This window comes from Epinephelus lanceolatus, chromosome 11 (assembly GCF_041903045.1).
Source record: "Epinephelus lanceolatus isolate andai-2023 chromosome 11, ASM4190304v1, whole genome shotgun sequence".
In the NCBI taxonomy this organism is placed as follows: Eukaryota; Metazoa; Chordata; class Actinopteri; order Perciformes; family Serranidae; genus Epinephelus; species Epinephelus lanceolatus.
In genome coordinates, this window is record NC_135744.1 from 24,788,054 (window position 1) to 24,860,142 (window position 72,089).

General features: G+C 40.8%; 2 protein-coding genes across 3 annotated transcripts; one reads left to right on the forward strand and one right to left on the reverse strand.

Moving 5' to 3' along the window:
• Positions 1 to 7,771: 7,771 nt before the first annotated feature.
• bco2a (beta-carotene oxygenase 2a) lies at positions 7,772 to 21,252 on the reverse strand. 2 transcript variants are annotated; one of them, XM_078172398.1, is made up of 12 exons: positions 21,096 to 21,252; positions 19,089 to 19,242; positions 18,790 to 19,001; positions 18,240 to 18,355; positions 18,027 to 18,129; positions 16,812 to 16,940; positions 16,547 to 16,707; positions 16,267 to 16,434; positions 15,915 to 16,052; positions 13,720 to 13,902; positions 13,284 to 13,394; positions 7,772 to 8,406 (listed from the first exon to the last, which is right to left on the reverse strand). In XM_078172398.1, the coding sequence occupies exons 1-12, from the start codon at positions 21,121 to 21,123 to the stop codon at positions 8,290 to 8,292; spliced, it is 1,620 nt and encodes a 539-aa protein (XP_078028524.1). In that variant the 5' UTR covers positions 21,124 to 21,252; the 3' UTR covers positions 7,772 to 8,289. The 2 variants fall into 2 exon arrangements, with proteins under 2 accessions (XP_078028524.1, XP_033501365.1); XM_033645474.2 differs by having other exon boundaries at positions 19,089 to 19,305; positions 21,096 to 21,251.
• A 7,178-nt stretch (positions 21,253 to 28,430) lies between these two features.
• Positions 28,431 to 40,451, forward strand: snx19a (sorting nexin 19a). The gene is made up of 12 exons (XM_033638265.2): positions 28,431 to 28,851; positions 29,650 to 31,161; positions 31,234 to 31,366; positions 31,454 to 31,554; positions 32,133 to 32,252; positions 33,318 to 33,436; positions 33,896 to 33,986; positions 34,077 to 34,227; positions 36,855 to 36,978; positions 37,636 to 37,820; positions 37,906 to 37,993; positions 39,978 to 40,451. Exons 2-12 carry the CDS (start codon positions 29,674 to 29,676, stop codon positions 40,105 to 40,107), a joined length of 2,730 nt encoding a protein of 909 aa, XP_033494156.1. The 5' UTR covers positions 28,431 to 28,851; positions 29,650 to 29,673; the 3' UTR covers positions 40,108 to 40,451.
• The last annotated feature ends 31,638 nt before the right edge of the window (positions 40,452 to 72,089 follow it).

Genomic DNA, 72,089 nt, shown 5'->3' on the forward strand with positions numbered 1-72,089 from the left:
TATTAATATAGACAAAGCTTCACTGTATTCCTGGCCTGCTACAGTATGATACCCACACTTACAGAGGAACACCTTATTCAGAGCGGATGTTTTCACTTGTCATAACAGGAAAAGCACAGGTGACATTAATAACGGTTCTGTTCCATTCAAGTGTCCCGATGAGCCATGACAGTGTGACAGCGAGCCAGCATGAACAATACCAGGTACCTGAAACTGAAGCTGCTAAATGGACTTCATCCATCATGTTATTATTTACACCTGTGCTCACTGAACACTGAACACAGCCTCTGGTGAAGCTAGGTTACAGTCATGGCTAACATCTGCCAACAGACATCAAGACAACTGAAAACTGTGAAAAAAGAACAGTGGATGACGTTTTAAAGACAAAGTAATCAGAGGGGTGTTGCCTTTACTTGCCAGCAGCAAAGAACAATGCTGTTGTTGTTATAAATATTGCAGTTTAATTTTCTGTCTGTGAAACACAATCACTTCTGTTTAAGTGAAGCTGCAGTTTTTTTTTTCAGCATCACCTTCAAAATGAGGCACGACTTGCTTTTACATGCTTAATTAAGGTCATTTTTTCACCCCGTTTAAATGTGTTTTATATTTAGATCGTTGCATGCACATCAGATTGTCGGCACACCTGTGGTGCAGCCACACAGGTGTTTTCACTTTGACTGATTAGACCTCTCTGAGAGTACTGACTGCTTCACTGACGTCCCTCACTTTACTCAGAGAGTTAATGAGCTGTTGTGCAACTTTTTTGTATCACAGCTTGTCTCTGTCAATCACATGTAACTTTATTTCATACCTGTATTTATCATTTTTATATTTTAGTAACAGACTGTGGGTAGCTCACATAATAGCTGAGCTCCGCCTACCGTCGACCTGAGCAGAGGTCTAATCAGACAGAATAAGTGAAAACACCTGTGTGGGTGTGCAGGGCCCATTAACAGGTTTGATGTATATCTAATTACAGTGGAAAGGTAAATCATTTTGGTGGAGGCCAGATCTGTCACATGGCCTGCTTTTCCCCACAAATATGGTTTCATATTATTTTTACTTTTTTTTTTTTTAAATTACAGGCAAATAATAATACACAAAGCACAGATGACAACATGGCATGACAATATGATTTCACAAAGAGAAACAAAGCAAAAGTTACACAGACCAAAGTGGGTAAAAGAAAAGACATATGAAAGTTAATAGGATCAAATCAGTAATTCAGATCGTTAAGTTAATCAAACAAATAAATTAAGTTTATATGACAGGTAGAGTGTAATTATAATTCTATATAGTTCCACTTTTCCATTTCCATTTCATGTTGTGCTTCTTAACAATGGTTTGTAGCAATACGTTTTTCCATAGGAAATTGACACTGCACTGTATTTTTCAGGAAACTTTAATTAAATTTTTTCTTTGTTTGAGATTTAAATAAAAATATTTTACCCAACAGATTAATTGTATTTATTATCTTGGGACAGTTTTCATCCATGACCATCAATAAAATATTCAAAGGTGTTTGTTCATAATAAGAAACATATCATTTTTACTTCATAAAATGAACATATATTTACAGTAGGTTCTGTTTATTGTATTTTCTTGTCAGTTTCTGGTTTAGTAAAGACTGAGTGACTGTGCTAACAATGCTGCATGGACACCACTCATGAACTACTGTAGTGGATGACTACTGTAAGTCCATGTAGTTAAAGGTGCTCTAATCAATATTTTTATATTAACAATGGATCCTATGACTGTGTGTAATGTGAAAGGTGTTGATAAACCTACTTGGTAATTAGTTTAGTTTAGTTTATTTCAGTTATTTTCCATCTTATAAAACTCAAATGCACTGGTAGAAAGACAATAAATAAACATTAAGTTAATGTTTTTTAGCATAAAAAAAAAAATCAAAAAACATAAGGAGACAAAACAGGACTGAAAAGGTGCTGGCTGAAGCCTTAGCAGAGGCGATTGGAGTCCGGCCTGCATGCAACTGATTACCACTGATCACCATACAATGCATGCCGGTTAGATTTGTGCCTGACTTCATCCCGACTTGCTCTGACATCATGCAAAAGTGGACAACGATATTCTCCTAAAATCAAGAGTTCGAGAGAGGCGGACAGTTTTGCTCTCTACCAACTGAAAAACCCAGGGCATGATTGCAAACACCTCGCTCTCACCTGATCTAACAGCTGATTGGTTTAGATGTTGACTCAACTATATGACGTTTTATATAAACTTTTCATTTGAATTAAAAAGAGTTTGATTTTGTCTGACTGAAGGTTTATTCTGTAAACAGAAAACATGCTGTGTGACTGATGGTGACGTTTAATAGATAGATAATCACAGATCATAAACTGTACATAGTCTATTGTATATTAACACTGGACTGTTTTATAAGCCTATTGATGTATTTAGCAACACAAAGACTTGTGGTCAGTGCGATGTGAGGATTCTTAAAATAACATCTATACGGATGAGAGGCCCTGACTATATCTGATCTTTAATGAAAGCTGTTGTCTTGTTTTGTTTCTTTTCTCTTTGTTTGATTATGAGACTTGTGTTTTTAATTTATTTATGTAGTTTGAGGGGGGCAGGTCTGCTCAGTTGATTTATAGACAGCAGCAAACTGATATGATGCTGATGTACATTAAAATACAGGTAAAGTGAAAGCTGAACTATGAACAGAAGTCACAGATCACCTGTGTGGCATTTTATTAGGTGACTCGGTCAGAATTGAAACAATTGGAGACTGAGAACAATATGATTGGTGGGTCTGATAACATTTTAATAAATCAGAATTAGATCTAACAGGATGTGAGTATTTCTGGGACTTCCTGTACAGACTGAAGGCTGCTGGAAAGTGTTGGGAAACTGTTTGAGTAGGCCACAGCTTTCTGTCACCTCCCCCTGCTGCAGCCGCCTGCTTTTTCCAGGCGAGGCACAGTTCATCTCGAACGAGTCTATTGTTTTCACCTTGTAAGTCTGTGTGTGTCATCATGGCAAAAAGGTGGTCCTGGTGGCACCAGCTGAGTCAAGAACTACCACAGAAGCCATTTTGAATTGTATGTCTGTTTGGGGACAGATTTTGTCAGCATGATGGCATTGCAACCGCACAAGATGCAGTCACTAAACTTAAGAGAGGTGTAGCTGAGATCTAAAGGAAGGCCGAGATCAAAGATAGGTGTGGTCTGAGCAGGGGGGCCGGGAGTAGGCTGATAGGAAGTATGGAAGTAGCCATTGCTCCTCCACTTTACACCCCTGGCCAACATTTGTTGTAAGTTGCACATTGCTGTATCGCGACAGGAGTGATCACATTGCAAGACTGTCTCAAGTTATACTGCTGCCTTCAAATAGAACTTTGATCAGTGTGAGTGAGCAAAGTTATACAGGAAATGCAAAGGCAAAATGACAAAGGAAAAAGATAAAGCCATTGGGTATATCACCTCCTCCCTTAGACATTTAAAATTATGAAGAAAAACTCCATAGGACCAAAATTACAATATCTTAAAACTGCCCATTAAAAGCCGGGGCTATTATTTGCTGAAATCACTGAACTTTCATACAAAACTGTTGCTCAGTAAACATCGGGAAATACAATCAAATTGTTTATTTAAACCAGTATGAATATTACTTATGTAAAAATGAGGCTTCAGATGACATATCAATAATGAATCATTCATTTAATCTTGCTCCGAGAGACAGCTCATCAGGAAGAGCGAGAGTTGTGACACTCGTTTTACAGCACCCTAGGATACTGGCACCCGGCATACTGACACAACACCACTTTATCCTGTTAAAACAATACTTATAACTTGGATTGTTTTTAATGAAAACCCCATTCATTTGATCTGAGGACCCTTACGGATTAAAGGAATATGAATAACTTACAGGGTAATTGACACATAATTTGACTTCATGACCGCTTTAGACGTTGTTTTTTTCCGTCTCTCTTGTGTACCATGGTGGTAAATCTGAGTGCAGTATCCTTTGGTGCTCATGGTTTTAGTAAAATGAACTGAACAATTGAATTATGGAGAATCTAACTGAGCTAACAATATGTAGCATCTTCATACTGACAAAAGTCAAACTCGAGTGGTTTTATACATCCAAAGAACTTCTTCCAAAATGAACTGCTTGGCAACCAGACCAGGCCTCTAATTGAGACAGGCCTTTATTTGTCAAAATGTGTAGCCACATTGGGCTAGTAAAAGGGACGAGGCGTTTAATTGAAGTTTTATATAAACTCCCATGGCCTCTGTCATTTCTGAAAATGCCAGCAAACACATCACAACTTGTAAACTCCAAGCACTTAGAAAAAAATCCACTGAACACCACGGGAGGTTGTGTTCATGTGGGTTCTTGTGAACACAGTAAGCATGACACCATTTGATGGCAGCAAATGTCAATAAGCCCCCAAGTGGCTGCTGTTAGCTCAGAGGTATACAATTCAGTGAGTCGTACATGCTCAATAACTACATGTATTAATAGTTGAGGTTCTCTGTCTGTTAGCTAACTGTTTCAGCAACGACTACTGTAAATAATACACCAGTATTAAAAGTTTAATTCATTCCTCCAGACATTTAATATATGTCTTCAGTGGGTTCTGGTGTCGGCGGCGGCACAGATGTTGTCAGTGGTGTCTGACTTCAAACCTCTCTTGAATTTACACAAACGGCAGCAGCTCTCAGAGCTATTCATATCACAAACGAGAAACAAGCTAAAAATAAATTCTTATGCCACAGCTGATCACAAACTACCATCCTGCTAGAAAATCACAATTCCTGACCTGAGACACGGCTGACTGCTTCAATAGACATTACAGAACTGCTTCCACAGAGCCGCTCCCTGTCAAGCAGTCAGTCTGTGCTAAATAAGAACATTAAACCAACGATGAGTGATCAATATGAAAATGATTGTTCACACACTGCTGGTACATGTTTATACTGGTTCTGACCAAACTGAGTTCAGCTGCAACACAAACGATGCAGCTCCAATTCAGGTTTTTCTCTAACGCTTGTCGAGAAACAAATGCAGATCTCTTAGTTTATATGTCATTAAAGAAAACAGCCTACTTTGAATTGGTAATAACAGGGATTTGTTTGCTTCCAGATTTGCTACAGGCGAAATATCTGTCAGCACTTCTCTAAATCAAAAGAAGCAGCTGGTGGATTCTTGTTCAATGAGCTGCACTAACTGAAGTGGATCAATGTAAAATCACATCGAATCTCTGTTTTATCACGGTAATTATTTTTGATGGCTCTATTTTGTCTTGTTATGCTACATTCCTTCTGTTGGTTATACAGAGTGTATTAGTATACTTATGTATTATTTGAACAGCTTACCTGTAGAGAATAACACACACACACACACTCAGAAGCCAGGAGTAAGTGTGGCCACTCGTTGAAAGTTTCAGACAAAGAAAACAAGTGTTTGGACAATTATTGTTTTTAGATTTTTAGAAATCACCATTGTTCTAACATAATGTAACATCTGCACTCCCACATGTAGTTGTCATCATTAATAATGCATGTTCTGTAGCATCCCCAAAACATCAAAACTTAAATTGGCCAGAAAACAACTGTTAGATTTAGAGGTTTCCTCCTAAGAGTTTGGGTCCTGTTGCTTTAACCGGCTGTCGGGAACACACAGAGAGGGTTTTTTTTTCTCTTCCCTTTTGTTCACTCCTCTATGGAAATGCGCATCTGTTCTCCGGCCACACACGCAGCTGAAAAAGTGAATTGGGAAGCCGCAGTTAGTTTTCTGCTTTAATCCATTGTTTCAGTTTTGATCTGTTCCAGCTCCTGTTATTTATTTTTTGCTTTTTACTCAAGGTGCTCTCTTATTTTTTTCTTTTCCCAGTTCACTCATGAACAGCATTTTTTTTTTTTTTTTTTTCATGCAACTTGTGTTTGGTTTTTTCACTCTGTCTCACGTGTCCTATAAATGCAGTCGTTAAGGTCACAGACTTGGAAATTACTCCTCTGAGGTTCAATGCCGGGCTCCTCCGATGTTTGCAGTACATTTTTTCAAGTGGCAAGGTTGGCCGGCGGTTACATACGGTCCAATTGTGACAGAGTCACAGGTTTGATTCCTCTTATAGCCAGTGTGCCCATGTTGAGCCCGCCTCCTTCAGAGACGTTGCTCCTGCCTCACCCCTTTGTTGAAACTGTTGTGTGAGCCAGAAAGTGGCAACGTTAAGATTCACAATCATGCAGCTGAAAGCAGAATGGGCTGCTGTTCACCAGGTTTACAATGCAGAGTGCAACACAATCACTGAAGGCAGAAGCTGCATTGTCGTTACTTACAAACTCAAGGACGTCCTCTTGTCCAGTTGCACGAAAGACAAAGCTTCGTGATTTTTCTTTCCACCCTATTTTTTTTCTTTCCTTGACATTTTTATTAGCAATTCCTGCTCAGGGAGTGAGTTCAGCTCCTGACTCTGCAGTTTCAGGGTATGTTTCTGGAGACAGCTGAAACTGCATCTCGTGCTGACCTCTAGTGGTTGATGTGTGGACTTGTTAGAGCAGACAAAACACCTCAGCCGCAGCCATTTAACACAGGTTTTGCTGTTTGGCAGTGGTGTAGTGGTAGTCGATGAGGTGGGCGTACTGCTAGGTAGATAGCCAGGAGATGTGTTTACTCTCCTTTATATTCTAATGGCTTTTTGGCTGATAGGTGGGTTTACTGTAAATGGACAGACAAAGAGGTGGATGTACCCCGTGTACCTTCATATACCCTCCACTGCACCACTGGTACTGTTTCACAGGTTAGTTTAAAGAAATCAACTTTTGTATCTGTTTTGTTTTTTTGTATTGCATCAGTCTACTGGTTAGTCACATGGTCTTAAAATGATGTCATACCCTCAGGTGATATTCTCCACCCAGTGCAGTAGTTTATAGACCCTGCACCACATGATTACTATTGATAATAATTACACCTTGTGTTTGGCCGAATGAATGTAATTAAAATTTCTGTGAAGACTGAGGAGACCATATTCAAGCACCAGTTTTATTTTTATAGCCTGCTGTATTAACTATTAACATTTAGAACCTTCTAAATAATACATGTATTTATAGCTCAAAATCAGAATACGTTCATGGAGACACTTCGAGACATTTCACAAAAAGAACTGTCGAGTAAAATTAAGTACCTATGCTATTTCCATGCGTGCTTTACAGATATTGGTGTGATTTATCCTCTGCTGCAGAGCCCATTTCAAGGCTTTCTGTGGATAAATTGATGTTGTGAAACAGAACAATTCCTCGAGTGAGTTTTAAACACCACTCTTGACCTCTGACAATGATGATAATGATGAAAACCAAATGTTCTGCTGACTTAAAAAGAGTGCGAAATTGGATTTAACTAGCCTTTTTTTGTGTAGATTGTCGAGAAAAGAATAGTAGTTTGAGAGCGTTGTAATTCAGTGTCAAACAGCGAGGGAAGTGAGAAGAAGTGAGAAGCTACATCTCGAGTCATGTTGATCACTTTGGCTTCATATGCTGCTCAATTAGACTTTTACAGATATCAAACAAAACATAAGTTTTAGTGTTTAAAATCGCAGAAAAATGTGATTTGCTGTCTAGAGCTATCTGCAGCTTTGAAACTCAATATGTTGCTATTTATTTTCTGCGTGCAATATAAGTAGTAAAGCTATATAATGCTGTTTTTAGCCCTGTGATAGTCTGGCGAATGTTGTTTTTAAATGTGAGCTAGCTCTGAACATTATCACATTCTGTGTGTGTAGGACGCACAAACAACCCACAACTTTGTAAACACATGTAACATTTTATTGGCAAACACAGTGTATAAACTGTATAAAAATCAGTAAGAAAGAGCGTACAAAATAAAGTGTTACAGTAAATGTAACTTGGCACTTGGGAGCTCTGTTGGATCAGAGCGTCATGCAACCCAAACATTGCAGGTTTCATTTCACAGTATAATAACAACTCAAGACCCCACTCCTGCGTACCACTTTCATGTTGATACAAAAGGAATGTAATTAATGATAATAACGTGAGTACATGTGTTTAATCACACCCATTACTGCTGGATGTTGCTGCAAACAAGTCAGTTTAGATTATATATTTATATTGTAGTGCACAGTAACCCACTTCAGTACCATGAGCAGTAGTGGTTATAATGATCAATACTACATCTGTCTTTATATAGAGCAGCAGTAACTCAGTACATTCAGGAATATGGTGGTTATAATGATTAACACTGATTTGGCAATCTTTGTATTATTATCATTTAAGAAACACTTTGAATGTCACAGATACATGTTTACACAGAGGCGCCGAAGGTACCGTGGAAGCCGTACGCCATGTTAACAGGCACGTTGGCTCTTCCCAGCTCTTTAAATGTCTTTGCATCCAGAACCAGGAGGAATGTTGCTTTATCCTGGAGAGGAAAGAAAAGTGGTGGAATTATGATTAAAATCCACAGAGAGGACTGAAACATTTAGGCAGTAAATTATAGTATAAATTGGAGAGGACACCCCCCCCCCCACCCCCACCCAAATATTCATAAGTCAAATATGTCTTAAAAATGTATTACTAATAATGCATTTTATTTATAGGTGCCTTTCAGAGCACTCAAGACACCTTACAAGACAGTTAAAAAAACAAGCAGCAATGTATCCATACATCATAAAATTGAATCATCAAATTTAGTAATATACAATACAATTTAATTAAATGACTAGACAAAAATCATAATTGTAAATATGTTGTTAATATTATAATATAGATATAAAATCATCACTGCAAGACTCAATGTGTGTTGCCATTAAATCAGACTGATTAGAATTAAATTGTAATTAAAAAGCTCATAAAAAAAAAAGAGACAAATGAGTATATGATGTCATTAAAAGGTCACAGTATGCCAGAAATGTTGGTGAGAGTGTGGGTCTTTTGATGTAGACCACTCATGTTTTTTGGAAATGTGAGAAAACAACAGTATTTTAGATAAATGGTATGAAAAGAGCTGAAGCACATGCTAGGATATGAGGTACACTACAGTTGTTTGGTGCTTAATTGATGTACATTTTCTGAAGAAAATGTTGCTAGTGACAGATATTAGACCTAAATATTGCTAGTAGCGAGCAAGGAAGCGATTACCAGGAACTAGGGGAAGGAATTGGCTAACAACTGCGGAAGAAATTGTTATAATGGAGAAACTGACACATACTGAGACTACAAGAAGCACAACTAGAGAAAATGGGAGAAATGGACTCTATACAAGACTCAAAAAGACGCTGGACTGGAATAATAATCAAAAGATACACTGATCCTTAAGGCTGTAAAAATGTATTTACCCAAACAGTTTTTATTTTGTTAGCTCTTGTTAGCTATTTTATTATTATGTTATGCTGTTATAACCGACATGTCAATGCCACTGAAATTGTTTTAATAAAGATCTAAGTGAAAAGAAGTCACAGTATAGTGCACTTTCCCTGTACAGCCCTCAGTCACCCAGTCATTAAAACTTAAAGAACTCCTCATCCAAGATTTCTGTTTCAAAATGCTTTAAATGGTCAGTATAGCTGTTAAGTTTCTCAAAACTGGTGAGATTTTACTAAAGATGTTGATTGGAAATGCCCCCCATAATATTAAATAGGTGATCACGGCCCTGCAAAACATCTTTTTAAATAATTTGTGTTGACGCAAGGGGCTCCATGAGGCGATTAAAATGGACCGTTCATAAACATGTGGCTCTTTATCCAAAAAAAGATGATGCATAAATAAATGATTTTTAAAAAAGCAATTTAGGAAATTTAATTTGCCATATTTCCCAACAGGCTGTATCAAACAGCTGCTGATCACCACACAGTTTTAGTTTTAATTCTTATTATTTCTGCATTTTACGTCTGTATAGCTTTGTCTTTTATTTACTTACTACTTACTCTTATTTGTGACAGCTGCTCTAGAAAGGTGCTACATGAATTAACTTACAACTTGATGTGCATTACAGAAACGGCGTAGTTAGGAGAGGAGGTTAATGAGACACTGTAGCACTACCTGAAGCCGGACATGCTCCCAGAAAGGAGCACAACAACACCTTGAGGTGGCTCACACTCTTCTACATGCCTCTAAAAATTAAATTTAGAATTTAAGTGAATTTCAATTAAGAGTTTGTATTATGTAGAACTAACTCATCTGCTGTAGTTATCTTGCAGATGTACAAACTTTGTTTTTTATGAGATATATATATATATATATATATATATATATATATATATATATATATATATATATATATATATATATATATATATATATATATATATATATATATATATATATATATATATATGTATTAAATAAATAAATAAATAAATAAATAAATAAATAAATAAATAAATAAATAATAGTAATCCTATATCTCTCTCTCTGCACAGCTAAACCACACACTGTTATTGACACCACCAACATGTCCAGAAAATATTTTCTGCCTTTATGCTTCTGTGCTTTAGAAAGTTTTTGCTTGTTTGTTTGTGGTTCAAAATGATAAACTACCCAAATTAATTTTGTTAGTTAGTTAATTCAACTATGAATATTTCATCTCTGAATGAATATTTATGATGGATTATGTGTCCCATTAATTGCAGACTTCAAAGAGAAAGTGATCCGAGCTCAGGCTGATTTACAAGCCTGCTGCCTGGTGGTAACTAAAACTGTACTGAACAAAAATTTAAACCCAACACTTTTGTTTTTGCTCCTGTCTTTCATACATTTAAGTTAAAAATCTGGGAGTTTTTTGCATTCAATAGATTTATTCTTCTCAGATTTTGTTCGAGAAGTTGCTAAAATCTGTGTTAGTGAGCGCTCCTCCTTTCCAAGATAATCCATCCATCTGACAGGTGTGGCGTATCAAGATGCTTATTAAACAGCATCGGCACTACACAGATGTGCCTGTGGGCTGGTCACAATCAAATCACTCTACAATGTGCAGTTTGTTCACATGAGAAAATGCCACAGATGTTTCAAGTTTTAAAGTAGCGTGCCATTGGCATGCTGGAATGTCCTCCAGAGCTGTTGCCTGTGAATTCTGTCTCAGATGTCGCTTCTGTGAATTTGGCAGGACATCCAACCAGCCTCACAACTTCAGACCACATGTGGCCACACCAGCTCAGGACCTACACACCCCGTGTCTTCACCTGTAAGATCGTCTGAGACTAGCCACCCTAACAGCTGCTGTAATGGTTCTCACTGATACCAAAATGTGGTTGTGAGGCCGGTTGGATGTCCTGCCAAATTCAAAGAAATGACATTGATGTATTATGGTAGTGGATTAGACATTCCGGTTTCAGACAACAGCTCTGTTGGACATTCCTGCAGTCTGCATGCCAATGACACGCTCTCTCAAAACTACTGACATCTGTGGCATTGTGCTGTGTCAGTATCAAACTGCACATTTTAGAGTGGCCTTTTATTATAGCCATCCCAAGGCACACCTGTGGAGTAATGATGCTGTTTGATCAGCATCTTGATATGCCACACCTGTAAGGGGGATGGATTATTTCACTGATACACACTTTAACAAATCTCTGACCAAAATTTGAGTGTAATATATCTATTGAATGCATTAAAAAGGACCTAGCTCTTAATCTTAAACCTGTGAAAAATGGGAGTGTTGCATTTATATTTTTGTTCAGTGTAAAAAAAAAAAAAACTCTATTCAACTGTTAAATATAAAGTGGAATATTATAACACTGGCTTAACTCCAGAATAACCAGCACTTCTACTACTAAGCTCTCCTACAATTCCTATAAATCTGTAAGAAACAGATGTGTCTCATTAGCCGTTCAACATGCCCTCAATGACTTCCCTCAGCCATCAGGGAAATCCCCACCACCATCTTAAATGTAATTCCATTTGTCTAAAAAACTGAAGTCACATTGGTGAGCTCGATCCTCATAGGGCTGAGGGGGCTGGTCAACAATGTCGGTCATTCCAAGGCTAAATCCAAATGTCCAAATTCAGGTTGATAAATAATGCCTACATATCTGTTCCCGCAGATAACACGATATAAATCCCATGTAAAGCCTTTTTTTGTGACAAGAAACAAGAATATAGGCTATTAATACATCTTTATATAACAGGCTACACATGCTCAAAAACAGAAATGTTTGTAAATAAGGACAGGACTATAACTCAATAAACTGACCATTACTTAAATTAGAATCCTTCTTTTGTGTTTTTTGGCCATATTTTTAGCCTATTTTACAGCACAGCCTGATATGCTGCAATTACAAAATGCATTCTCAGTCCCTCTACAGCATGTACTTGAATATTATTCCTGGCCTACAAAATTCAAGTAGCATTTTAATAGGCCTAACTATCAGTAAGGACAGAGGGATGCATTATGCTGTAAAGCCCCCTGAGGCAAATTGTGATTTGTGATATTGGGCTTTATAAATGAAATTGAATAGATATTTTACACTTTCATAAGTTGTTGTTTTTTGTTTTTTTTTTGGACTGGGTGAATTGTGGATTTGGACAGTCCTAAGCACTCCCAGACTTCCCGGGATCATGCCCACAAAATCTGAGAGTCTTCAAGTGTGGTAAAATCCGAACATTTGGATTCAGCCCTAAGATGTATTTCACCAACTAAGCATTGCAGTTATGCATTTCATGCAAGAAGACACATCCATGGTTAGGTGGCAGTATTATGCGCAAAACTCTGGTTACTGAACACCGAAGAAAAAGTGAATTCAAATATAAATTAATCAATACATACATTCACTATCTGTCTTGCTTTTCAGTTGAAGTTTTTCTAATGTATCTTACACATCTACGTCTACTAGGCTTACATGTATGGGTTCTTTCGTCTTTCAGCAGATAGTTAAAGAAAATCTGATAGCTTGATATTTTACTGAAAAATCTTGTATAACTAATTGCAGTTATTATTCATGTAGATTGCTGTACTTTTAAGCTTGTGTGATCTTTTTATTCCCAAAAATAAAGATATCATAAATCCATATCAATAATACTTACAATAATGATGATACAGATCACAAACAGAAGTTTCAGCTAATCGCCAATCAGCAGAAGACGCCTTTGACTTACTGAGATGAGCCTGCAGTACTTCTAATGATTTCTGAAAAGCAGTATAGCACTAAGCTGACAACTGGCGGTGGGGTGAAAGTGTATAATCCCTTGCTCTTGCCCTCCAAGTGGCCACTGTGTGACTTAACCTGTTACATAATACCAAAGGTCAAGGGGAAGTGAATGGGGGAAGTGGAACTACTAATAAAAACGCAGCGAGAGTCGTACCTGTGAGGGTGTGAGAACCACAGAGAGGATGACACCATCGTCCTCCTCGACTGCATCAGGTGACGGCACAAACACGGGCTCTGACGGGAAGAAACCCTTCTGGTACCAGACCTGAGGACACACACACATTCAAAAACAGAAGCTTAGTGTTTCAGTATTTTACCTTTACTTCTGACTTATACTTACTCTTAGTGTAGATTATTATACTTGGATAATTTAGACTTCAGTTAAGTTGACCAAGATTCTTGCATATGTATGTTTAACTTACAATATAGTGTCAGCTATGGGCTGTTTTTCCATAAAGAGAGGGCAATAGAATGTAAATACAACCATTGTCCCAGGAAGTACACACACACACACACACACACACACACACACACACACACACACACACACACACACACACACACACACACACACACACACACACACCAACCTTGAGTGACTTGTCCTTCAGGTCCATCTTGAGCAGAGAGTCTCCCACCAGGTGTCTGAAGCCACAGCCGTAGAAATAACGGTATGGCTGTGTGTTGTATTTACCATAGTTGATCTGGGGGAACTCCAGGCCACCGTACTCGTAGAGGTCGTCTCCATGGAGATCCTCGTGTTGGCAGAACACCTGTTGACAAAGAGCGGATCAACTCTCTATTGTCACTTATAATCAGCAGTTTTTACTGCGGCCCTCCACGAGTTCACGGCACATTAGCCTCAGTGGTTCTTGTGAATAGGAATTTTGATGATGTAAATTTGTTATGAAGATAAACCGGGCCCTGTTGGAGAGGGTTTGGCAGCTTCAGATGCCTCAGTGTCTGCATCACAGAGGATTTATCACGGTCGTCTCACATCAGGAGCTTAGTGAAGACAGCCCGTCAGTGTCTCTACCACCTCCAACACCTTAGGGACTTCAGGCTGCCCCTCAAGGTTTTATAGGTTCGAACACCTGCACTGTAGAGAGCATCCTGACAGACAGCATCTGTGCTTAGTTTGGGAGGAGCAGTTTTGGGACTTCCTGACCCTGCAAACCCTGTGGTGTGGTCTGCTGAACGCACCATCCAATGCCAACTCTCAACCCCACAAGACACTCACACCACGATGAGGGCTCAACGCCAAAACAGAGAAGATGAGGACGAGTTTCTCCCCTCAGGCCAGGTTCTAGGTCAATGGCTTTCATCTATACGTCGTAATTTATCATTACAAGTTGTCCATGTGCCATACATTAGATATAATATATGCACTGGTTATATTATTTCAATTCGTATGCAACCCACTCATCAGCCAATCAATAACATGTTCATACAAAGTGTTCTCATTCCTAGGCATCCCCCCGGCCTTCAGCTAACTCCAATATAAACCCATCCACAGCAATACTTAATGTTGAGAGCAACTTATGTCATACAAAAGAGCAAGGAAGTCAGTGTAGGGTGGAAAGAGGGGAGAAAAACTGGGCTTGCACTCAGGAGATGACAGTTGGAGTTCCAAACCAAAAGTCACTGTTGTTTTAACCTAACGTTACATAACTATGTATGGCTGTTGTGCACTGACATCAATCGTGACATCTTTACATCCTGTTATGTAAGAAAGGTACTTATTTCATCCCAAAGCATGATTTTTTTTCTAAACCTAAGTATTTGCTGTCTAAACCTAACCGCAACTGTTTCACAACACTTGTTACAATGGACATGCTAAAGGGTGGCCTGTGTGTCGCTATCAGACGTGACAAAAAGTTGGTATTTAACAACCTGGGCACGAGAACTGGTTGGTTTATACTGTTTTATTGTTTACAGCTTCATGTATTTTAAATAATATTTTAATTTATTCTGTTATTAAATATTAGTCTTCTTCGCCTGTCACTTGCACCTCAGAGCACGGCTATCCTCGTTCGTTCTTTGGTTACATCCTGCACTGATTATTGCTATTCTGTCCTCTTTGGTCTTAAGTGTCTCCATAAACTCAAATTGGTCCAGAATTCAGTCGCCCGTATCATTACCAGAGCCCCCTCCAAAGATCATATCAATCCGGTTCTTCAGCAGCTTCACCGGCTTCCTGTTAAATATCGCATCAATTTCCAAATTCTGCTTCTCACCTTTAAAGCCACAGTGTGTAGGAATTTCTCCCATCTAACGTTGAAATCATATATTGAATTCAAACGGATAGCGCGCTCTAGCGCCTCACCATTTCAAACGCGTATTGCAACAACGGTAGCCGCTGTGTACCAAAAAGCTATGATAACATTGATGAAACCATGTCATCTGATACTTCATGGAGCATTCATTCAGGCTCCTACACAGACACGTGATGCAATTATTAAAAGTCAATCATTGTAGAAAACAGTTAGAGGGATATGAAGATTTGAAGTGCTTTGTTTTCTAATTTTATACATATTTAACAATCCCATTACTGTCGCATATTTAGAGGTTACCTCATGACATGTAGGTAGGGAGATTTGTCCTATTCTACAACAAATGATAATATCTTAATGCCCTTGTCATAATAAATTTTGAGAAGTCTAATGTGTTTTGTGCAGCACAACATGAGCAGAACATATTTCTGAACACTGCCTGCTGTCTTTCTGCTAAATAGGGAATGTAAATGTAGAAATTTATACTTAAGAGCTTGTCCTTTACAACTCACCTTCTCTTTGCTGAGTTTGACACACGTTGCCGTACTGGAGGACCGTTTGTTCAGGTTCTGGTTTGCTGGAGTGTCATGGTTCACGTTAAGGGGCAGAACAAAACGCCTCGGCAATGGCCTGCTCAACGTGTTGTACACCTGGGAATGACACGATGCAGGAATTTTAGTGCCTTTATGTCTCTTTTTGCAACCGTACACTTGATAAACATCTATAAACTGTGGAGAGACAGTAGATGACCAAAAAAAGTTTTCTTCCTAAAGTACTTAGCACTGACAATAACTAACAGTGTAGGCTTTCTCAGGCTGGATTTGATGACGGAGAGAGTGGTTACTCATGTTATTATATACTGACCTCATCTAATGCTTCTCCCGACTTGCGTAAGTTCTGGAGGAGGTAGTTGTTGATGGCTTCGCCGTCGTCCTGGCAGCATAGATCAACCATCAAGAATCCATCTTCCTCGAAGGCGTTGATCTGATGGAAGGTGGCCATGGCTTTGGCATGGTACTTCACTGCACTTACCTGCGGTACAGAATACACAGTTAGATTAGCAGGTGGATCCCCGATCCCTCACCGAAATTTCCATCCAATTTCCTACATTAGATGTAACTAAACCATCACAGTCACATCTCACCTCGCCTGTATGCTTGTTAATGACATGGAAGACAGTCTCCAGCTTGGGATCCCAGTAGATGCCTTCGTTCAAAGCCTTCCCCCTCAGATTGCACGTGACTATCTTCAGCAGGTCCATCTTGATTGGCTGCTCAATAAACACTATGTAGTTCTCAGACATGGCTGGAAGCAGGAGAGGGGTGTTATTGGGCTTTGTATCCAAAAGGTAGCAGCGTGAATGATTCAGACACCACTCATGAATAATATATAGACAAGTGCTGGCTTACCAAAGCTGTGGTAGTAGGAGGGATGGGATTTGTTTACAGGCACGATAGAGCAGAGTACTTTGGCTCCCTCAAGGGTTTCTGTGGCATCTTTCTTCTCAGGAGGGACTCTGATGATGTTGTACAGGGCTCCTGGAATAGCCGGGATAGTAAGTTTTTAATATAAAGGAGGATGTAAAACAGATCATACTGCTGTTGATTTATATAAACCTTGAAGGGGTAATTCATTCACTCATTTTCAACCAGCCTTGTATCATAACAATGTGGGTAATATATGGGAATTAAATACTTCAAACTTTCCTCCATTTCACCAGTGTCCAGATAGGGCTGTTACTCGAACTACAGGCTGTAGTTTGCATTTTCATTTGCCCGCCACTAGACACAGGAGTATTAGACCCACCCCTCTTTCTGTCTCTTTCTCGAATACAAAGCAAAATTCTGTGACTGTTTTGCCCAATTCCCACCTAAAATGTCTTCAGAAACATATTTAAGTGCACTGTTTAGCTGTAATATGAGAGTTAGTGAACAGGAAGTGGTTGCCATAATGGTTTCCTGTATTGTAAAAATAGAGGCAGAAAATACTGACAAACCATAAAACTAAGTAGTGCATCCTGTTACTGGGTTCCCTACTTCTTGCCTACATTGTTTTTAGAAACATAAGTTTACCATTTAACTGTGTTTGAGATTGTTTGTCACTGGCTGATCACCATATTGTTTTCGAACAAGCAACCCACATTACATCACCCTCTGATGGGAGTATTTATTGGTCTGGAGTGGTGCAGTGAATTCTGGTACTTGTAGGTTTTCTACCTCTTGAGTAAAGGCAAACACCACTGTCCCTTTTCTCTGTTTCTCTGTTCATGAGGCACCAATTTCAAACGTATTTGCTCTTTTCTTCTGCATAGACTTTTATAGAAAGACCATCTTTTCAGCAGTGACATACAGGAGTGCCCCAGTTGCTGGCCCCTCTGGCAAAAATAATTGCCAAGCCAATAATACTGTACTTAAGAGGCTGTGGCATCCAGTGGTACCAACCATGCCTGCATAGCTTTTTGGGAAGGTGGCTAAATAATGCTCCAAATTAAGCTAAATTTTGATGAGGGAACAACTGGCATAGAAATTTCAGCAGCGCTATTTGGCCACCTCTATGAATAATTTCTGGGTGCGCTGCTGGTGAAATACTTTTTTAATGTTGGTCTTGTGGATGATGGTACTAACCTTTGGCTCCATAGGAGTTGCCCATATTGTAGGTGGTACCGTCAGGGTCATAGTGTGGGTGAGCAGTGGCTCCATTAACAGCAATGAACTTGCTCCAGTCTACCTACAAAACATAAAAGACAAAGAATGCAAGATGATGACTATGGCTGATAAAACTAAGGCAGAAGACAGATAATATTGACATCTATTGCACCATGACGATCTTGAAGGTACCTGTTGCAGCGTTTCAAGGTTCTCTGGGTTCACTCTGTGCATAAAGTTTGTCTCCGTGCTGACATAGTAGTCTCCCTTGTATTTCACAAAGCTCACACTTGCATTGTCTGTGGGCTCTGTAACCAAAAAAAAACACAGGATTATTGAGGCCTTTTAAAAGAATAAAAGTGTTCCCCCTTGAACTGATATCTCACAGAACTTCTTGCTGCTTGTGGTTACACTGCAGCTGGAATGTGAAACACGTGGAAAATGTCCCTTTTTGGTCCCCCGCAGTTGCACGTCATTATGTAACCTTGGTGTACACAGAGAGGCTCCACCCCTGACCTCAGTACATATTTAGGCAAAGCAGTGCTGCTACACACATCTGAACTGCTCTAGATTTTCCACTGGCTCTTGAGCTCCTTTCTAAGTAACAAAGCTGGTCTTTGTTTCATTTATACAGCAAAATTATTGTGCAATGAATCCACAAATCAAATACAGTTGATTGTCATGTCTACTTTGTCATACATTATCCATTCACACTTCGCTCCTTTGTGTTCTGCCTACTCACTTATCATCTCAAAGCGAGACAGGAAGCGCAGGAAGAAGTTTTTACAGGGGTCGGGCATTGCCAGGGTCCCAAATTCTGACATCATGATGCGGTTCTTCTCACTGTTCATCAAGTAGGCGTCACTTTTCAGGAACCGGCTCATGTATGTCACCTGACCTTGGTTGATGTGGAAACGGTGTAGCATGGCCATCCCGTCAAACCAGTGGTTGTAGCTGTGATGGAAAACAAACAAAGGCTTGATCACATCTATTTGGAAACTCTGTGTTGTGTGGAATTGTGCCGAGGTGTTTCCAACTCACTGTGTGTTTCCAAACTCAAACTTCCCCGGGCCGTTGCGGAGGAAGTTGCCATTGATCCAGGTGGGAATAGTGCCTTCTACTTTAGCAGAGATTGGCTCCGGGGTCTCTTCGACAGAGCGCACCAGAGGTTCGATTGACTCCAGTCCCGTCAAGGCTGAGGTGGTGGTGGTGGTGATGGCCATATACAGAAGGACATTATGGAGATGGCATCTTTTGACTGCCAAATTATCAGGCAACAACCTACTATGTCAACTGAAAAATGCACTCATTGGAACACTTTCAGAACAGCAACCAAGATTTTGTCTGTGCAGATAATACATGATGCGTTGACTGCACTCTGCAAACAAGTTTATCTTGTTTCAACCACTCTGCTGAACAAACAAACTGAGAATTGGATAACTATTTGAATTTTAACTTCACACATTTTGTGCCCGTCTGGTAACTTAACTGTCCTGCTGATGTGTTTTTTTTTTGTTTGTTTTTTTTAAATGTCTCAAAGGTCAGTGTCAGTGAAATGTCTGGACACTACAGATATATAACATGCTGCGTTTACATAGCAGAGACACTCTGTTCTAGCTGACATGGGAACATGAAAACTGCTCCTACTTTGGCTGACACATGCAGCAGGAATCATGCAGCATGTTGCAGCGCGAGAAATAATAACAAGGTCACAGTGCCTTTGTTGTTTGGCTTCGCTGCAATGTTTGTCTGACAAACTTCCTGAACAACTTCTGACACAGAACTCTGAATGATCATTCCCCGTGGCAGATACCAGTGTCACCTCTCTGATTTATGATTGTTGATATGTGGACTAAAATAAAAGAACATTTGCACTCCTGAAACAGATGGGGAGTGGCAGTCTGAATCCTCTGAGGGCAAACCGACTGAGGGCAGAGTCAGTCAGAAGTTAAATTGGACTTGAATTCAATCAAAGGGTCACTCTGTTCGTTCTATTTTCAAGATAAAAGATGTATTAAAAATATTCAGAAAAGCACAATCTGTTCTTAAAAGCACTATAGTATGAAACAAAGAAACCACTGATAAAATAGGCTGCTGGTGAAGTATTTAAATTATTTAAAAACCCATTGACATAGCATGAAGTGCCCCGCCCCCTCCACCTAAAATAGTGCCTAGTTGTCCCTTCCCTTTACCATGTAAGACATGTCTTGTCCAGCAGTTAAACTTTTTAAAAACATTTGCAAATTAATATTCTGTGTTTTCAATGGGGAAGAAACAGGAGATCTACTTTTTACAAGATTTTGCTTTTTGTGGGAAAAAAAAAATACAAGGAAGTGGATTTCTTTATATCTTAAAACATGTTTGGAGAGGAATATCTCAACACAGCGCCAATATGTGGCATCTCTGTCATTAAACACCATCATTAAGGGGAGATGTGGGAAGAAATCACTTTTGATAAGTGTTGATTAATAATGCGACTTAAAATATTAAATTTACACATGCTGCGTGTCATTTTTCAACAATCTGAGTCAGTTATGTAATCAACCATGTGTAGAAACACTCCTCTGGGACAGGTATGTGATATAGGCGCAGTCTGCATATATTGAATGTACACATCGGCTGTATGCATTGTGATTACGGTCTGTTTTTAATACAAAATTGACTTGTAAGCAATGTTAACGCAGCAGTGGGGTCTGTATTTCTAAAGTCCTGCAGCCTATGACAATGAAACATGATAGGACGGAGTTACTGTGCGAAGAACACTCTGTCCTGCCAGTGCGTGCTCCGCAGCCTGAGCTGCACATCATCGAGCTGCCAACTAGCCTACAGCAACAGTCAGATCAGAAAACTCCACAATAAAATGTTTCAATAAATGTTAACATGCAAAATAAGGTCTGGTCGCGGTGTAAAGTGCGTCTCAAGTGTTGGTTTTAACATACACCAGCGCTGCCTGCAATAACTGCGCTCTGAAACCATCAGCAGGTGAATAACCCGCTCTCTTTTCTCTGCACAATAAACACGCACAAAATACATTAGGATTTAACCTACCTGACGCGTCGAGCTTCATGGGAGACATGTTAGCGCTTAATGCGGATGGATACGACTGCTGCTCTCTGCATCTGTGTCCTGCTGGACCATAAAGTGCGCACCACGAGAAAAGCGTGTGGCAGTGCTCTTACGTAACCCGGGGATGTAGTCCAGACACCGATGCATACGGGTACTAAGCAAAACATCCGGGCTGCGCCTATAGGAGCCACTATAGCAAAACGTGCGGATGTATGTGGAGTTGTGTAACTGTGGTCTGTCTCAATATGCATGTGTGTAATCAGATTAGCAGATGTGTTATATTTAAATTGTTACAACCGTGTGTGTGGATGCATGTGTGTGTGTGTGTGAGCGTGCCAAAACAAAAGCAACAGAAAAGGCACGGCCGCGCCGCGGTGCCCTCATGTACGGCGTGGATCGAGTGAGAGAGAGAGAGAGAGAGAGCCAGCTGGTATCAGAATATAACCGCTTCACCGGGCCCAGGTGCAGCGCATCAGCTGATGTCGGTCCCTCCTGAAAGACAAAGCAGACCAACCAGCAACCAGCAAGCCCACACACCTCCAGAGTAAAGGGAGGGGCCGTCACACATATTATATATAAAAAGTGTATTGAGAGTGTAAATGTAGACAGTTCAAGTTCAAAAATACATAAAAACATACAAGACAGGGGTGTATAAGTAATAGTAGTGATAGTGTAGTACTATATTAATGACAAAAGTCTTGAGCATGTCATGTTCCACTGTTAAGTATTTTATTTTCTCCCTCATGTTTCATGTCTTGTCTTCCTGTTTTATTTTGTGATCACTCACCGCTGTCTCTGTTCCAGGTTCCTGTCTGCCCTGCCCCCTCCCCGTCTGTGTGCACCTGATCCCTGATTGTGTCTCCCGCACCTGTGTCTAATCACTCCCCATCAGTCCTGCATACATTCCTCGTGTGTCTTGTCTCGTTGCCAGTTCGTCGATGCTCACTGCTCACGTTCCAGCGTTTCTCTCAGTCATAGTCATAGTGTGTTTGATCCTTGCCTGTTTTTTGACCTTGCCTTTTTGCCTCACGTCTTGGATACCTCTGCCTGGTTTGTACTACTTCCTTGTGTATATACCGCTGCCTGGAATAAACCTTGTTTTACTGTGTGTAACCGGTCTGAGTCGTGCATTTGAGCCCTGCCTTTTCTTGCCCAAGTTCATGACAGAGCATGCACAAAACAAATCTGAGTGCTACTCAGGTCAACTTTTGGGAGCACAGTGATTATTAGATTTGTGTGCTGGGGTTATTGGATTATGTGTGCAATGTTTATTAGATTAGAGCACAAGGGAAGACAAAAGTGTGAGCATAACAAATGATGTTTGTGAGCATGCTGGCTCAAACGTGTAACCACGTTTGAGCCAGCTCTACCGTCACTTTTGGTACTCTGAATACCCTGAATCAAATCAACTTTATTTGTATGGCACTTTTCATACAACAGTAACACAAAGTGCCTCACAGAGGTTAAAAACAACAAAGATCCAAAACAGAAAACAAAAAGAAAAGAGAAAACCCAACCCTCCCACCCCGCATAGAGATAGTAAATATACACACACACACACACACACACACACACACACACACACACACACACACACACACACACACACACACACACACTAGCTATCACTAAAGAGACATGGCCGAGCACCGAGACCCGAGACAAGGAAAAAGCCACCTCTGGGGGCCATCCACACTGAGAGGGCCCACGGTCCACAGCCACAGGGAGCGCCGCCATAGAGACCTCCCGGACCTGGGCAGACATGAGGCTCCACACCGAGGTGCAGTGCCCTACAGCCACCCAGGTCAGAGCGGTCTCCCAACGGCACCCCCTTCGGGAGACCAGGAACAACTCTCAGTGTGGTAGGCCCCCATAAGGAAACACTGGAGCTAAAAGCTGAGGGACTAAAACAGTAAGATAGGATAAAAGGTATAAAAAGAACCAAATAAACAAAAAGCTATTTAGCTCATAAAATTGAGTTAGTAGCTAGGTAAGAATGATCTAAAACAGAGACATAAAATGCATCAAAACTAAAACCTATAGGCTAACTAAAATAACAAAAGATAAAGGTTAAATGAGATAAGAACGTAAAAAGAGGAAGGGTAAGAATATAAAAAATAAATAAAAAATAGATAATGGATAGATAAATTGGTTATAAGAGGAATTTAAAATAGATAAATAAAGAGATCAGTTAAAAGCCTGATTAAAAAGATGAGTCTTGAGCCTCTTTTTAAAAACATCAACAGTCTCTGCAGCTCTGAGGTTCTCCGGCAGGCTGTTCCACAATTGGGGGCCATAATAACTAAATGCCGCCTCCCTGTGTGTTTTAGTCCTAACTTGTGGTATGGTTAAAAGGCTGGTGCCGGAGGACCTCAGGGTCCGCGAGGGTTGATATGGTAAAAGCAGGTCAGATAAATAAGAAGGCCCAAGACCGTTAAGACATTTAAAAACTAATAAAATAACCTTAAAATCGACCCTGAAGCGCACGGGGAGCCAATGCAGCAATTTTAAAACTGGTGTAATGTGCTCCCGCCCTCTGGTCCTCGTCAGCACTCGTGCAGCTGAATTCTGTAATAATTGTAGATTTGAGATACTCTTTTTGGGAAGACCAGAGAGCAGGGCATTACAATAATCTAACCTACAGGAGATAAAAGCATGCATCAGCACCTCCGTGCTGGTGGACTCTGGCTATATTCTTAAAGTGGTAGAAACCTGCCTTTGTTATGTTTTTAATATGTGGAATAAAACAGAGCTCAGAGTCAAAAATCACACCCAGATTTTTTACAGATTGTGTTGGTTTAAAATCCTGTAGTTTTGGTAAAAGTTTCTCTCTCTGGCCTTTAGGACCAATGACTAAAACCTCTATTTTGTCCTGGTTGAGCTGCAGGAAATTCACTGCCATCCATGACTTTATATCTAAAATGCAGTTAAAAAGGGCATCAATTGGCCCTGTGTCATCAGGAGACACGGCGATGTACAGTTGCGTATCATCAGCATAACTATGAAAGCTGATGCCGTGCCTCCTGATGACGTCCCCCAGAGGAAGCATGTAGAGATTAAAAAGAGTTGGACCTAAAATTGACCCCTGGGGGACCCCACACTTTATCTCATGGGTTCCTGAGGAACATGTATCCAGACTTAGAAAGAAGTGTCGATCAGTAAGGTAAGAGACGAACCAGTTAAAAACAGTACCAGAGAGGCTGACCAGGTGCCTCAGTCTATTTAATAAAATGTGATGGTCTACTGTATCGAAGGCGGCGGTTAGATCCAGTAGTACCAAGACTGTGAGTTTATGGTTATCTAAATTGCACCTGATGTCGTTTAAAATCTTTAAAAGGGCTGTCTCAGTACTGTGGTTCATCCTAAAACCAGACTGATACTTCTCTAAAGTGTTATTTGTATTTAAAAAATCATTTACTTGGTTAAAAACCAGTTTCTCTAAAATTTTGCTTAAAATGGTAAGTTGGATACAGGTCGATAATTATTAAAAAGGTTGGGGTCTAAATTGCTCTTCTTCAGAAGGGGCCTCACCACTGCCCTTTTCAAGGAGGCCGGGAAGACACCTGTCTGAAGAGAGCAATTCACCATGTACAGTAGCTGTTCCTCAAAGAATCCATAAAATGTTTTAAAAAATGGTGTGGGAATTGGGTCTAAAAGGCAGGTTGTGGGCTTTACTTGGGAGAAAACTCGGCCAAGTGTCCTCGCATCAACCAGGGCAAAACTCTCCAGTGTTTCCTCAGGTAAAAGCAATGATCCAGGTGTGTCCACAGTTAAAATCTGTTGCGATAAAAGACTGGATCTGATGTCATTGATTTTACTTCTGAAGTGGTCTGCAAAGTCCTCACAAAGGGCAAAATATAATTATATAATTATATTAATTATATCTCCACAAAATATCAATTGTGGAGAAGAGGAATTTGGGATTGTTTTTATTGTCAGAGATTAGTTTTTTGAAGTGGGAAATTCTTGCCTGTTTGACTGCGTTATTGTAGGTTTTGAGATGTTGACGTAATATTTCGTAGTGGACTGTTAGGTTTGATTTTCTCCATCTTCTCTCAGCACTCCTGCAGTATCTTTTCAGTTGTTTGATTTCCTGATTTCTCCATGGGGGAGTAGGTTTTGTTCTAATTGTTTTGATTAAAAGTGGAGCCACTGAGTCCAGCGTTGACTTGAGTTTGTTGTTAAAATTGTCCACAATAAAATCACAGGGTGCTGGTAAAATCTCTGCAGGAGTACTCTGTAAATCTGGATAAAATTTGCAGCCACTTCAGAAGTTAGGTAGCGTTTCCTCACTGTTCTCACCGGGGCCTCCTGTTGGTTAAAACTGGTGATGTTAAAAAACACACAAAAGTGGTCGGACACAGCCAGATCCACAACAGAGGACATACCGACGGACAGGCCATAGGTTATGACCAGGTCCAGGGTGTGCCCTCTGCTGTGGGTCGGCTGCGTGATATGTTGTTTAAAATCCAAACAGTTTAAGAGGTTTAAAAATTCTCTGGATACTGGGTCCGAGGTGTTGTCAATGTGTAGATTAAAATCACCAGTTATTAAAATCCTGTTGTAGGTGGAGTGAATGACTGATAATAATTCAGAGAAATCACTGATCAAAGAAGTGGAGTACTGGGGTGGTCTGTAAACTGTTATGCAAAGGATAGGAGGGCTGCTAAAAACAAAGGCATGATGCTCAAATGATGTGTAACTGCTAAAAGAAACTTCATTTGAGGACATTGTGGTTTTTGTTACTGATGCAGTTCCGCCTCCTCTTTTACCTCCCCTAATAGAATATAAAAAGTTAAAATTTGGTTGGCGCCAAGCCATGTCTCTGTAAGGAGAATACTGTCTAGGTTACTGTCTAAAATTAAATCATTTATGATAAAAGATTTGTTTAAAAGGGAGTGCACGTTCAGCACTGCCATTTTAATGTTTGTGCTGAACGTGTGCTCTTCATGACTTTTCAAATGGATGTTAAAAACACGGTTAGGTCTAAAAACATTCCTGATTTTTAACTTTCTAAGTCTAATGATAGTTTTTATGGTGTGAATGTCCTGTGTTTCCGGTTGCAGAGAAGGTGCTACTGAGGGAGAAGTGTGTCTGGTGCAATGTGTAGTGGAGGAGGGTGGAGGTGGGTGAGCAGTAAGTCAGGAGGTGGCTGTGGTGCAGGATCGGACGGTCAGGTCAGTGTTGACTGATAAAAGCCGTGACCCCTCCTGGTTTGGGTGGAGGCCGTCCAGAAGGCAAACTTCATCTGAGAACAGAACTAGAACTGGAAGCAAAGGCTCATCCAGTTATACCTTATTCCCATGGCATGGTTCAGCTCGACTCACTTTTGGTTCTAGGTTCTTTTCTGTGTTTAAGTTTCCACTGCAAAGAATTTTGGTCTGTATTTATGGTAGCTTGGATGTTTAAAACTAGCGGGCTTTTGCAGCATGTGCCATCTTGCCTAAGTGATAATTCTAGTGACAATTCCCTCTGACCTGTCTGCAGTGTAACTCCACCTTATTGGCTCAGCTGGCTTGAAACCTCAACCGAAGTGGTCCTTGAAAAAGTACCTGTCACTACCCCAACCTGTTCTCATTCTGACCTTGTCAAATGCCGCCGCTTTGTCAGTGATCTGGACGTTAGATACTGATGCAAAAAAGCACCTTTTACGGTGGTATAATACGGCGGCAGTTGTTGATGCAGTGGCACCAACTGAAGTCATCAAATAGCAGTGCTATGTCAGTGGACGTCTAAAAGCCAAAAAGCGCAGTTCCTCTAATGGCCACTTGAGGCTGGGTCCGAAAGCCAATCTCCATCATAGACTGTAAAAATAATGGACGCAACCAGTGGATTGCCCGCTCTGGGTTGGGAGAGAGCTGCTGCCTCAAGCGAGGGAGTTCAAGTATCTCAGAGTCTTGTTCACGAGTGAGGGTAGAATGGAGCGTGAGATGGAACGGCGGCTTGGTGCAGTTTGGGTTTTTGGAGCCAGAGATGACCAAATCTAGGCGAGAGGGTGGATCTGACTGAGGTCAACGAAACTATAAGCAGACAGCCAGTCACTCAAAGCAGCCTGCCCTTAATCATGCATAACTTTAAGCCTTAATAAAATGTAAATAGGTGAGTTATATAAAAATTCACCCCCCCCATAGAGTTGTCATGAAGGGGTAAGTGCCATCCCTTTATTTCTAGTGCTATGTGTTGTGACCCTCCAACACTGCAGCTCCAATTGTGCTGTGCATAGCTCCCATGGGACCCCTGCGACCCCTGTGTCCAGCTTTCTCTGAAAAGCCTTGACACCTGGTTAATGGAGCCGGAGGTCATTAAGGAATTGGAAGCAGATGGCCAGTGTCTCCGGGTTGCTTAAAACCCACCCTGTGGTCATCTTTGATGGACTTCTTCTTCCTGGTGAAGTCATGTTGTGTTTGAAGTTCTTTTGCTTTTCTGCAGTTCATTTTTGCATCATTCTGGCTTTCTGCCAGCATCCTCTGTCAGCTTCAAAATCATTGCATTTGTTGAAATGTAACTGATGCTTTATAATGTTATTACAATAATACAGTTAAACATGCAGTATACATGATGTCTATTTTGTCATGTACACTAATTTCAATACAGCACATTTAGGATAGAAAATAAATAAACTGTCAGTAACTAAAGACAATAAAAATATTATTAAATGTTGAAATAAATAGATGGTCAAAATTTTGATTTTGGTTTATTTCATATTTTATTTTTATAATTTACTTTAATTTATTTCTGTATTTCTGCATCATTTGTATTTCCACATTTCTGCATTAATTTATTTCTGCACGTCTTCATTAATAATCTCTGTGTCTGTAGTTTAATGATGTGGGTGGTGCTAACCTCACTTGAAAGCAGGACTGATCAGCTGGGCAAGCTCTTGAAACCAATCCTGCTTCACAGAGATGTAATTACAAGCTACTACCTTATTATCATACACACAGAAGTCGCCTTGTGGTGACACAGTAACTTCAGTCTGACGCAAATGACAGGGAATGTAATTCAGTTTAAAATGTTTAGTGAAAAGTTAAAATTACACTGAGTCACACGGTAAAAATACAGGGTGCTCCTGTGCCTAATGCAGCTCTCTGCTCAACTAACCTGCACATAAATTATGAAATTAAAGGGAGCAACATTCTCAAAATTCAACATAGCCTACATGCATTTTGTCTTTTTACATTTTTATACATTACCTATATTTTATACAATGTCTGGAAATTATTTTTGCATGATATTTAAATGTACTTATATCCATACACTGTGGCTCTTACAAGCCGAAATAAAGAATAAAGATGTGGAAACCCATGAATAAATAACTGTAAATGTAGGCCTAAAGAAATGTAGAGATAAAGTGAAGACACTTTTTCTTACATCCTGACTGAACACCAACACTTTATTTATGTACTTGTTACTTTATTTCAGCATTTAGTTATAAAGATATTGTTTTATTTATTAACTGAAGTATGTATTTATTTTTGTATTTATCTCATAAGTTTTTGCACACTACATGTGTGCGACCACAGAGCTGTGAACAATGGGACTGTGTTTGCCTTCTGGCAGGTCAAGTGGACACCTAACAGCTAGTTAGCTGTCCATATGGGCCAAGCGTCTATGTTGACTTACAGACTGACCCAGATTATCTTTGCTGGAGGATTAGAGCAATGTCCCTGAGGAAGAGGAAGAGGAGGACGTCCCGTATGGGCTGTATTTGTGTTGTAAAGCTCCTGCAACTTTTCAGGTAACATTTTTTTTTACTGTCTCCTAGCTGGTTTTTACAACAGGGGTGTATGTTCCTAATACCTGTGGTGTCATGTCAGTGGACTGTAGGCTAGCTGCTAATGCTAGGTGTACATTAGCCCTGTCTGCTAGATATACAGTAGATGTTCAGGTTTTCCAGGGGCATTTTTCTAAAGGTTTAGTCAAAATGTCAATGAAAGAAAAAGAAAGAAAACAGTAGCTGCCACAGCTGCAGCAGAAGACTCACTGTCCTTCAAAGTTTACAAATTGCCATGGCAACAGGTCCCGCTCTGTGATAAATTATGACGTTAGCTGTCCCATGTGGTAAGGCTGATTATAATCACTGCATTTTAATTGGTTTGCTGTTGGCATTATTTTACCACAAGGCAGTTAACCAACTATTGTTACTGAAGGAGCAACCTGGCTAATATTGAATCTCAGAGAATTTTAGTGGCAGTTTTTAGGTAGCTGTACCTGAGTGTCATCAACCCGAACAGGGCTTCACAGCGGTGCCGTGCTAGCAATGTTATGTCATGCAACCATATTGTTGTTTGTTTGTTTTAGACATACAAGAAAATAGATAAATCAATAATGAAAGTATTTCTGAGCTGCACCTTTAAACAACAGTGAAAAGTCCCATCAATATACAGCAGCATTTTGCAGCTAAGGTTCACAACTAACCATTTATCAAGTAATGTTTTAAGCAATGCTGTTTGGTTGTGTAGAGTTCTACAGCACCTCTACTCTTATTCTTTGTGCTTGGTATGTAACATGATATATCATTGTCTTTTCTCAACAGGACACATTTCCCCTGCTGACTATAATGCCTTCCACAAAGAGCTCTAATCACTGGACGTTATCAGAGTTCATTGGGCAGCGGAGGCTTTTAGGACTCGGAGCTCTGCTGGCATGGCTCGTCCTCTTCCATCTCCTTGTGAACGTCTGGCTCCTCTGCATCTTCACCAGTCTCTTGGTGGTTCTGGGGGGTTGGCTCGGGTCCCGTGCCTTACTGGACGCAAACAGCCTTCTCCACTTGGAGCACTTTTTGCCTCTTGGCAAAGTTAACCCACCCCTGAATTCACCTGAACATGAGTGGAGGTTGAACCACGAGATCAACAGTGTTGTCCACAAAGCGGTGCGTGATTTTGTGTCCTCGTGGTATCGCACTTTGCTGCCAGGGGTGGAGGGGGAGTTTGAGCGTTCGGTGTGTGATTCGATGCTGGAGTCAGTGATGGAGCTGAAGGAGCGTGCACGGCGAGTGGACAGAAAAGCACTGGTTCAACGGCTGCTAGAGCTGTACGGCTGTCACCTGCAGAGCTACATGACGGCAAGACAAATACAGTTGACACAAAAGGAGAGAATCAGCCTCTGGCAGCTGTACAGTGAAGTAGATGCCCCTCATCCAGCTGTGAGCAATGCAGTCGCTGAGCTCAGCTACTCAAGAGCTCTGGTAAACCTCGTCTTACATGTGCTTGTTCCATACCCTCAGATGGAAACCAGGACAGGAGGCTACATGGTTACAGAACTCATCACCTGCAACGTGCTGTTGCCGCTTATAAGCAGGGTGTCTGATCCCGACTGGCTCAACCAGACCATTGTAGACATAATCACCAGGTCCAGAGAACCACAGGAAATCAGTGTGGATGAACTCCCAGCTGCAGCCTCACTATATGGATGTCAGATCCTGCAGGAGTCCTGGACCACCTGCAGGTCCCTCTCTTCTTCTGATCACCCTACCAGCAGAAGCACCTCTGACCTTGATGATCTGCAGAGCCAGAAAACCATGTGTGAGAGGGATTCCTCACAGAGCAGCATGGTTAGCCTGACGTCTGCTGGGAAAGTAGAAGGCTGTGACGCAGGTTTGCTCACACCTTGCAAAGTGAACTGCTGTGCATTCCCGTCTGGCCACTACTCCCACTCATCAGAGCCCAAAATAATTTCACTTGACTCTCTAATTCCATCAGACTCTGAAGATGACCTGACAGGAGGCTTTTGCGAATGTGGTCCTCCAACAAACTTCTGCAATGTCATAAATTTAAAGGGTGATGAGGCATTCGGCTGCTTTGGTCCTTTGAAAAATCTTGGGCCAAAGGTTGTGGTGCCTGAGGACTCCCAGTGGCCAGCAGGTATGGCCCAGGAGAAATCCCCAACTTGTTCTCCAAGAAGAGTTTGTCTAACCTCATGCAACTTTGATACCTCCAGTAACCAAGCTACACCTGTCAACATCCAGAACGTGCAAATTTCTGGCACTGTCACTGCGAAGGAGCAACGTGGCACAGGCACACATCCCTATACTCTCTACACCGTAAAGGTACTGCCACCTCCTACTCTCTTATGTTTAATATCAGTTACCACACACTGACCTCCACTTTCTGTTTTACAGTTTGAGACGATGGCTGAAAACGGCGGTACTCTGCAACCTGTGTCCTGTCACACTGTCAACCGGAGATACAGCGAGTTCCTCAACTTGCAAACACGTTTGGAGGAGAGGCCTGAAGTCAAGAAAGTAATCAAGAGTAAGAAATGATCATCCCCTTTAATTGACCATTGAACTGCATACCAACACAGATGCATTATTGAAAATCAATGTGATGGATTTTCAGATGTCAAAGGCCCAAAGAAAATGTTCCCTGACCTTTCGTTTGGCAGTGCAGACAGCGACAAGGTTGAAGCCCGTAAAAACCAACTGGATACATTCCTTAAAGTAAGTACAAGATCATAACTTCAGTTCAGTCAGGACTACTTTAGTCATGGAAAACTTTATTTCCATTTCCAGTATTATATTTGCTGGTACGGCTCTATTCTGGGGCCTCTGCCTTTCTTCTTGGGCCTATATAGAAAACCTGATGTGGAGAGAGCAAACCTCCCTGCCCTTCCATGCGCCTTCATGGAAAGTCTGAGGCAGGGAGAGCAGCATCAATGACAAACAGAAATGACACTCATAAGTAAAACACAGCATGAAAAGGAGGAGCTGGGGTGGACGTGGGTTGCACAGTGGCTTGCAGAGGAAGCAGCAACAGTAGGCAGGCCAGAGCAGTTTAAATAGGGCGTCCTGAATGAGATTCGCCAATTGGTTGCATAGAAAGGAATCATGTGATCTATCAGCTGACTCCCTTCTATCAATCAGCTGCTCCATTGGTTGATTGGGCTGCTTGAGATCAGCTGATGTAGCTGGGATGTGAGCTGAGCTTGACGTTGTGTCCTGCCTGAGCTAATGCTATGCTCAGTTAATGAGATGACTTTTGTGAGTCTGTAATTTGATTGATTTTTGTCCTTCTCTAGCAATTAAGCAGCATTCCTGAAACATCAAACAATGAGGACATGCAGGAGTTCCTGGCTCTTAACTCTGATGTTTGTACATATTTTGGAAGACGGCCTTTTGTCAAGTCAAGAATTGATAAGGTGAGAAAGAATCTTCATACTGTAGGTTTTGTGAGGACACTGATAAAATTGATTGATAGAATAAGATCAAAACGTGTCCATGTGGTAAAATCATAGACATAGAGAAAAAGATTGTTTCACAACTATTTAAATTCATTCATTTGTTTATTTACTTTCTGTAATTGCTTATCATGCTGGGGGTCGCTGGGGGACTGGAGCCTTTTCCAGCTGACATTGGGTGAGAGGCGTGGGACACCCTGGACAGGTCGCCACGCTATCACTTAACCTGCATGTCTTTGGACTGTGGGAGGAAGCCGGAGTACCTGGAGAAAATGACCTTGTCAAATTAAATTGAAACTCAAAGTAGCTCAAATCTATTGGCCCTATCAGCCTGGTCTGATGATGATGTCAGCCAGTTGGTCTGCTCTGCCAACAATTTGTGTTTCAGAAAAAAAAATAAAAAATCTTATCAGTATCGGGCCAAAGGTTAATGAAATATACTCACAGTCCCCAGACAATGAATCCTTTTGGTGACCTCCTGACTTTTCATTTAGGGTCATCATCACACAAAAAACTCTACAACACATAAAGATGAAAAACTATTCATGCTCACATTCACACCTAAGGGCAATTTTTAGAGTCAGCAATTAACCTGCATGTCTTTGGACTGTGGGAAGAAGCTGGAGTAGCCGGTGAAAACCCATGCTTACAAGGGGGAGAACATGCAGACTCTGCACAGGGGGGCTCCCGTACCCTGGGGTTTCAACCAGGATCACTCTTGCTGTGAGGTGACAATGCTAACCACTGCTTCACTGTGCCGCCACCTTTTTTATTTATGTTTTGTACTGAGTTTCATGATGACCCGATCAAGACCACAGGCCAAAACACATTGGTCTTTAAAGATATTTGTTTTATGTACTTAAAGTGTTTTGAGATAAATCTAATCAGAGAGTCTAAAGGTAACAGATTTTGCCTTCCAGGGTCTCTAAAGCTCGCTAATAAACACTATAGATTCAATGAAAAGTGAGAGCTACTTTAGGGGAATATAATAATCTCTTGTCTTCTCCACCTTGATTGCCATTAAAGATGGTGGAAAATGCTTTAGACACCTTGAAGACGGCTTTCCCTCATCCTGAGCCCCTCAGTCCGACGGAGGACCTTGAGGGAGACGCTGATGGAAGAACAATGGACAGCAGAAAGTACAGGTGAGTGCTCTGTAGCAGGCCAGTGCCTTTGTTCCCAAAATGTCTGCCATGTGACTTTTTGACAACAAAACAGTGTCCACTTGTGACCCCGAATGACAAGTTGTGACCAGATCAATCAAAAAGCACTTTACCCTCATAGACTGAGTCGCTTGAAACAAATCTCAGAGGCTTTAAGAGATAACATTATACAGGGGTTTACAAGGAAGAGCAAAGGCTAGAGAACATTTTGATATAGATCTGTTTTATTTTGTGTAGCAGGAATGTTGTTCTTTGTGTCTTATTGATTTACAATGTTTATTTTATGACCTCTAATCCATGGGTCTGTCTCACAGAGAGGATAATCAAATAAAACAAACAGTGCAATTCAATTAAAAAATTACAACACTTAGATACACATTGAATGATCTTGTTCCTCCGGTATTCTTGTGAATTTGTGAGTGTTTTGCTTCTGGATTTCAGGAGGCTTATGTTCCCAAGCAAAGTTTCCCCATCTCTGAATATACCTGACATACACCCTAAAGTGACCTACTGCTTCAGTGAAGGCAGCTCTGTAAGTTACCATGCTGTATTTACCGTGTCCGACTGACAAATGTGTGTCTTAAACGGGACACAGCTGACATTTTTGCTCTGCTAATCATAGGTCCTCAATGGCATGTCACTGTCTAGCCTGGAGGGCTTTGTCAAACAGCAGGAAAGACTTTTATGTGAGTCGAATGGGAAGGAGACGGCCAAGCAGAGCTGTGAGCAGCCCGGCAAAGACAAGAAGACTTCAGGGAAAAGTCACGGGACAGGTTGAGATTTACACAACAGTCTTGTCTCATACCCAGTGTTGGGAGGGTTACTTTGAAAACATATTTTACTACAGATTACTGAGTACATGCCCTGAAATGTAATTAGTAACATATTTCACTAGATTACTCAAACTAACTATTCTAAATACTTTTGATTACTTTTGCAGTACTTCAAAATCATTTTGCTGAAGTTATTTGCCTGGGTCTTATATTTTCGTGCCAAAATAACATGACAGTGTCCTGGCTGTCCATCTCCTCTGCCAGTGTCTTGTCGTGGATATGCTGCACACACTTTTTAAAGGATCTGTTTAGGGCACAGGTGTCAAACTCATTTTAATTCATGGACTGCATACAGTCCAATTTGATTGCAGGTGGGTCAGACCAGTAAAACCATTGCATCATATCCTATAAATAACAAACACCTCCATTTTTTTTTTTTAACCTTTCTTTTGTTTAAAGAAGTGCATTTTAAAAACACTCATCCTTCCACAAAACAGATGACAAACAACTTGTGATGTCTTCAGAAGAATAAATGCAATTTCACAGTATTTCAGTTTTCCCACATTCAGTCAGTTGACTACTCACTGTCATTACATGTGCATTTTTCTGTACATTTCCACTATTGTGTAGTAATCCTGACATCACACAAAACTAAAAATCTGAAGATGTATGTTCTGGTGAGGGTGGAAAAGCCTCTGAAGCAGAATTTTACATAACAAAACTCTCAGTATTTAACTTGCTCCTGAAACCTGGCACCTCTTAGCCTTCACAAGTGCATCAAGTGCGCATAGGTGGGCCGGATTGAACCCACTGATGGACCAGTTCTGGCCCCCAGGCCATATGTTTGACACCCCTGCTTTATGGGATATGCGTGTGTCTTAACACCAAGCTAGCTTTACTCTCTGTCCACAGTGAATCTGTAAAAAATGTGCTTCTTTGTCATCATGTAAACAAACAATGTAAGCTACCTGTCAGCTGTGTACTCAGCTGGAGACAGGAGCGCTTAAAAGAGGGGAGAATGCTTTTTATCTTTCTACATTTGTACTTTTTAAGCAGAAAACACACATTTTATATAATAAAATTAACTGGAAATGATATACATTATAGCTAACAGCAGATAGATTGTTTTTAGTGATGGTCATTTACTAGAAACTTTCAGCTCCCTGGCACTCTTCCTCCAACTAGCTGACACCTTATTGAGGTGTTTTTCAAAGAGAGCAAAAGGAATAACTAACTTGAGGTCCCTCTCACCCTTAAAGGCGTAAAATGGTTGAATCTGTCTCAGCACTAGGATTCATCTCTAAACAAAAAAAAAAAGAGCAGAGTTCGTGACTTTTATGCTACTGGAGCACTGATGTACAGTCATGTCTTTTCCCAAGAAATGAAATCAGGGTTCCAAAAAAAAAAGAAGAGAAAGAAAGAGAGAGAGGTTTTTTTTGAGTTTTTAAACAAAATTATTCTTCATTTACAATAGTTTGCAACAAAGACAAACACAGAGTAGAATACAGATCAAAAATAAATAAATAAAATAAATAAGTTCACTTTGATTAAAGCAACACATAACAAAAGTGATTTCCAAGTCTTTTAAAGAGAAAAGCAAGCCTTCATAATCCCATACGTCTCAAAAAGCATCCAAATCCTCCATCTGACATATTATTTATATTCTAATAGTACTCGTGCTCTAAGTAGACTCTTGAAAGCAAGTAAAGAATCACACCTCTGCCCTCTTTCCATTTTCTGTTTCCTACTTAAGATCAGATAAGATACACCTTTATTGATCCCACAGTTGGGAAATTCCAAAAAGGTGCAAGTCGGAGTCAAACATGTGACCACTGCAGCGAGGCATCACCTCTGTTCTGTGGGGCGCCAGCACTATCCACTACGCTACTGACTTAAAGAATTTTTTTTTTTTTTTTTAAGATATTTTTTGGGGCATTTTTAGCCTTTAATGGACAGGACAGACAAGCATGAGGGGGGGAGAGAGAGGGGGAGTGACATGCAGCAAATGGCCACAGGCGGCTGGAGTCGAACCCAGGCTGCGCCCCAGCCTTCTGCATGGGGCGCTTGCTCTACCACCAAGCCACAGACGCCCCCCGACTTAAATAAACTGCCAACTTTGCTGGACACAAAAGAAAGTTCAACAGTCCATTGAGAGAGAAAGAAAGAAAGACAGGAAGAAAGAAAACTGACTGTAAAAATAAAAAGGTGTATGAGAGAGACAGGGATCAAGAGGGGAGGGTGAGGGCCCGCAGTGACTGCATATGCATAGGGTCCAGAAGTTGGTGCTGATAGTGTGTGACTAAAAACTCACATTGTTTTTAGATTTGAGTTCAGAATGTAGTCTTTTAAAAGTATTTTAAAGTCTTCTAATGTATGGTAGTTAGTTTTTTCCCAATGTCAATACGAAGTGTCTCATTCTTGGCAGTGCTGCAGAATCAACATGCAGTAATGCAGCTTCACCACTTGGGTGCAGCAAAACTCCACTGTTAGTTTAGACATTCAGAATATTTCCAGTTGTCACTTTCCAACATTGATGTGCTTTTTCTGTACAGCATGTCTTATGTGTTTTGAGGTGTCCCATCATTGTGTTGCTGTGACTTCACTGTGTTTGTTGCTGTGTGCTGCAGACACAGCTGTGGCAGATGTTGCTTTGAACATTTTGTGTCTGCTGATGAGGGACCAGTGGAGTTGGCTGTGCACTGAGAACATACAGAAGACCATCAGACTGCTCTTTGGCACCTTCATCGAGAGGTAGGAGTTTCCCTCAGTTCACTGCACATACAGCTGTCACATGTAAGTAAGTCAGTGTGTGGCAGTTACACGCTCGCTGCAGCTGATCCTACTACTGACTGTAGACCTACTTTCCTTGCAGATGCCATAGTTGCACATATTATTTTTCCTTCATACAACTGAACAGACAGATGCTGGGTCATTTTCTACAATATGAGGCACTCAGAGGTTTGTGGCATGCGCCTGCTGCATGACCTTCTCTCAGATTGCTTGTCTTTCTGTAAATGCAATGTTTAAGCCTCACTGGGGCTCTAGAATTACCTCTGGACGAGTTTTTACCACACAGTCTGTGGGAACTGTGCTTGTCTAATCTCTTGTGTCCTGCTGTCATTAACTGATTATACAGGCCTCTATTTTTGGACATGACATATGCCTCTGGGAGTTTTAGGGTTCACTAAGCATGTCAGTAAAATGTTCATGCTCCTGCAGAGGTTTATACAGATTTAAAAATGCTTGTTTGTCTTGCTTTCCCCTGTGTGCATGTCTTTCATTCCCCGCTCACCACTCAAAGCATGTTTGCATGTACAGGATGTGCTTTTATTCCAACTTCTTTGTTCTATTCAGTGGCTGATATCTTGTCAAGAAAGCTTACGCATTAAACTACTGATTCTGTCCCAGATGGTTGGATGTAGGAGTTGCCCATCTTACCAGTGCCCCCTGCTGGGTGATTTACCTCCAAGTGCTGCAGGAAGCTGTATGGCCAGGCGGCACACTGCCTGCTCAACCTCGGCCAGAGCGGAGTGCCGCAGAAAGAGAGGAAACCAAGGAGCAGTGTCTGGACTGTTTAATGCAGCTGCTCCCAGGTATGAGACAGCTGTTAGATTCACTTTGTAGCTGGCTGATTTTTTGGAGGCTCCTGAAGCTACGTTGTCCTTTGTGCCTGAACAGAGCTCATCACTGACATGCTGGGAAGTGAGAAGTACAGACTGAGCTTAGAGACCATGCTGGAGTCTTTACAGGACCACCAGATAAACAAGTGAGTCAACGAACAAACTGTCGAGTAAACACACATCTGAGTCTACTGTTTTACGATGACTGCATTCAGGAGCTCAGAAAGTGAATCAGTAATGTGTTCAGCTGCAGTGTGAATTTCTCTGGTTATCGTCTACAATCAGATGTGTGGACTAGAGTCACAAATTTGATGACATTAAACTCAATTAAACAAAATCAAAAGAGACTTGACTTGCAACTTGACTTGGACTTAAACACCAGTGACTCGTGACTTCACTTGGAGACTTGAGCCTTTTGACTTAACACCTTCCCCCAAGCAAACAAGAGTGCCATGACTGATGAGATCCGTTAATTTCTCTTAATTTCCTTAATCAGCCAACATTAACACTGTTCATTCCCAGCAAGTTGACACTTAATTCCCCAGATCCACTTTGTTTGAACCAATCTGTCAGCATCCAATCAAGTTGCAGGAGAGAGCCACAAAGTGCTAATTTAATTTGGAGTTGGTGGTCAACAAAAAATGAAATGCAGTACGCAAAACATGCGGATAGAAAATTACAGACAGAGACACAACAACTTCCAACAAACTTGTTTTAACAAGTAAGTGCAAATGATAAAAAGCAATAATGATTTTTGTTAATTTAATATATTATTAGTCTGTTGTTAAAATAGCATTACATTTAGTAAAGAGTGCAATATGACTTGGGACTTTGGGACTTGAAACTCAATGTGTAGGACTTGGGAATTGACTTGGGACTCAGGTACAAAGACTTCAGACTCACTTGTGACTTGACTTGTGTTACTTGGTCCCACCTCTGTCTATAATACACTAAATTGTATAACTACAAGGGGTGTAACCAAGTGGCAGCCTCAGAGGCTGAAAAATGAAGTCAACGTGGAAGTACCAAAAACTGCAGTTCCTTTAATGACCACTTGAGGCTGGCTCCAAAACAGGCTTAATGCCCACAAACCCCCATGTTGAAATGTCAAACTTCACAGAAAAAATAAACATGTTTGCAGCCTGGTATAAAAACAGTTTTGGTGTCTATAGGTAATTTCAACGTTAATGACAACTGTGTAGGGGGTGATTTTTTTTTTTTTTTTATAAGTCACCAATACATTTTATTAAGGCCCAAAGTTACACATAAGGGCAGGCGGCTTTGAGTGACAGGCTATCTGCCAATTGTGTCCTCAGCTTCTCAGTCAGATACACTGCTCGCTCCTCCACAGTTTTTTTGGGCTCCAAAAAAAAACAAAATAGCGATGGCCAAAATACCAAACCAAGGTCCATAAACCAATGGGTGGCGTCACGGTGGTTATGTCCATTATTTATGCAGTCTATAGGTGTAATGAAAAGATACTATGCATATATGTCACAAAAATATCTGTATAGGTGTCTGTATTTGTAACAACTTGTCTAATGCTGCTTCATTTTTTGCATTAAATAGTTTTTCATTATCATTTATACACTTCATACAACATATGTTGTGCTGCCAAAATAGTAACCACGTATCTGAATCCATCTAATTACAGAATACCATCTCTCCTTGTTAGTATAGAGGACAGCATCTCTGCCTGTCACATGTAACAGGTGTTCAATACCCTGACGACAAGTATATGAAGTGTATTATGTTGTTTCAGTATTTTACTTTTTATAGAATGAGAGGTTAGTGGAAAAACACCACTCAAAATGGGACTGGGCCATACTGCATGATTTTCTTTAAAATGTTAGGAGGGCCAGATTCATGTTAAGTTTTCCTGAAGTGTCTGAAATGAGAAAGCTACAACTGCGTAATTAAAAAAAGTAGATTGTGCGTACCCTTTTGAGACGGTCCCTAACTCCTCAGCTTACCGCATTATATCAAGTCACGCACAGCCATACATCATTCAGTAACAGATACATCTGCTCTATTTAACAATTTCATATTCCATATGATCCCTATAAGCATCTGAATTAATGACAGCTGATGTCATCCCGTCATTAACCCAGTTTGTGTGATTTTGCACAGGCATCTGATCTACTGCATCTGTGACCTGCTGCTGGAGTTTCTGATCCCTGAGTCGTGCGACGAGGCCTTCCAGAGGTCTCTGCTGCAGAGCCTGGCCAAAGACGCAGAGAGGGACAATCTTCACACATGATCAGCACATGATAGCATGTACTTCACATGGATAATGTGCGGCACATGTGTATGAGGGTTATTTATAATGGCCCAGAGTCACTAGAGTCAGCAGGGTGATGGCACAAGATAGCAGCAGCCATTACCTGATTGGCCCGCGGTAACAGAGAGCTCATAAAACCTCCTTCCTCGTGACTTGCTGTGACATAAAGAGGAGAAAGACGAGGATTGTGTGAATATTTCTGAAACACCTAAAGGGGAAACATCAGAGGGAAACAGCTGATTGTACTCAACTACTGCTCTTATGTGCAATGTGCTTATGAAGGATCTACTGCGAACACTGCATTAATAAATAGACAAAACACGCACAGGGTCTGAAACTATTTCTTGTTTTTATAGATGCATTTATTTATTAATTCACTGAGATCTTGTTTTAAATGTTGCAAAAGCTCTCCATAGAGCCTGGAGAAATTGAAATAATGTATATATATTTATTTATTATATAATGTATTGCATTGGCATTTGTGGTGATGTTTTAATATGTCCCAATATGCTTTTACCCGACTGTCCGTGGGAACTGTCTCAGAAAGAATAAATTAGTCAGGCCTCAATATTAAAAGCACTACATGTGAGAAAAAGATTTGACTCATGTTCTTTCAGTGATTCACCTAAAGTCCCAGACTGAAATCGCATCAATAAAAAGTGACTTAACATAAGTGAGTGCAGGCAGTGTTAGTCTTCCCATGATCTTTTGACCAGCCTTTGAAAAGTACTCGCTGCTTCCCAGACCATCTCTTTGATGAGGCTATAATAGTGCGGGAGATTAACACCTCACTGCCTGACTTATGAAACCATGGTGAAAGATGTTCCTTTTATATTTGACCTAAGTGGCAGATTAAGAAAAAAACGAGGAGCAAAAATCACCAGCGCCTATGAAGTGTTTCCATATGGCAACGTACCATAGCAACAGATGTATGAACAAACGTTCTCTTATTTATGTGCTTATTCAGTGTTTGCTCTCATTTTGTTCATACCTATTTATTTCAGGGATTCACCAATCTTTTCTCATTTTTGCCCTTAGGTAAGAGACAATTTTCAGATGTACTTTTACTTCAGTATTTTAACGTCATGCCACTGTCTACTTCTTCTTCACCACACCTCAGAGGGAAATATTGTACTTTTTACTCCATTAGTTATTTGATAGCTTTAGCTGCTAGTTACTTTACAAATTTCGATTTTTGCACACAAACCATATAAAAAATATACAAATGCGGCAGAAACCATTGACTGATTAGAAAAGTGTCTATCAACTATTTTGATTATCATTAAAGTCCTTTGTCAAGCAAAAACATTTTATGATTTCAGCTTCTCAAATATGAAGACTTGCTGCCTTTCCTTAGTTAGTAATTTTGATTTTTAAAATTTATCTTAACTTTTCTGCATGAGTACTTTTACATTTAATACTTAAATACAGCCTCCTTATTGCACTTAAATACTTTTACTTAAGTAACATTTTTATGCAGGACCTTTACTAGTGTTTTTACAGTGTGGTACAAGTACTTTAACTTTAGTAAAGGACCGAAGTAATTCCTCCATCACTGCTGCTGACACAAAATTTTATGCATCACAGAAGTGTCATTGCTGAGCTTTTGATTTTCCTGTAACACCAGCTGACACTCTGGAATATTACGTTTACTTTTACTTAAACTGTTAAGTTTACTTAACAGTACGTGGATTTCTGAAGTTCTTCTTCTTACAGCCTCTTTGGTGACATCTCAGTTCATCTGCAGTTCTTGGACATGAGCCAGAGTTTTTGCACACAGCACAACACCTGCCATTTTAAAGTGTTTAGAGGGAGTTACCTATGCCACTATGATCAAGTGGAATTCATCACTCAGCACACCTGGGTAAGAGCAGATTTGGATGGTTAAAAAAGGTTTCGTGCATCTGGAGTTGACTTCTCTTATTTTCTTCTCCGAACAGAAATTAAAATATATGGAAAAAATATGTGTACATGGTTTATTTATTCATTCATTCATTCATCTTCTAACCGCTTCATCCTCTTGAGGGTCGCGGGGGGGCTGGAGCCTATCCCAGCTGACATCGGGCGAGAGGCAGGGTACACCCTGGACAGGTCACACACTCACATTCACACCTACGGACAATTTAGAGTTACCAATTAACCTAGTCCCCAATCTGCATGTCTTTGGACTGTGGGAGGAAGCCTGAGTGCCCGGAGAGAACCCACGCTGACACGGGGAGAACATGCAAACTCCGCACAGAAGGGCTCCCACGCCCGGGATCGAACTGGCAACCCTCTTGCTGTGAGGCGAGAGCGCTAACCACCACACCACCGTGCCGCCCCATGGTTTATTTAATTTTTATTATATTTAAATCAATGTATTTTTGTCTCTCAGGGCCTTTGTGCCATATATGCCAAGGCAAAGCTCAGGAGGGCCCTGGGTTTTAACAGATCTGGGGAAAACTGCATTTCCCCACTATGCACAAGGCTATTCAAGAGAAGGCTGAGACACGGGATCAAACATGGGGGGACTGCACATGCACAGTGTAACTTGAGCTGCGATGCTGGAGGGTGACAGCAGGGGCACTAGATAAAAAGCACAGGATCCGCTCAGGCGATCAAGGAGTGCGCTTGGTGCGGTCTGCTTGGACTTTTGGACAGCGGATGCCTGAAGTTGTCGGAATTGCATCTCTGTCATTCTCACCCACAACGCAGGCCACCAGTGACAGTCCAATAATAAGCTGTGAAAATGACATACATGCGCATCCCCCTTATTCCGCGGTCTCACGCCATCTACTGAGCCTTTGAGGAAGTGCAGACCAGATTTTACTGCGCATGTGCAATCCCCCCATGTTTGACCCCGTGTCTCAGCCTTCTCCTGAATAGCCTTGACTATGCACCATGGACATGGAACAGTCTTCAAAAAGATCTAATATCAGAAACCCTTATATCCATTGATGAATTTAAGGGCATCGTAAAGAATGTGGTGATAGAGACATGTTCATGCCACTATGTTTGAATAGTTGTTGTTTTATTTTTGTGTTATATGTTGTATTTGTTGCATTTTAAATGTGTTTTGATTGTCTGCTACCTCGGCCAGGTCTCTGTTGTGAAAGAGATGTTCAATGTCAATGGGACTTCCTGGTTAAATAAAAATAAAATAAAATAAAAAGGAGTGGACATCAGATTAGCCCTTCCTAATCAAAGAAGGGTGTACTGTGAATATTTTTCTGGACATGTCATTGGTGTTTCCTGGCTAATTGAAAGTGCAATATCAGTGTGGGCGGAGTTAACCTTTAACCTTTGACGCTACCTGTGATAAACGTGCATGGCTGTACACACGCGCTGGTACAGGCTGTAGTCAAGTGCCTCCAGGAGTTGATTAACTGTGAGATTAAAAAATTGCTCATTAAAGCAAATATCCACTACAAGATATTTAAGGAACCGCTTTTGGAGGAGGAGGAAGCACGTGAAGCCAGTGAGAATTTGACTGACTTTAGTCTAAATGAAGCAAAAGCCAAACTTCCAGTGACCTTGCTCTATGAAGCGACGGGATTAAAATGCCTTTCTGGTCACTGGGACAGATGTGAGATTCATTGGATTAAGATGACATCATCTCCATATTCAAGCCACGTCATGTGAGATGGCAGCGACTTCCCTCACAGGCCACTCACGGTAAGTTGATACTTTTACACCTGTCATATCCGTTAAATGATAAATACCGTTGTCATTAATAATGGATGTGAAGCAGTCACTGTAGTTGCACTTGACTTTTGAGATTGCTGTGTTTGCTTTGCATTCAGAGCAGTTAAACTAATGTTTTTTGTTTGTTTTGTTTTGGGGTTTTATGCTTCCTATGAGGACGTGTGTAAGCTGCTTGATGGTGTTTCTTTAGGTTTGGTTGCTTTGTCTTTCTTTGTTGTTTAGGTCTTCACATCTTAGCTCTCATTTACTACTCTACAAGCTTGTTCATCTTAGTGATGCCTGCCATGTGCATGTTAGAGCCTATTGTGTGAAGCCTGTGCTCATGATCTGGTTAAAATTGATAAATGTAAGACAGTTTCTTTTGTTGTTTTGTGGGATCACCTCAGTACTTTGGGATAGCAGGATGCTCTTTGAAAATGTTGACTTTGAAAAGCAAACCAAAGATAGGCACATCCATTTTTCCCTCAGGCCTGCCCAATTGTTCTGCTCATACATCTGGTAACACATGATCGGCTTTAAAGGACAACTTAGGTATTTTTCAACCTGGGCTCTATTTCCCCATGTGTATGTGTGCGTATGATTCATAGGTACAACTCGTTTTAAAATTGGTTCAGTATTGAGGGAGGCGGATGCAACCGGAGCCGCGAAACGAGCTAAAACGGTAGATATGGGGGCAAATGCGTCCCATATAAGTTTGCACATTAAAAGTGCTTTTTTTCGCCACTGACCGGTTCAGATCGCCAGTGCTATGAGTGGAGTCAGCTGTCAGTGAGTATGTGTGTATGAAGTGTGTTTTTTGCCACTGACCGGTTCAGATCGCCAGTGCTATCTCTGTACATAGCATACTAGCCTTTCCCTTACCTCTGGGCTGTGTGATGTCACGAGCTTTGCTCCACTGTGTCTGTAGCTCTCTCTACTCATGGGACAGCCGTTTTCTTGAGGAAGAGGTGTTTCAGGATTGGATGTCTTCTCTTCTTCGGCTGGCAGTAGTCATCTTGGGAGAAGTGAGCACTGCAGACCCGATGGTCTGCAAGGCGCAGTGTCTGGAGAGGAGTGTTAGCATCCATTTGTAGCACAACTAGCCACAACTTCAGCATCTTGCCGTCCGACAAAGGCAGCCTATGAAAGCTGTAACTTACGGGGTGTTGCGCGACATCCTGTTCTTGCGTTCGGGAAAAAGGACCGTTTATTTTGAGCGCTCCAAAAACTCTGGTAACACTCCAGGGGGTAGCACGTAAAAGACTCCGTCCCAAACTCTGACTCTTCTAGCGTAACACACACACTTCATACACACATACTCACTTACAGTACCCAGCGGGGACGCCCTCCCCCTCTCTGCTCCAACACTGACTGACAGCTGACTCCACTCATTCACAGTCACCACTGCCCCAGGGCCGCTACAATATGCTATCTACAGAGATAGCACTGGCGATCTGAACCAGTCAGTGGCGAAAAAAAGCACTTTTATATGGGACGCATTTGCCCCTGTTACCGTTTTAGCTCGTTTCGCACCTCAATACTGAACCAATTTTAGAACGAGTGGTACCCATGAATCATATGCACACATACACATGGGGAAATAGAGCCCAGGTTGAAAAATACACAAGTTATCCTTTAATGACTATGGATTTACAGGATTGTTCTACAACTGTGTTAGACTTGATTGAACATCACCAGCATCAGTGAAAAGCAGAAATTACCTCATAAACTTCTGCTACATCACATTTTAGTCTCACATGCATGTCAGTCTTGCTGTGTGTCCTGTGCAGAAGCAGCAGAGTGCAAACACTGTGTCATCTGCTCTAAAGCAGAAAGTTGGGTTTGGTTTGGTTTGGTGGCGTCTAATTTAACCTTCCTGACATTTCCACTAGGGTTTATGGTGTATATGATGGTACTTTTTTTAGAACAGACAATGTAAAGGCTGAGCTACTGGTGATAGAAGTCTGTACAGTAACATGTATGTCGTTGTTCAGCCTATAATGCTGTGCAAGATAAGTCTTGCTGGGTTTAAATACTCATGGTTGACACAATATTGATTAGATAGGAAATAAGTGTCGCTCTTGCTGGAGGAGCCGATGACAAGATTTTGAGGGGTATCTAAGCACTATTTAGATGGAGGGAAGTTTACCACAGTTAATTTACACACACTACCCACAATGTTTTGATACAAAGATGGTTGAAAATTGGCGAAGTATCCCTTTAATGGTTGGGGGAGCATGTGTATTTTTGACAGTATTGAAAATCATACTTTCTGGATTTCTAGATACCCTGGTATACCATCACACCTTGATGCTGTCCAAGCCTAGTTTCAACCTTTTAAAATGGCTGAAGTGTGCAGATTTCCCCTCTGCTTTGTCTTGTCCAAGTGTAGACAAGTAGACGATTGACATCAACCCTTTGATGAAGTTCTTTGTTGATGGAACATTGTTCTGATTTTATATGTTCCTGTGGACAGCAGCTTATGTATGTATGAGGGCTGTATCACAACATGTTGACCACTAACAGGGAATATTTGATTGTTTCCAGGCTCCCAATAGATGCTGAAGGAAAACTGATGTTTCTGCCAAAATCGATAACTCACTTGATTACAGTCAAGGTCAGAGATCTGAACAATTTGGAATTGACTCAAAGCTCAGAAGTTTCTCTTTTTTGTTGTTTGTTTTTAGTGCGGAGAAGAACAGGCAGTTTTGTCCTCTTGACCATTTGAATACATGTCAAAACTACCATGTTGCAGTGCAGAAATGTACTCTACCTATTACTTTACTTTCATGAAAGAGACATCAGTTGTGATGTGTTTAGATGCAAAAATTTTGGTTTTTGGTTTGTTGATTGTCCAGTTGTGTTTCAGCTTCTGGCAGTGGGATGCTTTGTGCACTAGTACTACAATATAAAAGGCAACCTGTGTACGATTCAATACAATAGTCCTGCAACAAATGCTGTGTCTCAGGGATGCACGAAAATATCGGCACGTCATTGGTATTGGCTGATATCGGCGTTAAAATGAAATATCACAATTGGCCAACATGCTTTTTCTTAATTTGCACAATGAATGATTATTACATCAATGTAAGGTATCGTTTTTCATGCCTCCATCTGCTGGTGGGCCATCACAATAAGATTATGCATGCATAATATGATGTTAATTCCACGACAGAAGAGACTTGATGATCACTAAAATTAGGTCGGGAAAAAGTGGATATATCGATTATCAATTATCGAGCAAATGAGTTGTGACATACTGGCATATTTGATATTGGCAAAATCATGCATTCCTTTTGTCTGAAGCTTTAATATGACATGGTGAACTTGTAAAGGGGGTGGGCACAACAACAGGAAGACCTGACAACACAACACGATCCAAACAACATCTCACCATGTCGATTTCCTGGAGCTGACGTTCACATACTTGTTTCAAATGTCAGTGTATAAATCTGATCCCTTTGTTTCCATGTGCAGTTCAGAAGGACTTCATAAATTGGATCTTAGGAACATTTAGCACAGCCCACTTCCTTTCTCATGATATCATGGGCTGATACTGGCGGGCTCCCACCTCCTGTCTCATGCTTTGGGACTTCACTGGCAACCAGAGGAGTCAAAACGCTTAAGCTGCATTGACGGTGGCCCCATACATCTTCAAGTCAACGCAGCTGTACTTTCAACACATATCTCTCAATGGGACAAACATCTGTGAGATTTCACAGCTAATCTCTGACTGACATGAAGACTGCTTAAATCTCGGATACATCAACTGGCCTGATGGGTTCACTGAATCATTTCAACTGTGTTAAGGAAAATGTTATTGATTTGTTAAAATATCTTACATTTTTTAAATTTTTTTGGAACAATGAAACTCCAAAATCAACAATTTGGATATTGTTTCTTGCTACTGTTTTAGGACACTTGGTGGACTAATTAGCAAAAGTCTTTAAAGCAGATGTCTGTACTTTTTGGGGTTTTCGAAAATGTCCATCCTCTAGATGAAGCTCAGTGTCCCACATCGCTGGAGAGATTAATAAGATGATGGTGATGATGATTAACTGGATTCCTGATGATTCCTCTCGGTGCCAACAACACACTTACATTTTTTAAATTTTTTTGGAACAATGAAACTCCAAAATCAACACTTTAATAATTTCCCCTTGTCATAGTTCATCTCTTGCTAAATTTGGGGAATGCTATTTGAATGTTAGGCTATAATGACAAGTAAGACTTTTTTATTTCCTACCAAGACTTGTGTTTTTTATTTTTTTTTTTCACCATAACCATTCTTTTCATCATCAAAACCTTTGTATATCCCAAACAATCAGAGATATTTTACATTTAATCAAAGATGTCAAAGATCTCAGTAGGCTGTGAAATGTAAATTTGGTTCAGGTACCTGGACTACAGTGTGGACTTGGCCTATGATGGACACTTAAATGTTCACCTTTTCTCCTATTCATCCCCAGCAGAAATGCTTATATTACTTAATGTAAACTTTAGAGTCCAGCTTGCACAAACACCCACAGTTTGTTCTAAGAAACTCACAGCCATGCAGCTCACAAGCATATCTAGCTATAGACCAAAACACAGTGTTTGCGTTTAATAACTTCCTGTTTGAAACCCCCCACATCACTTACATAAAATCAAACGATGCTGAGCAAACACTGCCTGAATTTGGGAGTTTTTAAAAAAGTCTATAATCTAAAATGTACGCTATATTTAGAATATTTTTACTGCTTTACCTGTTGGAGCCATAATATAGTTTTTGTTTGTTTGTTTTATCCTTATCTAAACACAAGGTAAATATTAATATACACACGCAGTTATGAAAATGGCCACAGGGTGAAGCACTCATGTGTGCCGTGCATACAGGTAAGCTCCAGGTAGTGGGAATCAGGTGTGTGGAATGGAAAGCAAACACTTTTTGACTGTGTTATGTAAGCGTGTTGTGAAAGCATGAAGTATAGGCGTGGAAAACTGAATTTGCTGAATGGAATAATGAATGAATATGGACAGTGCCATTGCTTCTCTATGTTATGGTGAGCATGTGTATATTGTATTGAGAAAAAATGGACTGCCAAATCCAAAGAGATAACATGCACTGGACATTGATTTATTCTTAGCCTAGAAAACAGTGTGCAGAAATTAGAACCGATACGTTTTAAGAAGTGATTTAAAAGATGTCACTGATTCAGCGAGCCTCAGATCCTCAGGCAGGGAGTTCCAGAGCTGAGGGGCCTTGACTGCAAAAGCCTGGTCACCTTTAGTTTTGAGCCAGGACTGAGGAACAGCCAACAGAGATCTGAGGTTGCACATTGGCTCAATGGGGAGCAACATCTCAGCAGTGTAGCTGGGGGCGAAGCCATGAAATGCTTTAGAAGTGATCAGTTGAATCTTAAAATCGATTGAAAGACTGAGTGGTAACTAGTGAAGAGAGGGACAGGGCTGATATAGTCATGTTTTCTAGTTGAAGCGGTGAGATGGCTTTCTGGCTCAACCCTGAATACGATGAGTCGCAGTAATCTAACCGTGAAGAAATGAAAAGCATGGATGACCTTCTCAAGATTGTGCCGAGAGAGAAAGGAGCTGATTTTGGAGATGGAGAACTTTTGGAGAGCTACATTAAAAGGGAAGACATTTAAATTGCAAAACATTAAAATTTCACCACCTCTAATTGGATAGCACTTTGAAATGTAGCCACTCACTGAGTCAAAGGAGCACTGGACGAAAACACCCCAGCCTTGATGTTGACAGTCAAACTCCTTCAGCCTTAGACACAGATTGTTAAGTGATACAACATGCTCTGTATATTAAAGTTGTTTTACTGCATCCTGGGGACTTTCTTTCTTCGCTTTACTGATGTAAACTTTCCATACTTTTTTTTTAAAACTTTTTTTGTTTTATACAATGCAAATTTGGCATTGTTTTACAGATAATCATTCTTGAAGAGTCACTTGTGTAACCGAGCATGTCGACACTTGATCCAGACAGATGTTAATACGGTCTACTTAATCACATTATCTACGGTCTGCATTCAGATCATAAGGGATATTGTTTCTTGCTACTGTTTTAGGACACTTGGTGGACTAATTAGCAAAAGTCTTTAAAGCAGATGTCTGTACTTTTTGGGGTTTTCGAAAATGTCCATCCTCTAGATGAAGCTCAGTGTCCCACATCGCTGGAGAGATTAATAAGATGATGGTGATGATGATTAACTGGATTCCTGATGATTCCTCTCGGTGCCAACAACAGATGTCCTGCACATATGTTGTATTTGAGGTGTCAGCCAGAGGTGACACTTCGCACACTGACCACAGCGAGTCCCACCTTTTAAACCACAGTGCTGACGGTCCCACTAAAGCAGGCCAGCAGCTGCAGTATCATGAAATGAGCAATTTTAACGGGGGAATTCCATCTTTAAAAGATGAATGTACATACTCATGCACATTAGTGCACGCATTCCCAGATGTAGCGATTACTCAGAACAGAGGAGTATCACCAGCTGAGGTTAACAAGTGTGTATATGCCACATCTGAATGCTGAGGTCGATCTCTGTGTCTTCCATCTTGCAGTTATTATCAACCGAGCGTAATAAAAAACAGGATTATATTTGAATCTTTGCAGATCACCAGTGTTGTCATTTATAATCACATCCAACATCAATGTCGGAATATGACACAGAAACGCAGCAACATCTCCTGGTGTTAGCGTGCCTAACCGCTGATTCTAGCATCTGACCTTTTAGATGAAGTGAATCTGGTTCCTGTTAGTGGTGTGTCCTCCGCTGCTCAGTGCAGATGTGCGGTGAGGCCTTTAAGGAACCCTGACACCCCGCCTCAGTGCCCTACTTCCATCTACTTAGACTGGAAAACTCAGATGACCAAGCTCTCTGGAAAACAACAACATATTTCAATCGCAATATGACTTTATCCAATTGCAATCCTCCCTGCTATACTCCACCCCTGTCCTATTTTATTTCATTTCACCGTTTGGCCAGGAGTTCAGGTCAAAGAGAAGAAGTAGCCTGAGAGTGGACAGAGAGGTTGGCAACTGTGCTGTGAGTGGACTCATGTGTTCTGTGGTTAAGAGATTTAAAAATGTACTTGTGATAAGCAGAAAGAGAAACATGATACCTCAGGGTTGGGAAGAGTTGACCTCCTTCTGACCCTACCTTTGGACAACTGTCTGAGTCAAACCATCAGTCACTCTTAGTTCTGGTAACTGTCTGCTCCTAATGACTCGTGACCTCTTAACAAGTTCATCAAGAGTGTCTGCGAGGTCAACATGATGTTTTAAAGCTGATAGCAGTGATGATTAGTAATGTCCACAGATTCTTGATACAATAAAACACAGTTTTACGTTGGAGTTTCCAAATAGTAGTACACTGTTAGTCTATTATAACATAGTATGGCACTTAATTTCCCTGCAACTACAATCAGTTTTGATTAACAGAATCAAAGTTTGCCAATAAGGACCAAAAGCCCACACTGAAAAATGGTCAATTCAAAAACTTCGGGAGCTTTAACACCTAACCTTTTTGGTTCGGTTAAAACAAACTTGGGTTTGTTTGCACGATTAGTACGGTTAATTTTGGCTGATGTGAAAGCTGTCAGTCGAACCCCCGGCGCGTACCAAACAACAGAACCAAGACCACTCAAAAAGGAGTGTCTCAGTCCGCTTCCAGATGGACTGTGGTGTGTTTCATTTGTGGTGTGAAAGAAAACAAACCAACCACAGGATTTTATGATTATTTCATCGGCAATACCAATAAAAAATCCATCTGCCGATCGTGAAATCTGTCCGGGATCTCATAATTGATCCTGACAAAGGCAATGTCTATCCCATAACCTCTTTATACTAAAGCATGCATGTAACCACAGTAACATATATGCATGTCAGTGAGGGTATTTTCCCTCACTCAAAAGCTGTTAAAGCTGCCATCATTGCATCAGACTCTATGTACTTTGTCTGTTCATTAAGTCCATTAAAAACTGTGATTGAGTTACCTGTCAGTTGGTTGAACTTCATGTTAATTCCTCTTGGTTTGTTTGCAAAAAGTCAGTGTGAACAGGAACTGAACCAAAACGAAAATGCAGCAATGTATCATTTTTTTCCCCTCTGTTGCAACCAAATGAACCGAACTACAGTGTGAAAGCACCCTTAAGTACTTTAAACCTGCAATAAATGATTGATTTAGCCAGTTCGAGCCAGTGGAAACAAGTTGTAGACACAATGTTGATTTATCGTCACCTTTTACAGTAAGTTGATATAGTCAGCTGGTTGGAAAAAGTTGCTTATTTACACATCCAGCAGTTACAGAGCAACATTAATATTCATTTGGGGTCATGTTTCTGGCCAACTGGTGAATGTAACAAATTCAACAACATCACCCAGATGTTCCAATGATGGTGATGAGGAAAAAGTAACCTGTATTTTTCATTTAAGTTCACAGCATGAGAGTTTTATAGCCTGTTGTGACTTGTTTGCCTGCGTCCACACCTTTTTATTTGCCCACTCTGCTACATTGACTGATTTATAGGGCTGCCCCAGCCGCCTGTTAATGACGCTGTGGGCTTATGGGCATGTAGCTACTTCCATGTTTCAGATGATACGTCATGTTTGTAGTCGACCAATGAGGATGAGTTTACATATCACCTTGGGTTCGTCCTTCACCTTCTCAAAATGATCCCACACTTTGGATTTCCTGCCCGTCGTGTTATTAACCAGCCTGTGGAATAACCGCAGGTACCAGTCTTCTTCCTGTGTCTGTCCTTTCAAGTTAAATTCCCACATGGTCCAGTCATTAGGTTTTGATTTATTTTGAGAAGACACAGCTTCTAATAGAGTTTCAAGTTTGTTTGTTTTTTCCTGCGATTAAGTGACCAATGAAATCTTGCTGACCAATGACCTTTCTGGTCGACTAATGTTTGGTTGACTATTGGAGGCAGCCCTATTAATTTGTCTGGCATCGCAACATGAAACAGTAGTTTCTTGGTTACAGAAGCAATTGATCCAATAAGTTCTGCGGGGGGACTCACGATTAGCATATCAGTGCCACGGGCAGTAGAATGTTATTGTTCTTTAGCAGTGCAGTTTAAAACATTATTTTTTTGCTTTCTTGCCTTTATTGATTGAAGATAGACAGAAAAGGGGGCAGAGCAAGAAAGGTAAAGGGCTGTGGGGGACCCAGGCGAGCGCGGTAAGGACTATGCATTTTGTACAAGAGGCGCACGCTTTACTAGGTGAGCTATGGGGGACCTCGCAATGCTTGACTTAAGATGGAAACAGAGTTTAAGGAGTTGGCAATTCTGTCTGATATCAAGCAAACCCTTTGCCTTTTGGAAAAGTCCCAGCAAGAACATTTTGTCTGTCTTTGACACTTGCACAACTGTCTGTCCAAAATAAATGAAAAGACATGTATTTTTTATGCACTGGTTTATCCACTGCACCTAACTCACTGAACTGTCATTCCTGAACCACGGTATAAATCAAACTGTGACTTCTTCGTAACGTTACACCCCCATCTGAGGGAAATGCCTTTCTGTTTAGCTGCTAAATGCTCAGCTATGTTCAACAGGGAGTCGCTTACTGTGTCTGCTGTTTGGTGCTGGGCAAGTTGTGTACACTGTTTTTTTTTTAGCTATATTATAAGTCACTATAAAGCAGTGGTTCCCAACTGGTCCAGCCACAGGGACTTATTTTAGCCTTAGTCATTAGTTCAAGGTCCACACAGTTTAATATATTCAGTGTCATACTCGCGTTTGGCCATGTCATCAATCATTCACCCTTCAGCAGGAAATTGCACCTCAAAATAAAAGCTGTGCACCAGAAAAACACTGTATTTCAAAATAAAGTTTGATTTTTATTTTTTATTTTTTATTTTCTTTACAAACTTAACACGTTCATGAGTTAGTTGTGGTCCATTCAGAATGGTCCCGCGATCCACCAGTTGGGAACCACTGCTATAAAGCATCATAAAGCTGAAGGGAGCTGCAGATTCAGGTAATAATTCTCTGACAGTTCATTACTACAAACTACCTCTTTCACATTACACATTGTCTATTGATCATTTTTAAAGAATTTTTGATTGTCATGCCAAACAGTCAAACCGATGCTTTTAGCTACATGGGGCTCTCAAGCAGTGGTGCTTTGAAAACTTGCATATCAAAAATGCTTATCTCTTGCTAATATTTTTGAGGTGGTGTGACGCACCTTTACAACTGTGTCTGTTAAATTGTCATGAGGTGTTCCCATTATTTTATCCAATAACTGTGTCAGTATTAGAGGCCTATGAGGTAAAGACTGACCAAAGAATGTTCAAATACCAAGCTGTTGTTTTCCCTTCATCCCCTGAAGGGAAATTCTCTTCTCAGTCCTTCCTTTCCACGTCAGCTCAGGTCAGCATGTGCACAGTTGCCCTGGAGCTGCTGAGGAGTTAGCGTCTTGCTCAAAGACACTTCAGCACGTGAATGCTGGCTGCCACGGGGATTTAAAACAAAGCTGAGTACAGTTGAGACAAAACTTACTCACTGCAACTCCATACTGTTTCACCGCCAGCCAAAATAGACAGAAACATTTTGTCAGACGTTTATTACTGAGGTCAAGGTGCTCTGTTTGGTATGTGTTCCAAGAGTGGCTTGTATTTGAGGGTTTGTCTCTACCACAAATTACCATGTCAGGGATCTTAAAATAGTGCAAGTTACTGCAAGTTTGATAAAAATATTTGGAGATCACAACCTGTATCTCCACTGCTTACCCTGTACTATGTAATTAGTGGCTGTCACCAACATGATGCACACTCCCACTGTCTGACTTACACAGCTACTGTTTGTACCTTTGTTTTATTATAGTCGTGTGTCAGGGACTGACTTGCGTAGTTATCTGTCTGGAAAAACATCATGGGTTATGCCACAGGTTCCCAACATTTTAGATGTGATCCTTTACATCCAAGCAATGCCTTACATTATGGAGACTGTTTCATTGTAACAGACTTCGGGGACCTGAAGAGGTAAAACTAAGATTTGAGGCAAGGCAAGTTTATTTATATAGTACAAGGACTGGTGTGCAGTGTGCTGGATTTAGGTGGATATACTGGCAGAAATTATTTAAAATATGATAAGTGTGTTTTCTTTAGTTTATAATCACATTAAAATAAGAATCCTTGTGTTTTCTTTGCGTTAACCCCAGTTCAGACCAAAGATTCACGACATGACAAAACTGTTTTAGAACACTGCAGATGAAAGTTGCAGTGGTGTGAGCTGGCTGGTCTTGGATAGACCCAAGACTGATGGTGTCACCTGCAACTCCGCAGGTCAAATCGCCGGCGGCTGGTTTTAGAACGTGAAGCACATCACCCATTGCAGCAGCAGCCAATCATCCCCACCGAGCCCTCTGTTTCCGTCCTCTATGGTGTTGGTGTTGGATGGTGGGTCACTGCTGCTGCTCGTTGTATGTTCTTATAGCCCCCTCACGCACATTCTCATTGACTGATTATTTGGCACTGGTAAATAATATTATTGTGGCGTATGTATTATGAATACAGTCCATCTGATGCTCGTAAAAATGTACTGTAGCCAGTATCTCACTATCACTATCCTCATTCATATTTTAAGAAGCGACAAATTATATTGAGGCAAAAAATAAGCCTGAAAAGCTGCAAATCAGAACAGAAGTACAGAGAGTTGTCGCATAGAGATGATTCACGGTCTCATCTAGTTGCATTGGTGTGAGCCGGCAGGTTTTTAGAACGTTGCAGAATGGCACATTACAAGTAGTTGCCTGTTTCAACTCATCTTGTTGCAAATCTTTGGTCTGAACTGGACTTTAGAATGAGCTAATAATATCTATAACATCCTGAACGTGTGGATCTTAAGTTATCAGAGAAAAAGGTCACTCATTATCACATGTTAAAAGGTGTTGGGCTAGCGACCTGTGTTTGACCAGCAGAACAGCTTTGGAGGATGACTGATTTGTGATGTGAAAATGATTTATTCAGTGGTTTTACCGGTTTAAATCACCAGGGGTCTCATTTATAAACATTGTATATGCACAAAACAAGGCCTGAAAGAGGCATACGCCATTTCACATGAAAAAGTTACCTATAAAAACAGACTTGATGAAAGAAACTTTGACCCATGCTTATGAACATTTTGGAGATGGGACATTGGTGACACAGATGGTGTGGTGGAAATGATTGTAGAAATTGTCGAATGTTTTTTTTCACATGCCGTTTTTGGCTTTTGTCTGGATCCTATGCATTTTTTAAAAAAAAAAAAAGACCCCAGGTCAATTGTTTTGGGGAGGAGAAGACTTCAGCACCTGGTACAAACTTCCTGAACTTCTTGATCTTTAGTTATCAGAGATGAAAGGTGAGCACACATTAGCAGGTGCTGGGTTAGCAACCCGTATCCTAACAGCTGAACAGCATTGGAGGATGACTGATTTGTAATGTGAAGGTGCTTTATTCAATCAGTCAATTTTATTTATAAAGCCCAATATCACAAATCACAATTTGCCTCACAGGGCAAACCCTTTGACGGGGGAAAAAACAGTAGAAACCTCAGGAAGAACAACTGTCCGTCCTCTTCCAGGACGGACAGACGTGCAATAGATGTCGTACAGAACAGATCAGCATAATAAATTAACAGTAATCCGTATGACACAATGAGACAGAAAGAGAGACAGAGAGAGAGAGAGAGAGAGAGAGATGCAGGACAGACGGTAATGACAGTGGCTTACAACAACATTAATGAAAGTAATAATATTATAGTTGTAGTTCTGGCTACTGTGGTACAATATGTTGAAAGTATATATTAATATCTGGCAGTATTCATGTGTGACAATAATCAGAATTGTTGTGTATAATAACAGTAGAAGTATGACTAATGACGGCAGCAGCAGCAGCAGGAGGCATCTGGCAGGACCACGGCAGCAGCACAACCACACACGTCATGCTATCCAGGCACCGCTGCGATATGAGTTAATCTGAGAGACAGTGGAGCACAAAGGCTCCGAAGAAGAAGCCCAGTTAGTGACATCCAGAATGGCCGAGTTAGCAAGATGCAGTGAGTGAGTGAGAGAGAGTGAGAGAGTGAGAGTCCTCTGGCAGACTAGGCCTAAGTCAGCCTAACTAGGGGCTGGTACAGGGCAAGCCTGAGCCAGCCCTAACTATAAGCTTTATCAAAAAGGAAAGTCTTAAGTCTAGTCTTAAATGTGGAGACGGTGTCTGCCTCCTGGACCGTAAAAGGAAGATGATTCCACAGGAGAGGAGCCTGATAGCTGAAGGCTCTGGCTCCTGATCTACTTTTGGAGACTTTAGGGACCACGAGTAACCCTGCGTTCTCAGAGTGCAGTGTTTATTCAGTGTTTTTTACCAGTTTTAATCAACTAGTCTGTTTGTTTTGGAGAGGAGGAGACCTTTACAGATAATTAGGCTCCCAGTTAAACCCTCCTGAACAATGAACACTGAGGGAATTCTAACCTGAGGAAGTTTCAGCTGGTTATAATCTGCAATCCTCCCCGATATGCCACTAAATCCCTTCAAATCTTACACACTGGACCTTCAAGAAAAATCAGAAATAATGAACAGAATTTCCTCCAGCAGACTTATTTTCCCCATATCTTACAACCCCTCAGATTTATCTGGCAGTCCTTACAGGGGTCCTGACCACTGGGCATAAAGTACAATGCACTTTAAATCTGTATTGGCTTGTGATACAGTGAACACGTACCTCTCTGTCTCAGTGATCACTCGAACAGTCTCTATCTTTGCTGAATAGCTGACACACTGATTTACAATGTGTAACCAGGGCCGGTTCCAAATTATTTGTCAAAATACTGTCAAAAACTGTTGAGACTAAAATTTAATGTCAGTTTGCAAGCACGTGAACATGCTACAGAGGGGTCCCTCCTGCTGTTTTTGTTTTTACTGGACAGTTTTATAGCTCCTCTGAAGAGATCTCTACTCTTTGGCATTTGTCCCTCACAAACAGCTCGTATTTTTTCAAACTCAAAAACTAAAGATCCTAAGAAGTCCAATTCTCTGAATTTGGATTGGGAAAAAAAAGTTGTTTTCTGTCTTTCTAACTCAGTGCAGAACTTCAATGAGCCATATAAGGTAAAAATCTGCTCTTTTTTGGGGTATTTTTCTGAACAGTGCGTTCATGCCACCATGCAGCCTGTTTCTCATCTGCCAACAGGCTTTATGGATACTTTTATGGCTGTTGACAATACCTTACTGGCATTACAGAGAAATATCTTGCATGCAGATATTGTGTTGCAGGTTCCAGACAGCTGCTGTCTCAGGGCGATGAAACGAAGCATGTCAGTGTGAATTCTCTTTTTCACCTGTGAACAGATGACAGGGGAGAGGGGTGCCCCTTGAAATCCAACATTATGCAACATGCTTGTTAAGTTTTCTTTCTTCCCCCTTGTACACTTTCTTTACATGATAGTAGTTACAGGTTGTACCTCAAAGGAAGTGTAAAAAGTGACACCACCTGTCATGATAATAACTAGCCTTTGTAAGCCCTCGGCAAAGGCCAGGCTCGTGCTCCGAGTCTTCTCTGTTCAAACGTGGTAATAAGGCAGCTACGGGGTTTGTTTTCTAGCATGTATTATTTTGAATAACTGCATGTAACACAAGATGAAGTGTAGATACATAATTTCCATTTGTTTATACTCTACCATACTTTATTACACTCAAGGAGGTGTTGTGAAGTTGTTAGATGGTACTTTTGGTAACTTCTGCTGCAGTGTGTGAGGACCTATGAGGTCATTGCATGAGAAGTGTGCAAGACGCGGATCCTGTATCAGGCCCAAGGCAGGCAGTCATATTTGACTGGTATCCATGACTTACACCAAGCCGTCATTAGTTATTCTGACCTCTGCACGGGCGGAGAGCAGACGGAGGTATGTGGACAGTGTTGCAATGTAAATCAATCCAGTGGGGTTCAGGGTGTCATCATGGAAGAATGCTGTTATGCGTTGTGCCAGGTTAAAGATTTGATATGAGCAACATGTGGTGCAGGATAAGATGTAATGAGTCAGAATTCCACAGCGCTGGCAGAGGTTACGATGTGTACAGTTTGGTTTGATGATGAAATACCACTAGGGTTCAAGTTTTAAAAGACAAACTTAGTGTAATGTAGCACCAGATTTGTTTTAAGAGGCATCTGTGTGCATCATACTGTCATCACCCACAACTAATTAACAAGGTACTGGACAAAGTCCTGATACAAGGTCCTGGTATATTCAGACTGTCTCTCAGTGACAGTGTTGTGCAGTAACACTGTGCTTTCTGAGCAGATGAGAAGGCTCAAAGAAACAAACCTTTGTACATCATAGTACCTCTTATACAATACCAAAGGTGGCTTTCTGCAATAAAAGAAGAGCTAAGAGTTTCATGTAATGTCATCAGTCCGTAGATGATGCATATTCAATATAGTAACTCTCTTTAGGTTCTTCAAAGTCTGAATAAAATCATTTGTGACTGTTTTGCTCCCCAGGTATGTCCTCAAGACTTTGTGTCACATGGGGTCGACGGCAGCTCCCAGGTGGCATTTTAAACAAGGTAAATCAACATAAAAACTGCACAGCAGAAATGAGGTAATCTTGACAAATAGTGACAAATTATAAACCACTGAAAAGCTGTCAGTCAGTTTCATATCACTAACGTCATACAGTATCACTTCTTTACGCCATGAAGTGTATAAAAGCCTTACAAACTATGATTACATGTTATTAATAAGCGGAAAAATGAAAGTGACATATTTGTGACAATTTGCGTAATGTCAAACACTCACTCCATTTAAATTTCAGAGGTGCAGGAGGCAGGAAAAAGACACCATGTGCTGTATTTTACTTTTTAAAATCTCTTCATTTTTATGAGGTAGATATGAAATTCTATAATAAAAAGTGGCAGGAATCTTTAAAAGGTAACTTGGTCTAAAGCCCAAAATGTACAGATGGCAAACAGCGTGCGTAAAAAAAAAAATGCCCCTATTATTTTCAATGTACGACCCCACACCGGCACCATTTAGATGCATGTCAGGGCTCCTGGACATGCCGCCGCATGGCACTTCACACCACTGTCCTGTTTCCAGCCTCACCGCCCCAGGAATTAAATGCATTTTTCCACCCTTGCTCTCTGCTTGTACATACCAGCTCCCGTAGCCGCTCTTTTTCTCTGCTCCCATGGCAGCTTGACTCCTCTTCTCACCATTGATGTATAAAGACAACTGAGAACTACTGTCTTGTACAGTACAGGCCAAAAGTTTGGACACACCTTCTCATTCAATGCGTTTTCTTTATTTTCATGACTATTTACATTGTAGATTCTCACTGAAGGCATCAAAACTATGAATGAACACATGTGGAGTTATGTACTTAACAAAAAAAGGTGAAATAACTGAAAACATGTTTTATATTCTAGTTTCTTCAAAATAGCCACCCTTTGCTCTGATTACTGCTTTGCACACTCTTGGCATTCTCTCAATGAGCTTCAAGAGGTAGTCACCTGAAATGGTTTCCACTTCACAGGTGTGCCTTATCAGGGTTAATTAGTGGAATTTCTTGCTTTATCAATGGGGTTGGGACCATCAGTTGTGTTGTGCAGAAGTCAGGTTAATACACAGCCGACAGCCCTATTGGACAACTGTTAAAATTCATATTATGGCAAGAACCAATCAGCTAACTAAAGAAAAATGAGTGGCCATCATTACTTTAAGAAATGAAGGTCAGTCAGTCCGGAAAATTGCAAAAACTTTAAATGTGTCCCCAAGTGGAGTCGCAAAAACCATCAAGCGCTACAACGAAACTGGCACACATGAGGACCGACCCAGGAAAGGAAGACCAAGAGTCACCTCTGCTTCTGAGGATAAGTTCATCCGAGTCACCAGCCTCAGAAATCGCAAGTTAACAGCAGCTAAGATCAGAGACCAGATGAATGCCACACAGAGTTCTAGCAGCAGACCCATCTCTAGAACAACTGTTAAGAGGAGACTGCGCCAATCAGGCCTTCATGGTCAAATAGCTGCTAGGAAACCACTGCTAAGGAGAGGCAACAAGCAGAAGAGATTTGTTTGGGCCAAGAAACACAAGGAATGGACATTAGACCAGTGGAAATCTGTGCTTTGGTCTGATGAGTCCAAATTTGAGATCTTTGGTTCCAACCGCCGTGTCTTTGTGAGACGCAGAAAAGGTGAACGGATGGATTCCACATGCCTGGTTCCCACTGTGAAGCATGGAGGAGGAGGTGTGATGGTGTGGGGGTGTTTTGCTGGTGACACTGTTGGGGATTTATTCAAAATTGAAGGCACACTGAACCAGCATGGCTACCACAGCATCCTGCAGCGACATGCCATCCCATCCGGTTTGCGTTTAGTTGGACGATCATTTATTTTTCAACAGGACAGTGACCCCAAACACACCTCCAGGCTGTGTAAGAGCTATTTGACCAAGAAGGAGAGTGATGGAGTGCTGCGGCAGATGACCTGGCCTCCACAGTCACCGGACCTGAACCCAATCCAGATGGTTTGGGGTGAGCTGGACCGCAGAGTGAAGGCAAAGGGGCCAACAAGTGCTAAACACCTCTGGGAACTCCTTCAAGACTGTTGGAAAACCATTTCAGGTGACTACCTCTTGAAGCTCATGGAGAGAATGCCAAGAGTGTGCAAAGCAGTAATCAGAGCAAAGGGTGGCTATTTTGAAGAAACTAGAATATAAAACATGTTTTCAGTTATTTCACCTTTTTTTGTTAAGTACATAACTCCACATGTGTTCATTCATAGTTTTAATGCCTTCAGTGAGAATCTACAATGTAAATAGTCATGAAAATAAAGAAAACGCATTGAATGAGAAGGTGTGTCCAAACTTTTGGCCTGTACTGTATGTGACAAAGAATTGTTGAGGAGAGACTTGTTGTTGAGGTCAAAAATTAGCTCAAGCTAAACGACCCCCAATCCCGTCATTATGAAGACACTGGCCAAAAAGATTTTGTACACAGAGAAATCACGTTTAAGCAATAGGTGTCCACACAGGATTTTAAGCTAATGCAGAGGTGGAGGAAGTACAGATCTTTAAGGAAAAGTAGTAATAGCTTTGCATGGTCATCTGTTAACAAGCTGAAGCGCAACGTGTCCACTGTGTGCTAGGGGCGGCACTTGATGCATGTCGCATGATGTGCCGCACCACGGTGGTGCTGGTGTGTTTTCAGCTTACGTGACTAATGGGAACAACAGTTTTTTAAATTCGTCCAGTATTGGGTAAAAGGGCTGCAGTGGCAAACATCCTGCAGAGGAACTACTCAGGGCATGTGCGACAATCAATGTACAGTACGTCCACTAAAAGGGCTTGTTTTTGCCACTGACAGTTCAATATTGCACGTGTCTGACAACATTATAGAAAGGATCCATACAGTGACAGACCTTTTTGTTAACCCTTAATTCACCCAGTTAGATGTGATCATGTGCTGCCTCTATACATGCTAAAATCACTGTTTATTTAAATGGAGTCTGGCTGGTTTGGCAATGGGGATGTTTCTGGTTAAGGTCTGTCTCTGTAGGGATCCTTTCCATAATGTTGCAAAACACTTAGAATAACAATCTGAGACTGTCTGTGGCAAACACAAGCATTTTCAGTGGATTGAGGGTGCAAAGGCCTGGAGAGGCTACAATGCCTGTTCTTGCTCAATGCTGGAACAATTTTAAAAACTGCTCCATTACTTAGATACAAAAACATGGGAAGGCAGGGTCCTGGTTCAAACATACCAAAGTTACACTTAAGTCTGTGGTACGGGTACAGGTCTGACTGCACTGTTAGAAACATGCACAGTTGTCATCCATCCTGGTCACCGGAGGAACAAAAACTCTGAAGAGCGTATAACTTGTCAGTAGATCTTCACCCACTCACCCATCTGCAGAATTGCAAAACTGACTGAGAGCTTTTTTTTACTTTACTCTGTGTGAAACTCTAGCAGTCAGGTCCTCACTCTTCTGTTTGTGAGGTGACCTGTGTGAAATGAGGTCTGATGGCTTTATGGGGGTTTTGGGACTTCTGGGAAATGGCTGTAATTGGATTAAGACTGTGACTGCTCTGCTGAAGTGTGAGACAAAAGCCATGAAATATCAGTGACCCGGCTGTGAACAGGTTTCTAGCTGAGGAACCTCTAGTTAAAAGTCTGTTTTGTTGATACACGTTTACATTTACAACACTATTAACACTCCATGAATGACTAAACAATCTTGTTAAAGCCGAATGACTTCAGGATGTGTTTTGGATCTCATTCGGATTCTTTTGGAACTACGTGTTGTGTGTTGCTATGAATTTGACTCTCAGGTATTTGTTTATATTTATCCAAAACTTGCTTAATTTAATTTTTACCTTAATATGGTTTCATTGTGGGTTTTGTATTTAGGAGGAGAGGTTGATTCAGACTGCAGTGCTGTATGGTATACTGTATAAAGAATAGGTACACTAAAGGAGAACATTTCAACAGTTCAAATAACAGCCCAAATGCCTGGCGTTGTATGTTTCACACGTATCATATCAACATTTCTAAAGTGATGTAGTATATGAACTGACTTTGTCATTAGGAAATGGAGATGATGGTGGACAGCTGCCAAGTCGCAGACTATTGTTTGAGACCAACAAACCACAAAACTGGTTGTTTTTCACTGAGTCATCGCTGTGTTTCCAGTGTCTGTTGAACTACCAAATGTGAGTTTTATTTGGCGACCTGTGGCTATGTTTTCACCAGGGATAGTGCCACGAAAAAACATTTGTTTTTTACTGAGATATTGCTATGTTTCCTGCTAGGATAGTGCCATGAAATTTTTTTAAAGATATTTCTGGGGGCTTTTTGCTTTTATTTGATGGGCCAGGTATAGCTAGTAAGGGCCAGAGAGAGGGGGGATTAAATGCAGCTAAGGGTCATAGGTTGTAATTGAACCCTCTACCGCTGCGGCAAAGAGACAGCCTTTGTACATGGGGCACCTGTTCTATCAGTTGAGCTAGTGTGTGCCCTGAAAAAAGGTTGTTTTTTACCGAGACATCGCTGCGTTTCCTACCAAGCATCTGATTCTGATACACAAGGCGCCCTTTACTGTCTGTATGAGATGCACTGGGCTTTTAATTAACTTCAGTGTAAACCCATCCCCTGCAATAACGTACTTTAAAGACCCAAGAAAGTCAAAGTAGGGAGGGACAGAGGGTGCCAGATTGGTCAAACTAACACAGGCTTTCACGCCGGAGACTGCCGTTGTGTCCTGTGTGGAACATCAATTATTTATTTATTTATTTTTTTAACATGGTAACAGGGTCATGTGACATGGTCAACCCCTGGTCAATACCTTACTTTTATTGTATGTATGTAATGAATGTCATTTTAGCCCAAACCAAACCATGATCCTGTTTCCTGTGAACAAGAAGTTTATTTTGAAAAGACACTATGCATTGAAATTGATGTGCTGTCCCCGAGTGTCCAAAACTAATGCTAAAGGGGTACCCAGAGCTACGTAATTTGAAGCGCAGGGCCATGGGAAACTGAATTCTACCTGGATGGAGCAAGTCGACATCCACTTCCAGCTAATTAAACCCATGGTGTGTTAAACCCCAATCACACTGAAAGCGTTTCACATGTTGCAAAAAGCGAGGTACACTGCACTGCCTTTTTTTAACTGAATGCCACTAGTTAAAAAAAAAAAAAATAAATAAAAAGCTTGCTGTGTCTTTTTATTGTTGCCAGGCAACCACCCCATCTTGTCCTTACACTGACTCTCCCGTGTAGTCAATCTACTGTTTTTTTTCCACAGTAATTGGTAGCTATGTACAAAAATGGAAAGGCAGAAGGTACTTGCTGTAGCTCTGGTTGAGGGTGTGAGGCAAGTATTTCTTTGGGCACAGGGAAACAGAGATCTGTGTGGGCACATGAGACCCTAAAAAAGAGGGTGGATGATGGGGGGTACCACCAGCTGGTCCAGGAGCTTCACCTCCATGATGGCCATTTCTGTTTTCAGGCATTTTTTAGGATGACTCGGGGGGAAATTTGACAACCTGCTGCCCATTGTCAGGCTGTATGGCTCTGGGTATCCTACAACTGCTAACACCAGTTTCTCCTCCATTGTTTACCAACTGTAAACTTGTTTCTCAAATCATCTGACTGGACAATGGGATAAAAGAAGATGGAAAAAAGAGATGACATGTGGTGCTTTTCTGCTCTGAGTTTAAGTTTTTCAACGCAGAATTGTGAGGCGCGTCACAAAGCAAAGAAAAAAACATGAGCAAAAAGCTTCATTTTCATTAAAAATTATTACAAAAAGCCGCCTATGATTGTTAAAACACTTTCTATGTAATAGGGGCCTTAATGTGTAGCTAATTATAGGAAGATCTGAGATTCACAAATACCATATTGACTGACCGAGTATACAAACAATTCTATATCTGAGGAAACAAAACCCCAAGCTAGCCTCTTCTTGCCCCTTTGCATTTATGAAGCTATCTGTGATGGTTTCTTGCAAATAAGGATTCAAATTCACAGGAAGTAAATCCCTGACTCAGCTGAACCTCCAGAGATGAGATGTTTCAATTATGTTTTTGTTGTACATTGTGATCACATCTCATGCAGGGATGATGAGGAGAGGTGTGACATCACTCATATATGCTGCTCTTGAGTCTCTTTCACTCTGCTTCCTGTAGAGCCAAAGGGTTTGCATTAACATATGGCTCCACAGAGAGGGACTTTCTGAAACTGGTCTTGTTCTTGCCACAACTAAGAACAGTCTCTGAAAGCAATGACAACACGAGCACTGTGTTTCTTCTCAGCTGCTTTTTACTCTTTAAAGGGAACTTATTTTGCTCATTTTCAGGTTCGTACTTAAATTTTTGGTTTCTACTGGAACATGTTTTATATGTTTAAAGTTCAAAAGCAGAATTTCCCTCATAATTTCTGAGCTGAAACACCTGTATTTAACCTCTGTCTGTGACACGCTGTTTTAGGGCCTGTCTCTTTAAGCCCTCCTACAGAAAACGCCCAGTCTGCTCTGATTGCTCAGCGTTTCCAGGTCTTTTGACTTCAACTGACTTCAGTTGAACTTTTAACTATAAAATAACAGACTTAAATCAAGACTTTATTCTTTTCTTGCTTTCTTTCTTTCTTTCTTTCTTTTATTTTGAAGATTTTGTGACATTTGAACATGTCCTCCAATAACATAACATCATCAGTTGGCCTATTGTTCTCTCTCTCTTTCTCTCTTCTCTTCTTACTTAATGCATTTCTCTTTCTTGGCCTCTTTCAGTAGGCTGTCTGGGCATGTCAGAAATTAAAAAAACTGAATTCCAAATTATCTTTTTCAGTCAATAAAAGCATAATAAATAATTTTTTGGGACATTGGAACATGAGCATGTCCTGCAAATAACACGTGACTTCAGAATGTCATTCTCTTTCTCTCCTCTCTTCCCTCTTAATACTGTCTTCTGTCTCTCAGCTCTTTTCTTGGCCCTTCTTGTGTCTGTTTCTCTAGTGAGAACAGAAAAAAGGAAAATTCTGGCCAAGGTTACCACCTGATCACTCACTATTTCACCCATAATTAGTCCCAAGTTTTTTTTTTTTAAGATATATGTCTATTTCTCTAGTAAGAAAGACACAACAGAGTAGGGCGGGTTTTGCCAAGAAAGGCCAATAGCGAAAGCAGCAAGTAGAATAAATTGAAGGACTAGTATGTGATGTCATGAGGAACTGCTTCCCTTGACTGCGTGCCTTGGTGTGGCGCTGGCGTCAGTCACATTACTTATCCTCAGTTTTATTATCTTCCTTTAATCCAGGCCTCCACAGAAAAAAAAAGTATGCCTCACTTCAGAGCTTTTCCTGAGAAAAAGAGCTTGTAACTTTTGTGGATGCTACCATGTAATGACAGTACTACCCAACACTGGCTACATGTAGCAGTGTACATGTAGCCGGAAAATGACTGTAATATAGTATGGTGGCACTTTCTACAGTGAAAAATCACCAACAAAAGCTTCTAAACCAAAATCTTAAAGGACAACTTCAGTATTTTTCAACCTGGGCTCTATTTCCCCATGTGTATGTGTGCGTATGATTCATGGGTACCACTCGTTCTAAAATTGGTTCAGTATTGAGCCGCGAAACAAGCTAAAACGGTAATGGAGGCAAATGCGTCCCATATAAAAGTGCTTTTTTTCACCACTGACCGGTTCAGATCGCCAGTGCTATCTCTGTAGATAGCATATTGTAGCGGCCCTGGGGCAGTGGTGAGTGTGAATGAGTGGAGTCAGCTGTCAGTCAGTGTTGGAGCAGAGAGGCGGAGGGCGTCCCCGCTCGGTATTGTAAATGAGTATGTGTGTGTGAAGTGTGTGTTTTTTCGCCACTGACCGGTTCAGATCGCCAGTGCTATCTCTGTAAATAGCATACTAACTTAGCCTTTCCCTTACCTCTGGGCTGTGTGATGTCACGAGCTTTGCTCCACTGTGTCTGTAGCTCTCTCTACTCATGGGACAGCCGTTTTCTTGAGGAAGAGGTGTTTCGGGATTGGATGTCTTCTCTTCGGCTGGCAGTAGTCATCTTGGGAGAAGTGAGCACTGCAGACCCGATGGTCTGCAAGGCGCAGTGTCTGGAGAGGAGTGTTAGCATCCATTTGTAGCACAACTAGCCACAACTTCAGTATCTCGCCGTCCGACAAAGGCAGCCTGTGAAAGCTGTAACTTACGGGGTGTTGCGCGACATCCTGTTCTTGCGTTCAGGAAAAAGGACTGTTTATTTATGCACTCCAAAAACTCCGGTAACACTCCAGGGGGTAGCACGTAAAAGACTCTGTCCTCTGACTTTTCTAGCGTAACACACACTTCACACACACATACTCATTTACATTACCATTGGGGACACCATCTGCCTCTCTGCTCCAACACTGACTGACAGCTGTCTCCACTCATTCACAGTCACCACTGCCCCAGGGCCGCTACAATATGCTATCTACAGAGATAACACTGGCGATCTGAACCGGTCAGTGGTGAAAAAAAGCACTTTTATATGGGACGCATTTGCCCCCATTACCATTTTAGCTCGTTTCGCGGCTCAATACTGAACCAATTTTAGAATGAGTGGTACCCATGAATCATACGCACACATACACATGGGGAAATAGAGCCCAGGTTGAAAAATACCGAAGTTGTCCTTTAACAACTGGACAAGTTCCAGCAGGAATAGAATCCAAAATCCGGGATAAATTAACATTATACAGGTTTCTCTGACGTTAGCATGTAGCTACATGTAGCATTGTATATAGGCCAATGTAAACACCTGCACTAATGTGTCTAGAGTAGATGATCATGGAAAAGAAATCGGTCACAAGCTGATGTCAGCTCTTGAAAGCAGAGAAAAAAGTTGGATACAGTGTATTCAGAATGCCTGAGGTTTTTACTCACAGGGATTACTTTGACATACATTTACCTCACTGTTTTAAACTTTGGCCACTTTTAATATAAACATCCGACATTGTAACAGTGACAGAAAATTAGGAAACACATAACAGGTCCCCTTTCAGTGTCTCTGACGCTTTGGTGTCCCGCTGTGATTGGACTGTGATTTTGTAGAATGGATCTCATGAGCTCATATCACCACTGTGCACACTCAAGCTGTGACTTATTTATTTAAGTTTGGGTTCACATCACTTTTTCCCCTTCTGCATGTCACGTATTTATATTTTGTTCTTATGGAAACGGCAGCTGGTTTACATCCCGGCTGTGGAACCATAATCACAGTTTGAACCAGAAGATTTCCATATCTGTTTTTGAAAATTCAACATATGAGATTCATATAGTGGCCCAACAGCAGAAACAGTTTGTTCTGATGATGTCTTTGTCACACTGACAACTGCAACAGTACAGTCAATTAGTCCTGATCTGGTTTCCATTGTTAAGCTGCATATGAACTGCATATTTTCTGGTTTCAAATCTGTTTTATCACTGTTTTCCTTCACTGTAAAGCACCTGTAATGATACCAGCGCCACCTATCAGTGCAGAAGACTCCTGCCGGCCTCGTGTCAGACCTCCACCGCAGGCACTTTGGTGTTTGGCGTCAGTAAACCCCTGCTAGGTTATGTAATACCTACAGGAGTGAGCTGGTGATTTATTGTACAGGTGTTGGGAGGCTCAGAGCTGGTGGAGCTCCAGTCATAAAACAATGCTAGGGGCATGTTCACTGCCGAGCAGGGTCAAGACACACATGTGGACAGGTGGAAACGCACGGTAGCCTTCATTCTTACGTAGGTGGAAGCTTTCACGCTCAGACGATCACACACATTTTTTTGACAATTACATCAAGGACATGAGTTATCTCTGGTTCTCTCCTTGTACTCTATGTTCCAGAGCCAGGTGTTGTGGTGGAATGAAAGTATGTGTGTGTGTGAGCATTTAATGAAAGACAAGGGAGGCCTGAGGCTTCTCCACGTGTCTCAAATCACACAAATCTCTGAATTGTTTTTAAGTCATTTTCCGTAGTTTGTCTTTATGGCGTTCAGAGGACTCTGGCTTTCTTTGTTTAAGGCGTCATGAGGAAAGATGTCTGTTTTAGAAGCACTGCTTCCATATGACTTTTTCCACAATTCAGAGCACTATTGGTTTTGTTTCCACACACTGAACTCTCCATATATTACATGAAAGTCAGTTTATGATTCAACAATTTATAAGTTCTGGTTGATGTGGTTACACCTGTGGTTTATGGTAGTAATAAAGTCCCACAATTCTGTTCAAAATTAGACATTTATTGTTAATTTGGGTGCAGGAAACACACTTTCAGCATGGATACTGTATTTAAAGATAATTCTTTTGGCTTCTGCCTTCATTTGGTAGGACATATAAAGTGTGAAAGGGGGAAAGGGAGAGGGGATGACATGCAGCAAATTGCTTCAGGCTGGAATTGAACCTGTGGGCACTGTGGCAAGGACAATGCCTTTGTCCATGGCACTCTTAACCTAACCAGTGAGCTACTGGGCGCTCCAGAGCATGGCTACTTTGTCAAAAATACACCAGATGAAGACAAGCAAGTCATGCAACTTGTGTTATTTATAAATCCCATAGCCCCTTGTACAAATACAAATATCTTTCCTTTTCAAAATGCTTGGGCTCAGCTGATAGTTCATATGTGCATGCAGTGTGGAGTATGGGCAGCGACACATGCCAAGCCTTTTACCACCTGAAAAATGCATAGTCGGGCAGTGGGTATTACTCTTTGCCTACTTTCAAGGAGGCAGGTTGCGCCTGACGTTGTCAAGTGACCATAACCAGCACCGTATCATACCCAACTTACCAGAAATCCCAATGTTGGAGCTGATCTTCTTCTCTGGGTAGCCCTGCTCTAAAATGATCAGCTTCTCATACATATCTACCGTAGCCTGATATTTACATAAGAAAGGACAGATATCTGCTTGCTGTGATTGGCTGGTTGTTCCTTGTCACATGTCATGCGGTGTGCATTGCTGCGATTTGAAAGTTGAACTTTATTTTATCTCAGGGCACAGTCGGCAGGCCCTGGAAAAAAAGGTACGTGGAACACTTGTATGCAACAACAGCATTGCTCTCGCTTTGAGCAGACCTTCTGCACATCTACATTGACAATAAAATATATATATATATATATATATATATATATATATATATATATATATATAAAACCTAAACTTTGCTATATATATATAGCAAAGTTTAGGTTTTTTCTGTTTTTTCTGTTTTTGCAGTGTAGCAAAGACCTTTTGGTTACGTGTCCCCCTTATATCTTCAGAACTACTTTTTCTCCGGTAAGCTACGGGCCATTTCTCAGAGCAGGAGGCTCGTTGACAGTAGAGACACCATCACATCAGAGCTACAGATGGTCAGCGTTTCACACAACTTCATGTCCCAAAACCTGAACTATCACTTAATTTAAGAGTGCTCATCTCTCTAATCCATTGTATAAATGAGGGAGACTTAGTTGATTACCAGTTGAGGAGGATCATACAGAGGACCAGGAGAGATACAAATGCTATAACTAACAATAATAAATTTCAGTGAGCAAAAAACGCGGCATATGTACAGGCCTTTAAGGTCCCTGATCACAAATTTTCTAGAGCTCTGATATAATCTGTGGATTTATTTAACATGATCTCAGAATTATTTCACGTTTAGCTGAAATTTGGCAGTAATGAAGATTATGATCTTTCTTTAGTCACAAGACAAAGTCAGGGAGACAAAAGACTTCCACCTGTGGGAACTTTTAATAATTTGTTTTTGTAGTTTTGCTCCAAGTTTTTTAGGAACATAGCAGGAGTTTAGAGTTTATTCAGATCATCCTTCATTAGAAACATGAGTATTCTGGTGCAGAGCCGCACAAACGTTGGGGACATATTTTATTTTATTCAGTATCACTACTGCCAATAATATGAAAAATAGACAGAAATGGAAGCAAAGTGAAGACTAAGAATATTGCAGGAATTCCTAACCAGTGTTTTATGTGCACAGATTTTTCATTAGCAAACAGCTTTAGAGTGCACTAAGTTTATTTTCATGGGTAATTTAAGGCCCTGCGAGTTGTGTAACATCATGTTTTCTGAATTAGCACACAGGGCTGTGGTGAAATATGTCAGAGAATTGTAGAGATATGATTTAGCCTCAGTGATGTGGTGTCCTCAGTGATGACATTAGAATTTAAAAACTGTGGTTTGAAACTAAAGGGATTTGAGAGAGGAATATAAAAGAGTGGATTAAGACAGATTTTTACATTGTGAAGAAAAATTGAGCAGAATAAGGGTGCTAATGCTGTCAACTTTCCTTTTACTCTTGGCAGGCAAAAGCTCTTGTATCCCTCCTCTAACCTCCTTTCATCTAGAAGAGAAAGCTTTGTTTCATGTAATTTTTCACTTTGTTATGCACTCGATGCCAGTTCTTTGGCTTTACTTCTTATTTTTCAGTTGGCAGGTTTGGTTCAAAAGATGCTAATCCCCTTTTTCTTTAAGAACAGAAACTTTGGCAAGTCAGCAGAACCCCTCGGTGATTGAATGACTGTGAGAGAAGATTTTTTTATGCTCTTGCTTCAAAACAGTGTGCAGAAGAATTTCCTCAGAACCGAATGATATAATCAAGAACATGCTGATGAGTCATGCAGAATACCCCTTTTCAGAATTGAATTTGATTGATGTAATATGTGAAAGCAGCTATGTATTTTTAAATTAAAAAAACAACCTGGAAATGATCAGAATATGATCAGAATATTTGGACCATAGAAATATTATGATTAGAAAGGACATCAGAG

Bases quoted from the DNA above. Each gene is read 5' to 3' on its own strand.
- bco2a (XM_033645474.2), bottom strand. From the start codon at position 21,123: ATGTCTCCCATGAAGCTCGACGCGTCAG. The intron at 13,395-13,719 runs GTTGGTGTGTGT...GTGTGTCCTCAG, and splicing joins TGAAGGACAAGTCACTCAAG to GTCTGGTACCAGAAGGGTTT. The intron at 8,407-13,283 runs GTACGACTCTCG...TTTCCTCTCCAG, and splicing joins TGGTTCTCACACCCTCACAG to GATAAAGCAACATTCCTCCT.
- snx19a (XM_033638265.2), top strand. From the start codon at position 29,674: ATGCCTTCCACAAAGAGCTCTAATCACTGGACGTTATCAGAGTTCATT. The intron at 34,228-36,854 runs GTTGAGATTTAC...TGTGTGCTGCAG, and splicing joins AGGGAAAAGTCACGGGACAG to ACACAGCTGTGGCAGATGTT. The intron at 37,821-37,905 runs GTATGAGACAGC...GTGCCTGAACAG, and splicing joins TTTAATGCAGCTGCTCCCAG to AGCTCATCACTGACATGCTG.